Source organism: Erythrolamprus reginae, chromosome 6 (genome assembly GCF_031021105.1).
Source record: "Erythrolamprus reginae isolate rEryReg1 chromosome 6, rEryReg1.hap1, whole genome shotgun sequence".
Classification (NCBI taxonomy): domain Eukaryota; kingdom Metazoa; phylum Chordata; class Lepidosauria; order Squamata; family Dipsadidae; genus Erythrolamprus; species Erythrolamprus reginae.
The window spans coordinates 45,639,645-45,707,057 of NC_091955.1; the positions used below are offsets into that span (position 1 = coordinate 45,639,645).

General features: G+C 38.8%; 1 protein-coding gene across 4 annotated transcripts; it reads left to right on the plus strand.

The window, feature by feature from the left end:
- The first annotated feature begins 2,043 nt into the window (after nucleotides 1–2,043).
- Nucleotides 2,044–60,434, plus strand: CPSF6 (cleavage and polyadenylation specific factor 6). Of its 4 annotated transcripts, none has more exons than XM_070755685.1 (11): nucleotides 2,044–2,258; nucleotides 15,784–15,993; nucleotides 16,356–16,459; nucleotides 16,846–16,991; nucleotides 31,847–32,020; nucleotides 32,800–33,304; nucleotides 36,687–36,779; nucleotides 37,656–37,771; nucleotides 39,603–39,756; nucleotides 48,266–48,458; nucleotides 60,015–60,434. In XM_070755685.1, exons 1-10 carry the CDS (start codon nucleotides 2,199–2,201, stop codon nucleotides 48,453–48,455), a joined length of 1,752 nt encoding a protein of 583 aa, XP_070611786.1. In that variant the 5' UTR covers nucleotides 2,044–2,198; the 3' UTR covers nucleotides 48,456–48,458; nucleotides 60,015–60,434. The 4 variants fall into 4 exon arrangements, with proteins under 4 accessions (XP_070611786.1, XP_070611787.1, XP_070611789.1 ...); XM_070755686.1 differs by having other exon boundaries at nucleotides 2,072–2,258; nucleotides 48,269–48,458; XM_070755688.1 differs by lacking the exon at nucleotides 36,687–36,779 and having other exon boundaries at nucleotides 2,094–2,258; nucleotides 48,269–48,458.
- Nucleotides 60,435–67,413: the final 6,979 nt, after the last annotated feature.

Sequence of the window (67,413 nt, forward strand, 5' to 3'; positions counted from 1 at the left end):
CCAGGTGGAAAAATTGCTCATTCCGCTTTGAAAATGACATTCAACATACAACATGCAAAGGTCTTGACAGGACCTTTCAAAGATGAAGATATCCTCATTCATCACATTCTTATGATTCCAATGGATATGCCATTTCAATTGAATTGCAGTTCCTAATTCAATTAAAGTTTGCAATCATCATCGACAAAGCTCAAGGCCAATCTTTAGAATTGTGTGGTTTAGATCTATTTTATTTACGGTATTTGTTTGTTTTGTCAAGTATGTATTGGTGGTCTTATACTCTGAAAAATATGGTATATGTGTGGGTATCTGTATGTGCACATCAGTGGAAGGAGAATGGAGAAATGTTTTAACAATTGTAAACTGCCCAGAATCACTGGGAGTCAGGCAGCATATAAATTTAATAATATTATTATTATTATGAGTCTAAACCAGGTGTGGGCTACTGCCCAGGGGGGCGGGGGGCAGACCCAGTGGGGTAGTGAAAATGGAGTTCCACCCCAGAGCACCCAATTTGCACTGAAAGATGTTGAAAGAAAATGCAGGCTGTCCTGCATAAGCCACGCCCACAATGTGGTAGTAAAAATCTTGGTAGCCCTTCACTGGTCTACCTTATATTCCTCAAAGAAAGACCAAACTGTATTTCTTTGAATGTTGCCTATTATAACTATCCCCCCCCCTTCTACTTATCCACTAATAATACCAGCAAAAGCACGGTATCAAACGGACAAGAGTTTATTTGCAAGGGAATAATTACAAGAATCTAATCTCAAATCTTTATTGCTGTTTCAAATTATGCTTTGCCCTAAGATTTAGGAATAAGCCACATAATTTCGAAAAGAGGCTAGTAATCTGAAAATACAGTACATTGTAGTCTAAGAAAATAGCAAGGGCTTTGAAAAGGCTTCTGACTTAATTTCTTGTATAATTTAGACCAGCAACTTTATGATGTGTGATCTTCAACTGCCATTGCTCAGCCAGAAAGTGGGTAACTAGGGAATTCTGAGGTTGACGTTGACACATTTTAAAGTTGCCAAGTTTGAGAAACATTTATCTAGCAGGGGTCCCCAAACTTGGCTGGAGAATTCTGGGAGTTGAAGTCCACAAGTTTTCAAGTTGCTAAGTTTGAAGACCTCTGACTAGACTCACTCTCATCCCATGTGCTCTCCTCATCTATATATCGGGAGCACAAACAGGCACCTTTGAAACCTCTGCTGTTGTTACATGATATTGTGGTTCTGAGCCGCCCTGCATCACGACTTAAGGATCACCTAAGGCAATAATGGTGAACCTGTTTTTCCTCGGGTGCTGAAAGAGTGTGGGCGCACACTATCACACAAGCCCAAGTGCCCACACCCATAATTCAATACCTGGGGTGGTGCAAATAACTTCCCCCACCCCCTGGTGGCCCTCTCAAGGCCAGAAACGGCCTGTTTCCCAAATTCTGGTGGGCCCAATAGGCTCGTGTTTCATCCTTCCCAGGTTCCAAAGGCTTCCCTGGAGCTGGGGGAGGGTAAAAATACCCTTCAACACCCCCCTAGAGGCTCTCTGGTCCTCCCAGAGCCTCTGTGCGGGCCAAAAATCACCTGGCCAGCACAAACATGCATGTTGGAGCAGAGCTAGAGCAACATCTCGCGTGCCAGAAGATATGGCTCCATGTGCCACCTGTGCCATAGGTTCGCCATCGTTGATCTAAGACAATGGGACTTGACAATACAATGGCAACAGACTGATCTGACACTGTAAAAATATAGCGTACGCTTTGCTGTCGGCTCATTCCGCGTGGAACCGGTCAGAAAAAAACCGGACAAGGAAAGTGTCCCAAGGGTGCATTTCCAAAGGGAGCTGGGCTTTCTTTTTTATTTATTTTTTCTTGAAAACGTTTCGCTTCTCATCCGAGAAGTTTCTCCAGTTCTAAAGGCCTGCCTTTTGGAAACGCTCCTTTTCGACCTGGATGATCGAGAAGCTCCATGGACCTTTCGGGACCAGGAGAACCCCCTCCTCCATCGCTCCGTGGGTGTGACCACCCGGGCGGCCCTTTGAAGCGACCGCACTTCTACCCGCCGGATGTGCCCTTGTTATTTCCCGGAAGTGACGTCGCCCAGCGCTAACTCTCCCCCCCCATCTCCGGCGGTGGCTGGCTGCGGCAGCTGTAGAGCCAGGCGGGGCTGGCGGAGGCGAAGGAGCAGCCGTGGAATATGGCGGACGGCGTGGACCACATAGATATTTATGCCGATGTCGGAGAGGAGTTTAACCAGGTAGGAAACTGTGCGCGGCCGGCTTTCCACGGGGACGTTCCAAGCCAGAAATGGCAGTCGTGGGGAGGAGAGAGGCCTGCGGTTTCGAGGGGCAGAGCGTGGTTGGCTGGCGCGGGCCTCTCAGCGCAGGGGGGGTAGCCGGCGCCATTGTTGACTGTGGCGCTCGCCGGCGGCCCCGCGCAATTTTCCCGCCTGGCCTTTGGCGTGGCTGCACACCGGCTGTGCCCGGAGGATCGCCCGAGAGGGGCGCGGCATCGTACCTAGAATGCGCCTTTTCTCTTTCGTCCCCCCCCTCCGCCTCCGCCCCGCCTCTTCCCTTTTCTTAACGAGGCTCCTAAACGCTGGGAGACAATGAGCCGAAGGAGGAGTCTTCTCTCCCGTGGTGTTTATTGCCCATTCCGCCAGCTCTTTCCCTCAAGGGAAAGGGAAGCTGGAAACCCCTCGGCACAAAAACACGGCGTCCTTTTCCCTCTAGGAAGCTCTCAAATTATTGAGACGGAAAAAACCCACGGCCTCCCTATCTGTTGCAGATCCCCCCAAAAAAAGAATTTGCAATTCCTTTGGTGTCCTCTTTTATCTTCTCACAAAGCGATTGGGTGTAATGATGGCAACCTTCGATGTGCAAGTTTTAATAATAAACTCGATTATGCCAGAATGACATTTCCGTTACTTTTTAAGAAACCTCGGCTGCTTCCGCAGATTAATTCATAAAGATTAAATGGCTATATTTTTGCATGTTTGGTGAAACTATTTTTACTTTTGAAAATCGGTAGAATTGGGCAGTTCGATTGCATAACTATGTTCCCACTCACTGATATCACTAAATCGCATACTATGATGTAAAGATGATAAATTTGGCTCTGTTCTACCTTGGCATACTTAGTCAACTATTTTTTCCTTCTCTGCTACAGAATTTATTTTAAAGATGTATCATAGGATATTTATTTTACAGCAATGTGTTTTTTTAATCTGCCCCAAAATATATACTTATAATTCTGCTTGCTGTGTTAACCATCTGTTTTGAAATCTTTGCATTTTTCCATATTTTAAAGTTGCTGTTCATTAAGAAAGAAATTAGCAAAATAGATGCTAGAGAATTTAGGTCTGAGTTTCGGACGTAATATGTCCAACAGCAGGCATTTTAGTGCATATGTGTTCTGCTTATTTATTTATAAAATTTATTTATTCATTTATTCATTAAAATCACTGCAACTTAATTTTAAAAATATGGGCATGAAATAATCTATATCTTCAACCCAACTTGATTTGGCTTCATCAAAGTGTCAATACTTGAATTTTTAAAAATTACATTTTTCAAATAAATAATTAAGTAACAATCTTTCCTTTGTCATACTCTGAATTACAGTTTTATAATTCTCTATATCAACAAGCATTCAAAGCAGTACATTCAATTTTTTTCAAAGGCAAATTAATTTTCCATTGACTAATCAAAGAGACTACAGGTAGTTCTTAACTTATGATCACAATTGACCCCAAAATGTTTATTGCTATGCAAGTGAGTTTTGCTCCATTTTACAGACTTTGACTTCCCAATTGACTTTGCTTGTCAGAAGTTGCAAAAACTAATAGCATAAACCTGGGACATTGTAAGTATCATAAAATGCCAAGAATCTGAATTTTGATCAAGTGATTCACAGGGATGCTGCAATGGTCATAAGTGGTCATAAGTCCTGTTTTTAGTTCCATTGTAATTTTGAACTATCAAAACAAATGTTTGTAGGTCAAGGACTTCCTGCACTTACAGTCCTGCAGAATATATTCTCTGAAAATTCCAGCTGATTACAGGTAGTCCTTGATTTACTAGCACAGTTGAACCCAAAATGTATTCTGCTAAGCGAGACATTTAAGTGAGGTTTGCCCCATTTTACAACCTTTCTTCCCACATTTGTTAAGTTAAATTAGCAATAATTAGTAATATAGTAATTGGTATTTAACAGTGCAATTGCATTGTTAAATTAGTATCACGTTTATTAAGTGAATCTGGTTTCCCCATTGACTTTGCTTGTCAGAAGATCACAAAAGGTAATCACATGACCTTGGGACACTAACCAGCATAAATATGAGTCAGTTACCAAGCATCTGGATTTTGAACATATGATCAAGATTGTGTGCAGTGGTCTTTAGTGTGAAAAATCATGTCATTTATTTAGTGCTGAGGTTTGAATAGTCACTAAATGAACTGTTGTCAGTCAAAGAATATCTGTACTTAAGTGTAGAACTTGGCAAAAAAATCAAAGGAAAAGTAGTCTGTAGAGGATTTGCTCTGTGCTTTTGCATAATTGGCTTTATTTGTATATTAAGTCATAGTCCATTGCTTTATATCAGAGGTCTTCAAACCTGGCAATATCAACTTCGACTCCCAGAATTTTGCAGCCAGCATAGCTGGCTTGATAATTCTGGGCGTTAAAGTCCACAAGTCTTAAAGTTGCCAAGTTTGGGGACCCATGCTTTATATTTTATTGCTATTACCATAAAATGCAAACTCAATTGTAATATCTGAAGATATATTATGAATTCTAAATCTTTAATTGTTGTAACAGTGTGACTCTAAATTTTTGGTATTTCGATTTCTCATATTTAAATGTAATTTGAATATTTTAATAACAGGAAATATCTACACTTTAGCAACTTATGTATAGTCCATGCATGTAATATTGCAAAGGTGTTTCAAAAGATGATACCATTCCTAGAAATTTGGAGAAAAGTGGCAAGGCAGAACTATAAGTTTGATTTTAAAAGATATAGGTGTATTGCATATATATTATTGAATGTTCAAAGATAGACTTCTCCTTTATTGATTACATTTATGGTACTAGTTTTATCCTGTTTATCTAAACAGAATCATAAATATTAGATGAAGCGATAAACAGAGTTGTGCAATCCCTGCCTCCATTGTCTTATCAGTTTGGATTGCCTCCCAAGGACAATTCCATCTGTCCATCCATTACCCTGGGGGGGGGGATTATTGACCCCCTCAGAGAGGGTTCGCAACTTGGGCGTTCTCCTCGATCCACAGCTAACATTGGAATACCATCTTTCGGCTGTGGCGAGGAGGGCGGTCACAATTCAAAGTGTTGGTTATGGCCTTTAAAGCCCTACATGGCATTGGACCAGAGTACCTCCGGAACTGCCTGCTACCGCACGAATCCCAGCGACCGATAAGGTCCCACAAAGTTGGCCTTCTCTGGGTCCCATCGACTAAACAATGTCATTTGGCGGGCCCCAGGGGAAGAGCCTTCACTGTGGCGGCCCCGGCCCTCTGGAATCAACTCCCCCCGGAGATTAGAACTGCCCCCACCTTCCTTGTCTTTTGTAAATTATTCAAGACCCACCTACATCGCCAGGCATGGGGGAACTGAGACACCTCCCCCAGGCTTTTATATTTTATGTTTGGTATGTATGTGTTGTTTGGTTTTAAATGATGGGGTTTTATATGTTTTTTCTCTTTTAATATTAGATTTGTTCCACGGTAACATTGTTTTTATTATTGTGAGCCGCCCCGAGTCTTCGGAGAAGGGTGGCAAACAAATCTAATAAATTATTATTATTAAATTATTATTATGGTAAATTCTTCAGTTGTTTCCCTTAGACTTTCTGAAATCTTACTTACTGAGTGGGCTGATAATCATGGAGTTTCTTACATACTGGATGAATGATTAGCTCCTCTCGACTGGACATCTCTACTTTGGGCCTTTGTACCAGGGATTTCCAAATGTGTTGTTTCAAGAATTGTAATGTTTATATAGTCATCATTGCAATTGGAGATCAGTTTAAAATAATGTTCCTCAATGAGTTTGATAGGTAGTACTGGAGTTTTAGCATTGTAGCTGGAGTTATATATAATGAGTGGCATGCCAGCATAGAAAAAACTACATGTTATATGATATTACTTTTAATAAAGACCAGCATCTATAGCTACTCTTTGCTTTTCAACTCCAGGTAGAAGTAGTTCTACAAGTGCATCTTCACGTGATTATTGACTCATTGGCGAGGAAAGTGCAGTGAAGCTAACAGCAGTAAAAAGCTTGGAGTATCTGCCACATTTTTCTGCCACTTGTACCCTGGAATGATAAGATTGAGAGAAACCTTGATTTCCTGGAGCAATTTTAAAGTATTCTGCAGAAAAACAAGCTATTTAACTCAGTTGTTCTCTGGATTTTTTTAGTGGGAGCCATGCCACAGGAATCAGTATTCCTATTTGCGGGATGATTCTTGAACAAAAAGATAATTTGCATTATTGTTCATTATTTCCACTAAAAAGTTTCATCTGGGACTTAGATTTTCCTGCAGAAGCAGTATTTAACCGAAGTTATGGCTGATTTGATAATTTATGAGCACTGTTTGACCACTTTGTATAAATCTAAAGGACAAAATAAAAGAAGTTGAATACCTGACAGTTTTTCCTGCTCTGTTTCATCCAAAAGTTAGTTTGACTCTGCCTTTAGAGATACTCCAAATGTGTCACATCTCTGTACATTTCTTCAAACACTTTCTGGGATTTGATTGTGGATATATTTTATATTCTTTAAGGATTCAATGCTCTTATAGTATGTTTTGTATTAAAACATTTTGTTGTGTTTTACTTTCATTTTTGCCTTAATGTGAGGTGATATGGACAAATTCCATTTCCTGCTCAGGCATCCTTTCATCGGGCTACTTTTTCTCTTACTTCTTCTAATATTTTTATTCTTGCTGCAGTAACTGGATTCTTGAGCAAAAATTATCTGTGTCAGGTGTGGGGGTGGGATGGGGGCGTGAATTTTTTTGGGGACCACCATAGATACATTTCTTGCAATTATCATTCCTGTTTCATAGTGCTGACTAAAACCAAAGAGGAAAATACAGAATTATTTTCTCTATGTGATTTTGCATTTTCATTTGTAAAATTACTTTTGGGAATGTGTCTTAAAGTCTCTCCCCCTCCACCTTCTCAGATATTTCTCATACAGATAATCCTCAACTTACGACTGATCATTACATTACTAAGATGTTATAATCTCAAGCAGGTGACCCACATGTTGCAACTGTTTTTTGTGGTGGTCATTAGCACATCTGTAGTTATTAAGTGAACCCATTGTTCCCTATAGGGCATTTTTTGCTGAAAACTAGAAATAAATGCCAGTTTGGGGCAAAAATAAGTCATGGTCATGTGACTGCAGGACTGCAAGTGGCAGTGAGGACAGTTGCCAAAATGTGGTTACAGGACTCTGGAGAGCAGCAGTTAAAACTTCGGAACCAGGTTTTTTGGAGAGGTCCATTGTATATTTGCTAAGCCACAGGTCTTAAGTTAAGGACTACTTCTGCAACTTTTAAAATTCTGTCTCCTGGTAGTTTACACCTGTAGTGCCAACGGTGTTTTGAGAAATGCTGTAAATTCCTTGTTTCAGTAAACAATAATACATTTTTAAAGAATACATAGCTTCTGGATACATTCTTTCATTTTTTTCAAATTGAGTAGTATTGTACTTTTTTTGTTTTTGCAAGTACTGGTTGTTTTTGCCAAATTGAATTAGAAGGGATGGCTGACTTTAATATTATGCTAAGCAAGGATAATGCAATTTTTCCAGGATGTGGGTTTCCCTATTTTTGAAAAGCACACGTGGGGTTTTGCTGCAAAAGTGGATAAAACTTTGACAAAAACTGTCCTTGTATTAATTTTTTAAAATGCAATTAAAACTTAAATCCTTAAGTTGAGCACAACTGGTGATTTAATATAATTTTCTTGGGAGCAGTATAGAAATAGCTTTGTCTTGACTTCTTCCACAAAATATTCTCAACTTTGTTGTCTAGTCTAGAACCCTGAAGTGTTCTCTTTTTTTGTGGGTTTCATTGAAGTATTAATAAGTTTCTGTCCTACTTAGCTTTTTGCTTTCTATGTGTTTAGTAAATTTACCATCTCATATAAACTGCTCAAAAAAAATAAAAAAAATAAAGGGAACACTTAAAAAAACAGAATATAACTTCAACTAAATCAGACTTCTGTGAAATCAAACTATCCACTTAGGAAGCAACACTGATTTGACAATCAATTTCACATTCTGTTGTGCAAATGGAATAGTTAATTCAATGAGAATATTTCATTCATTCACATCTAGGATGTGTTATTTGAGTATTCCCTTTATTTTCTTGAGCAGTATATTTAAAATCAGTGAAAGAAAATGTAAATGAAAAATTACTACAAAAGTTATTATGCTCAGTATAGAACATCTGGTTATATTTATCACATTGGTCTGCCAAGAAAGCTTATTTGCTGCATTTGCTAGTTGCCATCAAATCTGAATCATTTTGATTTTGAAGATTGATTTCCCCTTCTCTGAGAAATTTGCTGAATGTTATTAGGAAATTGTTCATAACTATATTGCCATTTTGCTAGATTGCTAGATTTTAAACAGTTTGAAGTGGGATGTCTAATGTGCTTGCCCATTACTGTTTTGTGAAATCAGTTTTTGTCATCTTTGAGTAGATAGTATGTCTTTAGTATTATCAGTTCAGATCAATCCACTGTATAATAAAAGCCTCTTCATTGAAGGTCATGGACCATGCTTACCCAATATGAGCTGGTAGTTTTTTGACTCCCCAATATGGGCTGAGATAACATGAGTGTCCCCCAATTAACCAATTTACTTCCATTTCTAGAGGAAAGGATTAGAATTTGGGTTGTCTTCTTTAGCATTTTAACTACTATCCACGCTGGCTTTCTTGTATTGTATAATAAAATTAAATAATTGATTTTCTTGGAGGCTAGATATGGAAGAATTGAGGAACAGATGCAGGAAGTAGTAGTTACCTGGCCATGAGATGGCCTTTATCTAAAAATATAGGATATCTATTTAGATTCATAGCAATTAGGTGTTATACTAATATATTAGTTTCTTAATTTAGAAGGGTGGGAGGAAACCTCATTTAACCCATGAAATATAAAGGTGATTTCCAATTTTGTACATAGTAGGCAATCAACTATTTTGTACATAGTAGGCAATCAACTATTGCATAATGTCTTAATTTCTAATCTCATTGAACCACGTCTATGAGTCTTCCGAGACATATTGGGTGTAGTTTACCAGGTTGGGAAGTCTGACAACTTGACTGCTCACTCTTTGTTTCTGTCACTTTGGGAGAAGAAACATTGTCGTAAGGCCAAAGAGTAACATAATGAGTACCTTCATCTGGCAAGTATGTTACCAGTACAGTGATCCCTCGATTTTCGCGATCTCGATTATTGCGAAACGCTATACCACGGTTTTTCAAAAAATATTAATTAAAAAAATACTCCACGTTTTTTTTTGCTATACCGCGGTTTTTCCCACCCGATGACGTCACTCTCTTCCTTCCTTATCTTTCTTTCTCTCTCTCTTTCTATATCTTGCTTCTTCCTCTCTCACACTCTCTTCCTCCCTCTCTCATCTCTTTCTTTCCTTCTCTCTCTTTCTCTATCTCTCCCCCTCTTGCTCTCGAGTGGCGGGCGGGCGAGCGGCGGGCGGGCAGCAGCGAGGAGCCGAAGATCGGGGTTTCCCCTTTGCGTGGGCGGCGGGGAAGACCCAGGGAAGGTTTCTTCGGCCGCCCAGCAGCTGATCTGCTCGGCAGCGCTGCTGCAGGAGGACCCGTGTCCGAAAGCTGGTGAGAGGGGTGGATCGGGCGGGCGAGCAGCGGGCGGGCGGTAGCGGCGAGGGCGCCGGACGCACTGGGGGGGCGGGGGCAGCCGACATTCAAAGCAATCTTTGTCGGCTTCCGCACTTTCATCGCTCCCCGGCTCCACCATCTGCGCATGCGCGGCCATGGAAAAAGGCGCGCATGCGCAGATGGTGTTTTTACTTCCGCACCACTATACTGCGGAAAATCGATTATCGCGAGAGGTCTTGGAACGTAACCCTCGCGATAATCGAGGTATCACTGTATTAGTGTTTTAATCCTTCCTTCCTGTGGTTCCAAGGAGGAAGAAATGCTATTGTTCTTGTTAACGGTAAGGCGCTTGACAGTTGGTCTGGGGGGTGTCCCATTAAAATGAAGTGACCACCTTTTTAAAAATCCCTCTGGGTAAGAAGCAGAACCAGATCTGGGGGAAGAGGGGTGTTATGAGAACCCTCTTCTGGGTGATGGGGATATGTTTAGAGACAATGAGCAGTCCATTCTTGGGGACAAGGAACTATTGTCTTAAAGTGGTTCTATGTTTCAGCACCTTGATCATAGCCCTGATGTCCTGTCAATGGATATCCAGTTGCTCTGGTTTCTGGTTGCTGTTAGTGAATACTAGGTTGGACCTTAGTAAAGCTCTGTTTACCTTGATTTAATCATGGATGGAGACGACCAATTTGGCTATTTGCTGTTTTTCAGAACTATGGTCCTTCAGTCTGTTTCTTGCATTCTTGCTTAACTCATTCCTGCTTTTTTTATTTAAAAAAACCCCTCATTTTATTGTAGTTGCCCTTAACAGAAGAAATTTCCAAATTTATTTCATCCCGAAATAATCATAGCCATTTTCAATTATCTCATCCATAATAATCATAATAGTCATAACTGTTTTCGATTTTCTCATTCATAACCATTTAAATTTTCTCTTATTCAGTTCTTCCATTTTAACATTTTTTATCTCTCTTTATCTCTCTCTCTCTCTCTCTCTCTCTCTCTATATATATATATATATATATATATATATATATATATATATATATGTAGATTGTTCTGAGTTCGGGTTTTGCCCTGTGTAATGTTTTGCATGTCTATGCGACGTTTCGGTGAAATCACATTCACCATCATCAGGCTGGAGTTCCAATCTTTGTGTTTTTGCAAATGAATATTAGCAACTGACATTTCTTCTTAGCATGTAGTGTGGGGGTGGAGATTTGCTTTGAATGTAGCAAATAGATTGGGTGACTATGCTTCCGTGATCTGATTGGTTGGTGTAATCATGGTTATAGAAGGAATGGCATGAAGATTATGAAGTGTTTTGTTTAAGTCTGATTTCCAAATATAAAATTCTAAAATCATAATAATTAAAGGATTGACATATTGATTATAATGAAGTGTTTATTTTGTTTAAGGCTGGTTTCCAAATCTCTGGCAGGCGCGAGGTATCATCCCTTTTATTTAAACAAAAAGATCTTTTTTCAATTTCGATAGCTTCTAGAGAGATTCTTTTATATAAAAGAATCTCTCTAGAAGCTATCGAAATTGAAAAAAGATCTTTTTGTTTAAATAAAAGGGATGATACCTCGCGCCTGCCAGAGATTTGGAAACCAGCCTTAAACAAAATAAACACTTCATTATAATCAATATGTCAATCCTTTAATTATTATGATTTTAGAATTTTATATTTGGAAATCAGACTTAAACAAAACACTTCATAATCTTCATGCCATTCCTTCTATAACCATGATTACACCAACCAATCAGATCACGGAAGCATAGTCACCCAATCTATTTGCTACATTCAAAGCAAATCTCCACCCCCACACTACATGCTAAGAAGAAATGTCAGTTGCTAATATTCATTTGCAAAAACACAAAGATTGGAACTCCAGCCTGATGATGGTGAATGTGATTTCACCGAAACGTCGCATAGACATGCAAAACATTACACAGGGCAAAACCCGAACTCAGAACAATCTACATACATATACCCGTGAAAATTTACGAAAACAAATATATATATATATATATATATATATATATATATATATATATATACATATATATATATATATATGATGTATATATTTTTCAATAATAAACTCCAATAAAATTAAATCATTAATAATTCCAATTCATTATGCATAGTCATTTCCTTTTATAATTTATAACTTTGTGAGAAAAAACTCAATCCTCTTCCTCTTCTTTGTAGTGCTATTATCTTTTTTTATCTTCTGGATTTTCTTAAAAATGTCTAATTTAAAATTACAGTGGACCCTTGACTTTTGCGGGTCCGACTTTCACGAAAAGTCTATACCATGGGTTTTCAATAAATAAACAAATAAAATAAATTTTTTGAAATAAATTTTAAAAATTTATTTAAAGAAGCCGTCCTGCTTCTTTAAATAAAACCTCCGCTTCCGCCCCAACCTCCCGATCCCTCCCCTTTAATTCTTGGAGTGTTGGTACGTTCCACTTGAAGCTGGAGCAATGGGGCGGCAAGCTGAGGGCTTTGTCGCGTTTGCTGCCGGCGTCTCCCATGGCAGTGGCCTCAGCTCGGGAATTCTGCAGCTGACAGCCCTCTGCTCAGAGCGCCTTCACCGACTGCTGTGCTCTCCCAAAGCCGCCCCAAAGATAGGAAATTAGGACGGGGGCTGATGGAGCCAAGCCCTGTCCCACCAGATGATCGAAGCTGCCCCGCGGGCTCCTCCGCCGGCTGGATGCCACGCGCCCCACTCATCCCCAGGGCTGAGCTGCCAGCTTCCAGCCGACGACTACTGGGCAGCCTTGGAGACAGCTGCCACTGCTGCTGGAGCAGTGTCGGCAGGGACCCCGGGAGGACTGCCCAGAATGCCTGCCACCGGGCAGTTGAGGCGGAGCGCATGGCAGAAGCTTTCGAGGAGCGGGTGGGTGTCTTCTCAAAACATCCAGCCAGCAGAGGAGCCCACGGGGCAGCTTCGATTATCCAGCGGGATGGGGCTTGGCTCCATCAGTCCCCACCCTAATTTCCTGCCTTTTGGAGGGCGCAGCAGTTGGTGAAGGCGCTCCGAGCACAGGGCCGTCAGCTGCAGAATTCCCAAGCTGAGGCTGCCGCCATGGGAGACACCGGCAGCAAGCACAGCAAAGACTCCAGCTTGCTACCTCATTGCCCCTGTGGGTTCTGGGGGGTAAGTAAAACCAGAAATATGAGGAGGGAGGGGTAGGGAGGGAAGGAAGAAGCAAATTTGACTTTCGCGGGTGGTCTTGGAATGTATCCCCCGCGAAAGTCATGGGAACACTGTATTATCCAATGTGTTTTCAGTCAATTCAAACAGTCCAATCAGTTCAATCAATTCCATCTTGAATATTTTCTTCCTTCCATGCCATAGCTGATTCGCCTTTCTCGTAGCCAGCCAGTGTGAAAGCCAAACAGATGTGTAAAAACCAAACAGATAAGATATGTTTGTAAGCTGCAATGTCAAAGTCCTTGAGAAAAAAACAAGCTGCTATATTTCCTCCAGCCATACAATGGCTCTACATATTAAAAAATTCCAATTTTTTTTTTGGTTTTTAGTATCCTCTTCTGGTATTTAATGTTCCTCTTTGTTTATAAATAGAAAGAAAAATATAGCTTCCAGAACAAGAATTTAATGTTCCCGATTCAAAAGGGCAAATTTAAAAACAATTAGGTATCTTAAAAATCCAATCTTGGGCAATCTGCTACTTTCTGAAGCTTTCGCCGGACACCACCTTGCAAAGATAGCTGCTTCGTCAATTTCCAGCTGTTTTAGCTCTGTCAAAAATCCAATCAAAAAACAAAAATCCCAAATCCCTTTCGACCACTCTCAACTCACCATCATCGGCTTCAAATCCCTTCCTCTCTCTGTAAGTAACTCCAGCTCTTTCCAGATGTTACTGTTCAGCTTCCATCCCTGCATTGCGTTGTCTCCATGGCTGTGTCGGCTCAGGCATGGCTGCCTGGATGGTTTCACCACAGCCGGTGCAAGACCAAGCCAGTTCTTCTGGTGGGGCATGCTGGCCCCTACCAGACCTCTGGCAGTGTCCCCTGTGTTACCTTCCCTGCAGGAAGGTTCTGGTCTGGTCCAAAAGGACCAGAACCCCCGGGCAATGGGAATTCGGAGCCATTCCAAGTTCTTGCTGCTGCAGCTATCACACCCCACCCCTCCTATTCCGGATGAGATGACCAATTTGACATGTGTTGCCAAGCTTCCCATATACAGCTGCCTAACAATTGCTCTAACCAGTGGTAGCACTTTTGATCGTGTCATATTATACAGATATTTATTTCATATCAACCAGTAAGAGTTTCCATAGAATGAAGCATGCACTATTGGACTCTCCATTTCTACTTAGTCAGGAAGATATGATTGGGGAATATACACAATTTAGTTTAATGGGCAACTTGATTTTTCTTTCTGTTGCCATTCAGGGTCAATTCAGCTTGCTGTGAATGTTTTCTGACCAGAGCACTTTTAGCAGTTCATCAGCCAAACTGTGATCCTTTGGGTCATCCTTTCAGAGATATTTCCTTACCAGACTCCTCAATGCCTTCAACAATGACAGAACTTCTAATGTACTGCCCTTACTACAAAAGTTACATTCAGGGGTGCATCTGCCTTGAAAACACTCCACATTAAACTTATATAGCACAATCAAGCAACAGCACATGAAATGTTCTATAACATTTTGTATTATGCTATAAACTGTTTTATGATAATTTTGTAATAACATGTTTCATAAAATCTGCCAAATTTCAAATTTATGGGATACATGGGTCCTGGATTTTGAACATTCTGTAAATTAGCCCATTTGAGGCACCTTGATTCAAAAATAATCACTTTATGGTGCACCACTTGACCCATTTAAAGGTTATGGGAACATGAGTTTTGGTAGTATATAATACTACTAAATTTACTTTAGTTGTCTTGGCAGAGAATGCAGCTTACACGTGCATGGGGAGGAAATACCTTTTACCCCCTCAGATTTCTAAGCACCACTATATGTGCTTTGCTCTTTCCATTATATGTATGTAGAATATTCATTTAAAATTTATTTTTAAAAAGCAAATTTGGAGACCCCAAGGTAAGATAAACCAACTACCGTATTTTTCAGAGTATATGACACACCTTATTTCCTCCCTAAAAGAGGCTGAAAATTTGGGTGTGTCTTATACTTTGAATGTAGCTTTTTTCGAAGCCTTTTTTCAGCCCTAATGAGGTGCTAATGATGTTCCCAGCTCTTACCAGCTTACAATCTCACAAGCTCTTTCATTGTTACTCTGCAAAGAATGTTTTTCCAGTCCTAAGTCTTTGCAGGCTTTTTCCCCAATTCTCTACTTGCTCCGAATGTTTCCTTCCAGCCCTAACCAAGTGCTAATGATGTCCCAAGCTCTTACCAGCTTGCAAGCTCTTTCATTGTTATTCTCTCTGAATAAATTTTTTTGAGCCCTAATCAGGGGATAAAATAATGTGCTGAAGCTGGCAAAACTAAGGATGCTAGCCAGATGAATATCTGGTAGGCAGATTTCCCCCCCCCTGCTTTCCTCCCTAAAAATTAATGTGTCTTATACTCCGGTGCATCTTATACTCCAAAAAATATGATAGTGGCATATGATTTATATATTTTAATATTTGACTTGTTAAGGTAATATTTTAAACAGTGGAAATGTGTTTTATCTTGCTTTAGAATATTTTAAATATATTATTGATCTTAATTTTAATGTATAATTTATTTTTGCAGTATAAAAATGTCTTGGGATAATTAGTATAAAGAAAGAGCATGTGTAAATAACTAAATAACTTTAAAAAAATAAATTTAGATATAGAGTTGTCTAAAGGAAAATAAGAACGATCATTAATATTTATACATTATCTTTTAGGAGGCTGAATATGGTGGGCATGATCAGATAGATCTGTATGATGATGTCATCTCTCCATCTGCGAATAATGGCGATGCACCAGAGGATCGTGATTATATGGACTCTCTTCCACCATCTGTTGGAGATGATGTGGGCAAAGGATCAGCACCAAATGTTGTGTATACGTATACAGGGAAGAGAATTGCATTATATATTGGGAATCTTACTTGGGTAAGTGCTGGATTAGTTACTGCTGGATTAGTAATTTAGTCTCTAATCAGTTTAACTCATAATTATTTAATTTGTTGATAAACAGTTTTTATAAAACCTATTTGAAGGTGCAAACTTGAAACTTTTTTTCCCATGTGGAGCATAAAACTATTGCTGAACTATAACTGTGGTTGTAACATAATTTTTAGGATTTGTAATCAATAATATTTGTAAAATGAATTTGCATCTTACTTATTTTTAAAATATGGAATATGTTGGGGCGTATATTTGCGCATTATGTTGAACACTGTTGTGAATGGTGTGTTGAAAATAGTATTGTGCTCTTTTGCTGTTAGAAAATGTCATTTACAACTGTTTTGCAGTGGACCACAGATGAAGATTTAACGGAAGCAGTTCATTCACTTGGTGTAAATGATATTTTGGAGATAAAATTTTTTGAAAATCGTGCTAATGGCCAGTCTAAGGGGTAAGAATGTGTTTAAATTCAGCACAGATGTTATTTCTAAATATATGTTATAGTATATTTTATTTTGAAAGACCAGGCTGATGAATAATAGAGAAAAAATAGGTGAGAAGATGACCAGAGATCAGAATGAGAAAATTATAATGATTTTGCGGAATCGGATTAAAATAATAGCTGAGACAATCTAAAAGAAGTATTTATGAAAAACTTGGAAGATAATTTATGTAGTGAAATATTCCAATATAGTTCCATATTCTAAGTGGTTGTATATAATACATCTATGATTGCACATTGTTCTAAATCTTAATGTGTCTTGGTTTATCATGTTATTCATCTTTTAGGGATATGTTAAGAATTCTCATCATAAAAGTATATTGTCTGTCCTCCAGATTTGCTCTTGTGGGTGTGGGATCTGAGGCGTCTTCCAAAAAACTGATGGACCTGTTGCCCAAAAGAGAGTTACATGGTCAAAATCCTGTTGTAACTCCTTGTAATAAACAATTTCTGAGTCAATTTGAACTGCAATCGAGAAAAAGTAAGATTTGTTCTCTACTACTTCCTATGAACTGGAAAAACATTTTTGGGAAAAGGGTTAGAAATTACCAATTACTATATTATATATTTGAATGATTAAATTTTTTTATATAATCTATCTTTCAATATCATTTACTGAAGGTCTGTCTTGTTCAAACTATTATTGAATACTGCTGGAAATATTATGTTTCTTTAGTTTTAGTAACAAACTATTCATAGGGACTTTTAACATCTATATGGTTGCAAATTATTTTTAAAAATACTTTAGATAGAGTACAAACAACATGTTTTATTCTTTAACGGCTACATATTTCCTTAATTTCACTATTGTAATGAATTACAGTATTTTTCAGACTATAAGACCCCCCCTCCCCCCCCCCCAAAGTGGGTGGAAATGTTGCCAAGCCCCACTCACGCTTCGGACCCCACCCATTTTTACTGCAGAAAATTACTGCAGAAAAACAATTGCTGCCAACCTGCCTTCCATTAAGGACCTGTATACTGCACAAGTCAAAAAGAGGGCTGTGAAAATATTTACTAACCCCTTGCATCCTGGACATAAACTGTTTCAACTCCTACCATCAAAACATCGCTATAGAGCACCGCACACCAAGACAACTAGATACAAGAATAGTTTTTTCCCAAATGCCATCACTCTGCTAAACAAATAATTTCCTCAACATTGTCAAACTATTTACTAAGTCTGCATTACTATTACTAGTAGTTTTTTCTCATCATTCCTATCACCCATTTCCTCCCATTTATGATTGTATGACTGTAACTTGTTGCTTGTATCCTTAAATTTTTTACTAATATTGTTTCCTGATTGCTTATTTGACCCCTATGAAAATGTTGTACTCATGATTCTTGACAAATGTGTATTTTCTTTTATGTACACTGAGAGCATATGCACCAGACAAATTCCTTGTGTATCCAATTACACTTGGCCGATAAAATATTCTATTCTATTCTATTCTATTCTATTGTCTCTCCCTTCCAGCAATTTGCCTCCTTGCAGCAAACAACCTGGTCAGCTTCAACACAGCCTGATTTAGCATAAGCAGTTGATTGGCAATTGGATGGGCCTTCCAGAATACTGTTGATCAGCAGTTCCAGCTGTGCGGATTGTTGCTGCCTGTTGCTGCTTGCACGCCCCCATTTTTGGCCTGTTCCATGCAGTAGGGATTGTCATTTATTTATTTATTTATTTATTACTTAGATTTGTATGCCGCCCCTCTCCGAAGACTCGGGGCGGCTCACAACACGTAGAAACAAATCATAAATAATCTAACGATTTAAAATATTAAAGATTTAAAAAAGACCCCATATACTAACAGACATACACACAAGCATACCATATATAAATTAAACATGCCCAGGGGAAGATGTTTCAGTTCCCCCATGCCTGACGGCAAAGGTGGGTTTTAAGGAGTTTACGGAAGGCAGGAAGAGTAGGGGCAGTTCTAATCTCCGGGGGGAGTTGGTTCCAGAGGGCCGGTGCCGCCACAGAGAAGGCTCTTCCCCTGGGGCCCGCCAACCGACATTGTTTAGTTGACGGGACCCGGAGAAGGCCCACTCTGTGGGACCTAATTGGTCGCTGGGATTCGTGCGGCAGGAGGCGGTCTCGGAGATATTCTGGTCCAATGCCATGAAGGGCTTTAAAGGTCATAACCAACACTTTGAATTGTGACCGGAAACTGATCGGCAGCCAATGCAGACTGCGGAGTGATGGTGAAACATGGGCATACCTAGATAAGCCCATGACTGCTCTCGCAGCTGCATTCTGCACGATCTGAAGTTTCCGAACACTTTTCAAAGGTAGCCCCATGTAGAGAGCATTACAGTAGTCGAACCTCGAGGTGATGAGGGCATGAGTGACTGTGAGCAATGAGTCCCGGTCCAGATAGGGCCGCAACTGGTGCACCAGGCGAACCTGGGCAAACGCCCCCCTCGCCACAGCTGAGAGATGTTTTTCTAATGTGAGCTGTGGATCGAGGAGGACGCCCAAGTTGCGGACCCTCTCTGAAGGGGTCAATAATTCCCCCCCCAGGGTGATGGACGGACAGATGGGATTGTCCTTGGGAGGCAAAACCCACAGCCACTCCGTCTTATCCGGGTTGAGCTTGAGTCTGTTGACACCCACCCAACAGCCTCCAGGCACCGGCACATCACTTCCACCGCTTCGTTGACTGGGCATGGGGTGGAGATGTAAAGCTGGGTATCATCCGCATATTGATGATACCTCACCCCATGTCCTTGGATGATCTCGCCCAGCGGTTTCATGTAGATGTTGAATAGCAGGGGGGAGAGGACCGACCCCTGAGGCACCCCACAAGGGAGAAACCTAGGAGTCGACCTCTGGCCCCCCACTAACACCGACTGCGACCGGCCAGAGAGGTAGGAGGAGAACCACTGAAGGACAGTGCCTCCCACCCCCAACCCCTCCAGCCGGTGCAGAAGTATACCATGGTCGATGGTATCGAAAGCTGCTGAGAGGTCAAGGAGCACCAGGACAGAGGATAAACCCCTGTCCCGGGCCCGCCAGAGATCATCCATCAACGCGACCAAAGCGGTTTCCGTGCTGTAACCGGGCCTGAAACCCGACTGCTGGGGACCTAGATAATCGGCTTCTTCCAAGGACCGCTGGAGCTGGAGTGCCACCACCTTCTCGACAACCTTCCCCATAAAGGGAAGGTTGGAGACTGGACGATAGTTATTAAGCACAGCTGGGTCCAGGGAGGGCTTCTTGAGGAGGGGGCGCACGAGCGCTTCTTTATAGAGTGATGGAAAAACTCCCCTCCCCAAGGAAGCGTTGGTAATCTCCTGGGCCCAGCTCCGTGTCACCTCCCTGCTGGCCGAAACCAACCAGGAGGGACACGGATCCAGTAAACAGGTGGCGGAACTCACAGCTCCAATGGCCTTGTCCACTTCATCAGGTGTCACCAGATCAAACTCTTCCCAGACAGGTGGACAAGTACGTGCCCCAGTCACCTCGACTGACTCGTTGTCAGTCGACTCTGTTTTACAATTGGAGTCGAGGTCGGCCCGGATCCGAGCGACTTTATCAGCGAAAAACGTGTTAAAGTCCTCGGCACTACTCTGTAAGGGCTCCCCAACTCCCCCCTGGTTAAGAAGGGAGCGGGTCACCCTAAACAGAGCGGCCGGGCGGGATTCCGCTGATGCAATCAAGGCGGCATGGTACGCGCATCTTGCCGCCTTGAGCGCCACTTTGTAAGTCTTAATAAAAGCTCTTACAAGTGTTCGGTCGGATTCAGACCTACTCTTCCTCCATCGCTTCTCTAGACGTCTCTTCTGGCGTTTCAACTCCCGGAGCTCCTCGTTGAACCATGGAGCTCTACGGGGTCTAGCACCTCGGAGAGGTCGCAAAGGCGCAATCCAGTCAAGAGCCTCCGCTGCGGCCTTGTTCCAGGCTTCCGCAAGAGACTCTGCCGAACTGTGGACCCACAAACAGCGGCAATGGCAATTCCCACGGCCTGGGCCAAAAACAGGACACACTGAGGTTGAAAATAGGACACACAGAGGCGCCGATCTCACAGCCTGCAACAACTGATCAGCAGTATTCCAGGATATCGATGCAACCACCAATCAGCTGCTCGTGCTAAATCAGGTTGTGCTGAAGCTGCCCAGGCTGTTTACTGCTGTTTACTGCAAGGAGACAAATTGCTGGGAGGCAGAGGCAGATTCTCCCTTCTCCTGTTTTCCTCCCCAAAAGTTAGATGTGTCTTATGGTCTGGAGCATCTTATAGTGTGAAAAAATATGGTAGAGAAAGCACTGTGTTTTTAATATGACACTTAAAGCAGGACATCTTTTTTCAGACATGTGGAAGTCTGAAAAACAAACACTGCTTTAATGAAGAGCAAATAAGTGCTATATTTGTGTAAGGTCCAAAGCATTTATTCTGAAGCATTTTTAAAATGCGCAGAGTTTCACTATTTTAAAAAATGCTAACTAAACTTTCTTGAATGCTTGTGCAAGTCCCATTAATAATGAAAGAAGGTGGTGGTTCATGTATTCATGATTTTTACAACTGAGGGAACTGTTTCTGTGTTTACCTTTATGTTGTAATAGAAAATCTCAAAAATGTTTACTATTTAATTCTTTAAATTAAATAATTGTTTTCTTCTATGGATAAGTTATTTTGTTCCCTGAAGGTATGTGTTACTGTCTGTCTTCCACAGAAATAAACCAAAAGTTGTTTACTTTTTCAAGTTTCTACTGTGCCTATTGGTATGGGGAATATTTCAGACACCTGAAGTTTATTAATCAATTTAGATATTCTGCTATTTAATCAAAGTGGTGAGCACTATACAGTATTTTTCGAAGTATAAGACGCATCGGAATATAAGACGCACCTTAGTTTTTGGGGAGGAAAATAGGGAAAAGAATCTGCTTGCCAGGTATTCATCTGGCCAGCATTCTTAGTCTGGTCAGCTTCAGCACATTATTTTATCCCCTGGTTAAGAGCTTAAAAATTTATTCTAGGAGAGTAACAGTGAAAGAGCTTTCAGGCTAGTAAGATCTGGGAACATTGTTAGCACCTGGTTAAGGCTGGAAAGAAACTTAATCAGAGCAAGTTAGAGTAATGAAAAAAAACCCTGCAAAGACTTAGGGCTTTGAAAACATTATTTGCAGAGAGAAACAATGAAAAAGCCTGCAAGGTAAGAGCTGGGAAGATCATTAGCAGCTAGTTAGGACTGGGGGGGGGGGGGAGCTAGATTAAGAGTATAAGATGCACCCTAATTATCAGCCTCTTCTAGGGAGGAAAAGGGTGTGTCTTATACGCCGAAAAATACGGAAAGTATCATGAACAAAGGTTGAATCAGATTTCTGTCAGATGTGATTTGTGATCTTTATTTACAAAAATGCTTTTAGATCTTACTAAAGAATAAAAGACCATTGTATCAAAATTAAGCAACTATTTATTAAATTGTTCACGGATTTGGGAATTGCTTTTTGAAAGCTCGCAGAAACACTATAGATTATTTCATAGGTCATTTTGGGAGGAAAAAATCAGTCCACTTAACTTTAAATATACATATAGTACAGATAGTCCTTGACTTACAGCAGTTCATTTAGTGACATTGAAGTTATAACAGCACTGAAAAAAGTCTTTTTAAAATATGTCTTTATTGATTTTTCATATTTTACCTATCATAACAATTCTTTAAGCAGATCTACAGATTTTTATATACATTATTATGGTATTTAATAATTAACATGTATTTACAATTTATAAATTATTTATTTATTTATTTTATTTGACTTCTATGCCTCCCAATCCCGAAGGACTCAGGGCGACTTACAACAATAAAAAATTACAAAACAATAAAAAGAAGTCAAAAAATATAGTCTAAACTCAGAGAAGGCTTCCCTCGTGGTCCTGCCAAACTGCATTGCTTAGTTGATAGGACCTGGAGGAGGCCAACTCTGTGTGCTCTAATTGGTCTCTGAGAGGTATGTGGCAAGAGACAGTCCCGTAGATAGTCTAGCCCTGAGCCATTTAGGGCTTCATAAGTAATAACCAACACCTTGAATTATGCCCAGACACTAATAGGAAGCCAGTGCAGCTCGCGGAGTATAGGTGTTATATGGGTGCACCGGTGTGCACCCATGACAACTCGCGCGGCTGCATTTTGGACCATTTGGAGTTTCTGAACACTTTTCAAGGGTAGCCCCAAGTAGAGCGCATTGCAATAATCAAGATGGGAGGTGATGAGGGCCTGAGTGACTTTGCGTAGAGCCTCCTGGTCCAAATAGGGCTGTAACTGATACACCAGGCGAGCCTGGGCAAAGGTCCCCCTGGCCACAGCCAAAAGATGGTGTTCAAGGTTCAGCTGTGGATTCAGAAGGACACTCAAGTTGTGGATCCTATCTGAAGGGGACAGATCGAATAGTCCTTAGGAAGAAATGCTCAACCACTCAGTCTTGTCTGGGTTGAGCTTGAGCCTGTTGGCCCCCATCCAGACCCTTACAGCCTCCAGGCACTGGCACATCACATCCACCATTTCATTGAATTGGCATGGGGTGGATGTATAACTGGGTATCATCAGCGTACTGATGATACTTCGCCCAGCAGCTTCATGTAGATGTTACATAGTAGTTGGGAGAAGACAGACCTCTGCGGCACCCAACAAAGGAGAGGCCGAGGGGTGGACCTCTGCTCCCCCACTAACACTGGCTGCGAGCGACTGGAGAGATAGGAGAACCACCGCAAAACAGTGCCTCCCATTCCCAATCTCTCCTGCTGTCGCAGAAGGATACCATTGTTGATGGTATTAAAGGCCGCTGAAAGGTCGAGGAGTACCAGGATAGAATGTTCCCTATCCCAGGCCCGCCTGAGATCATCCATCATCGCGACCAAAGTGGTTTCTGTGCTGTGACCGGTCCTGAAGCCAGACTAAAATGAATCCAGATAATCAGCTTCATCCAAAGACTGCCGGAGCTAGAGTGCCACCACCTTCTCAACAACCTTACCCAAAAAGGGCAGGTTGGAGACTGGCCTATATAGTAGTTCTTCAATTCGGCTTGATCCAGGGATGGTTTCTTGAGGAACAGTTGCACAACCACCTCCTTCAATGGCTGTGGAAATGACCCCTCACTCAAGGAAGCATTAATCAACGCCTGGATCCAGCCACATGTCACCTCCTGGCTGGCAGAGACCAACCAGGAGGGTAACGGGTCTAGTAAGCAGGTGAAGGAACTCACAGCTCCAATGGTCTTGTCCACTTCCTCAGGGGTTAGCAGGTCAAACTTGTCCCAAATGTCATCTCGGTCTGAACTGCACAATTGGAGTCCAGATCATTCTGAATCTGAGTGACTTTATCTGCAAGAAACTGAACAAACTCCTCAGCTCCGCCCTGCAAGGGTTCCACCGTTTCCACCTTATTCAGGAGGGAACGGGTCACCCTAAACAGGGCGGCTGGGCGAGAATCTGCAGACGCAATAAGGGCGGTAATGTACGCAGACTTTGCCGCCTCTATCGCCACAAGGTAAGTCTTAATATAGGCTCTTACCCGTGTTTGGTCGGACTCAGAGTTACTGGTGCTCTAGGTGTCTCTTCTGGCATTTCATCCCCCAGAGTTTCTCTGTGAACCAAGGACATCTCCAGAGTCTACTACCTCAGATAGGCCGCAAAGGTACAATTTTGGTCCAGAGCCCCCAATGCGGCTTTATTCCACACCGCCGCTAGAGATTCAGCTGGACTACGGACAGACAAGTTGGGAATATCCCCAAGCTGCCTATAAAACCCTTCTGGGTCCATTAGGCGCCTGGGGCAGAACCTGGGGGATTGGTCGGTCAAAGTCCAGCCTCATCAGGGAGTGATCTGACCATGACAAGGGTGTGATGACTATACTCCTTAAAACTAGATCATTTTTCCACTGCTCCGAGATAAACATCAAGTCGAGTGTGTGTCCCCCTCTATGAATCAGACTCTGGATTACTTGGGCCAGGTCCATGGTTGTCATGGAAGCCATAAACTCCTGCGCCACTTCCGAAGTTTCGCTGAGCAACGGTAGGTTGAAGTCTCCAAGGACCGTAGGCCTGGGGAACTCCACCGCTACCCGGCTACTGCCTTGAGTAGCGCAGGCAGGGCTGTTGCAACATAGTTGTGAGGCAGGTATGTTAACAGCAAGCCCACCTGAACCCCTAAGACTCACATCCTGCAATCTTAGCAATATTGTATTATCTTACAATACTTTCTAATTTTACATCTTCATCCCACGTTTTCTCTTCAACTTTCTATATCAATCCATTTATACCACTTTTCCCATGTTTCGTAGTAATCTGAGTCTTTTGGTCCTCTAATTAAGTTCTTTGGTTACAATTTATCCATTTCTGCGCAATCAAATATTTTCTTAATATCAAAATCAAATACTTGATACTTTTATCATATTGCCTTTTAAATATTCCCAATAAAAAGAGTTCTGGGGTAAATTCCATTTTTACTCCTATTATTTCTTGTAATTGTTTATCTTTGTACAATATTTCTTCGTTTTGGGACACAGCCACTATGTGTGAAAGAAGGTGCCTTGCTCATTTTTGCATTTCAGACAAATCAAATTTAAATTAGGATATATTTTTGTTAATCTTACAGGGCCAAGTGCTAACGGTAAAACATTTTATAATGATTTGCTCCCATTCAGCCAAGTATGTTGTGTCTTACATTTTTCACTCATGCTGTCATTGTCCATTTTACTATGTCTTCGTCCCTATGAACTTGTACCAGATAATTATATATTTTGTAAATAATTTTGTCTTCTGGGCCGGTCAGAAGTTTATCTAATTGTTGAATTTCTATTTCGATTCCAATTTCTTCACTACCTTTTTTTGTATCTTGATTGGAATTGAAGATAAGGCCACCAATCTACCTTGCTTTTCCAAATCCTCTCTGCTTTTTTATTTCCCAAACTCACTCAAAATATATTTCTATTTAACCATTATAGTTGTATCATTCATGTTTGGGTAGATCATTGCCTCCATGGTGGATAGCCAATTAGGAATTTTCAAGGAATGCTTTTTTTCTGACCTCTTGCCAAATTTGCATAAATGAATCTCTAATCATATGTCTATGGAATTACTGTTGTTGTTTATTTTCTTTATTGTATAGAAATGCATGCCATCCCTTCTATAGGACATGACTTTCCTATATCAATAACTGTCTATTCCTCAAATTGATCCAATTTCTAAGTCAAACCAACAGTACTGCTTTATGATATAGTCTCTAGTCTGGGAGCCCAAAGCCACCTCTGGTTCTGCGATCTTGCAAATCAATTAATTTAATTCTCAGCCTTTTGCTTTGCTGTATAAATTTCAAAATAATTTTATCCCAGTCAATAAACATTTTTATCCAATTTTTTAGGTATAGTTTGAAATAAGTGTAATAATTTTTGTAAAATGTTCATTTTTATGGGTGCTATCCAACCTAGTAATAATAATTGCAGCATTCACCACCTTTCTTTTTCTTCTGATTTAATATCATATTCTTAGTTAATAATTTGGGTTTTTGTTTATTGATTCTGAGGCCTGCCACCTCCCCTTACTTTTCTATTTCTTTAATTAATATTGGCCCTGTTTCTTGTAGATCTTCAAAAAAGAATAGTAAGTTATCGGCAAAGGCCTGTATTTTATACTCTTATCTTCTAATTTTGGTTCCTTTAATGTTTAATAATGATCTAATTTTGTTTACAATATTTCTAAAGTCAAGATAAAAAGTAGAGATGACAATATGCATCTCTGCTGGCCTCCTTTCTTTATCTGGAATGGCCTAGTAATATTCCCATTTATTATTACCTTGATTTTCTGGGAAGTGTGTATTGTTTCTATCATTTGTTCAGAATTTTCTCTGAATTTAAATTTTTTAATTTGCCGAATCATATATTGCTAAATGTTGAATATTGTTGAATGCCTTTTGTTGAATGCATTCAGGAAAACAAATGCAGCTTGCTTTTCTGGATGTGCCTCATAATATTCTAACATGTTTAATACAATTCTGGTGTTGGTTCAAATTCGTCTTGTTGGGAGAAAGCCATTTTTATCTGAATGTATAATTTTATTTAATATTCTCTTTGTTATTTCTGCCATAACGTTCATAAAAATGTTATAGGTGGTGTTCAACAATGTTACGCTTATAGTTATAATTTGATTTGCATTGGCACTTCCTTTCACAATCATGATGATGAACGCTTCCCTCCACAAGTCTGTGATTTTGCCTTTCGATAGAATTTCATTATACAAATCTAATTATAGTAGTTGCAGTGATTCTCCTGCATTTCTGTAGAATTCCTCCAGAAGGCCATCTGGTCCAGGAGATTTGTTACTTTTTTGCTTTTTGCTTGCATTTTTTCCCATCAGTGTTATTTCTCTGTTTAACTTTATTTTGTCTTCATCATCTAATGGCGGCATACTTCCTCCCTTTAGATATTAATTTATTTTCTTTCTTTCTTTCTTATCTTGTTTGTATACATTTTCAAAATATCCTGAGGCAATTAGAGTCTATTATTTCATTATAATCCACTATGTAATTATTCCACTATGCATATCTTTTTATAACCTGTCATTATTTTTCCGTGGGTTCGCCTATAAAATTATTTTTGGTTTTTATTGGGTGCATATATATTTACTAGGAGCATTGTAATGTAACCCATCTTAATTTCAAGCATTAACAACCTTCCTTTGGGATATATATATTCCTTTGTGGGGTGCTTCAGGGGTTGGTTCTCTCCCCCTCCTTTTTAACATTACATGAAACCGCTGGGTGAGATAATCCAATAACATGGGGAGAGGTATCAGCAGTATGCTGATGATATCCAGCTTTACATCTCCACCCCATGTCAATTCAGTGAAGTGGTGGACGTGATGTGCCGGTGCCTGGAGGCTGTGAGGATCTGGATGGGAGCTAACAGGCTCAATCTCAACCTGGACAAGACTGAATGGCTGTGGGCATTGCCTCCCAAGGACTTTTCCATCTATCCATCCATCCTTAGTCATGGGGGATGTGACATTAACCCTCTCAAAAAAAGTCCGCAATCTAGGTGTTGTCCTAGATCTGCAGGTGAGATTGAAACAACATCTCAGCTGTGGCTAGGGGTACTTTTGCGAAGGTTCACCTGGGGCACCAGTTGCGGCCCTATCTGGATCGGGAGTCTCTTCTTGCAGCCACTCACACCCTTGTCACCTCATGTCTCAAATATTGCAACACGCTCTACTGGGGCTATCCTTGAAAAGCATTCAGAGACTACAATTGGTCCAGAACGCAGCCATGCCAGGTGTTGTGGGTGTGCCTAGGTACACAACATCACATTAACACTCCACGAGATGCACTGGCTCCCAATCGGTCTCCGGACACAATTCAAGGTGTTGGTTATCACCTTTAAAGCCCTACATGGCTTAGGGCCAGATTATTTACAGCACCGCCATCTGTCGCACACCTTCCAGTGACCGATCAGGGCCCACAGAGTTGGCCTTCTCAGAGTCCCGTCAGCTAGACAATTTTGGTTGGTGGGGCCACAGGGTAGGGCCTTCTCTGTGGTGGCTCTGGCTCTCTGGAACCAACTGCTCCTGGAGATCCACACAGTCCCCACCCTCCTGGCCTTCTGAAAGGCTGTGAAAACTTGGCTTTGCTGGCAGGCCTGGAGCCGATGAGCTATACTATCTAGCTCTGGCCATAGGTATGAATGATTTATTTTGAAGTTTTAAATTGTCACTATATTGTTTTAAAATGTACGCCACCCAGAGTCCGGGAGGAGCTGGTTGGCTTATAAATTAAATAAATCAAATAAAATTAAATTTCCTTAGGGGTTTTTTTTTGCTTATAATACTATTTTTTTCTTCTCTGCCTAGTGATGCATTGAGTTTGCCTAGTTTTTGACATTTTAAAAATCTTTTTAATGTGTTTTTTTGAAGACACAATGTCTGCCTTTTTATTAATTAATTTCATAAATATTTTCCTTCTTTTTCCTAGGTTATATAATCCTTTTACATTTATTGATATTAATTTGGTTTTTCTGAATTTTCTTAACTCTTTATAGATATTTCATTTTTGATTGTTTTTGTGCCTCTCTTGTGTTCTGTTTCTAATTCCTTGTATCTATTTGGGCGGTTCTTTAGATTATTTAGTTCGTTCCTTCCTTTCCTCTTCTTTCGTTTCCTGTCTTTCTTCTTGGGTTGCTGGTTCCAATCTCTCTTCAATATTTGACTCTTCATCTATTCTTAATAATCGATCATATATCTCTTGGGCTTACTCTAAACTATCTACTTTTTCTGCCTTCCCAGGTAATTATCACCCCTTCTGGAATTATCCATCTCAATAGTATGTTCTTTTTATTTAACATGGATTCCAAGAACTGGTAATCTTTCCTCTGTTCGCGCACACATGTTGGAACCTGCTTTAATGTAATTACTTCTTATATATCAGTGGTTCTTCTCTCATGGCTTTATAGATAATATCTCTGTTTTTTCCTAGCAAACTTTATGTGAACTTCTCAGAGTAGGTGGTGGGGTTTGGCATAATTTGTTTGAACACCTCATCTAGATTGTCTATTATTTTCTGCCTATCCTGGAGTGTTTCCGCTATCATTAATCCTTCTAGCTCTTCTTTCTTCTTTCTTTGTCTCAATAACATTCTGGAACCATAGGTCCATTTCCAGAGTTATTAGGGAATTTCCTAGTTTTTTGTTGGCTATTGTCATTTTTGGTCCATCCATCCTATTTTTTTCTCGGTTTGCTCGGCCTTTGTGTCCAAGTATTTAATATGCTGTTCTTTTTTAAAAATTGTCCCTTGTATCGATTATATTCTGGTATCTAATTTCTGAATATCTGACTTCAGCTCTACATGATTTTGTGATATTACCTCCTGTAATTTCAGCATGGTTTCTTGCATCATTGTGAGTGTAGTGTTCATTGTCTGTATCACTGATGTCCCATCTACTTTTTTGGCGGTCAGCATCTCCTCTTGAACACTGACTAGCAGGCGAAGCTGTTGCTACTGTAGGGTTAGACAATACAATGTTGTAGTGAGAGAGTTAGATCTTATGAATATTACTATTTTAATTTTGATTTTAAGTCTTCTATTAATAATCTATCAATATTAATAAACTTATTTTCCTGCTGTTGGTCTTATAAAACTTAATATATTCTATAAAATACTCAATTATAATTATATACTAATAATACATTACATATAATAATAAATATCATTTATAATATACTTAGTCCCTGTAATGTATTTATTTATATTGTACTGTGAATATTATTAGTAAATATTAATTCATTTGATATATTTTATACAGAATCAATTATGTTAATATGTCTATAAATTAGCTTTTAAGTATATAAATAAATTCAATGGTCAAATAATATTTTAAATAATAGGTCAGATAAGTAGAAAGAAGGGAGAAAATGTATAATATAAGAAAGAAAAGAAGGAAGAGTAAATACTTGACCTTAAAAAATAATAATGTCACAATAATCTAATCGATATTCTACAGTTCAATAGTTACTTGTTCCTATATGTTAACCTTACATTACTCACAGATACAGGCTTCAAATTCCAGGATCTTTCCAAGTTCCAAGGTTGTATTATTACAGTCTTGCTTTCAATATCACCTCTGACAAATTTGCTCATCATCTGTTCCTTTTGACACGTTTTGTTTCCATCTTTCTAGTTTTGTAATGTTCGCTACTTTGTTCATTCTAAATTACCGCCTTCCGTTAGTCCTTGATTTAATCCCTTATCTACACACAGATTTCTTTTTATTCTTCTCTAGTACCCTTCTTCCATTTGGACTTTAAACTCTTTGATCTTTTTATTTAAATCACAGCTTCTCATTTCCAGCCAACTAATTAGCATATGTTCTGCTACATTCCCCTTCAAAAATGTTGTTCCCCATCTCTTATCCCACACCCACTGATAATTTCTTATTCTATTCTGGTCTTTTCTTATATTTAATCTCGATTTTGGCAGTTTCTTTTCTTTTACCAATTTCCAGCTTTTGCTTGCAGTTGCTGCTAAATTCCATCTGGAGCTTCCTTCTTGCCATGAAAGTTTAGACCACTCACTTGACAATTCCCTCAGTGGCAAATATGGGAGTCCTCTCTTTTAACTCAGGCATAGACTGCTGGAATAATTCTGCTTCCATATCTGTTGTGGTTCATTATAGCTTTGGGTCCGCCATGTTATAATAACATGATTGTACATATTCCCGCTGGATTAGAGAGGGTGCCCTTCGCTCCAGCGGGCAGTTGCCTCCACCATGCTGTTGCTCGGGATGCCCCTCTTTTCCACCATTCTGTGCCCCAGAATATTTCTAAATGCAAAATAAAGCAGATTCAAAGAACGGAGATTGTCGTTTTCCTCCTGCACCAGCCAACGTTACCACCGGAAGTCCTGAAAAAAGTCTTGTTACCATTTTTAGTACTTTATGACCATAGGGGCATGCCCATTGTCATGCTGGCAATTGACTCATATTTATGACTGGGGTTTTCTTTTGCACCTTTCTGACAAGCAAAGTCAATAGAAAATCCAGAGTCACTTAGAGACCATTTTATTTATTTATTTATTTATTTATTTATTTATTTATTTATTTATTTATTTATTTATTTATTTATTTATTTATTTATTTATTTATTTATTTATTTATTTATTGAATTTGTATGCCGCCCCTCTCTGTAGACGGGGAAGCTCACAGCAATAGTAAACAATGTAAAATACAAATCTAATATTTAAAAAACTAAAAAACTCATAATTAAAAAACATACACACAACATACCATACACAAATTATATAGGCCTGGGGAAGATGTCTCAATTCCCCCATGCCTGACGGCAGAGGTGGGTCTTAAGAAGTTTACGAAAGGCAAGGAGGGTGGGGGTAATCCTAATCCCCGGGGGGAGCTGGTTCCAGAGGGTCAGGGCTGCCACAGAGAAGGCTCTTCCCCTGGGTCCCACCAGTTGCAGTGGATTCACTTAACAACTGGCAAGAAAATGGGTCACCAGAAATTTTAAGTTTAATTGTGATTATAAGTCGAGGACTACCTGCAACTTGAATTCTAGCCTTAAAATATTTTAAGATCTTATTCTGGTAAATAGAAAAAAACTAGAGAATGTCAAATTCTTTTTTCCGCAGTAAAACTTTCTTTGTGCAATTTTCTTTCCAAATAGAAACATATATTGTTAACTTTGTCAACAAAAACATACAAAGCAATACTCTTATTAAAAAACATGTTGCCTATAAAACATAATTGCCAAGGAAAACTATAATTGACAAAGAATTAACCAATTTAAAAGTCTTGTTAATTCCATAGTACACTTCAAAGACTTTATTTCATTAACTGCAGCTACACAATCAGGCCAGATGTCGGGTGAAGGAAAAGCTGGTCCCCCAGGAGGCAGTTCACGAGCAACTTTTCCTCCAACTAACAGAGGGAGGGGCCGTTTTCCAGGTGCCCTTCCTGGAGGGGACAGATTTCCAGGACCAGCTGGACCCGGAGGGCCTCCTCCACCTTTTCCAGGTAAAGTATTTCTTACTATTTTTTAGTTTTGTTGTTCTGCAGAGGTAGGAGCCTTGAGTCTTTTTATTTTGTTTCTGAAATTTAGGAGTAATGCATGATGATGAAATATTGATGTATTATATATTGAACCAAGTCTTAGACACAGTATAACACAGTTTTGCAATAAATACTAACAGAAATGTAAAATATTTTAATATTTGTTGCTGTACTGCAAGCTAATGGTTTCTCCTATTAAAATGTAGATATTCCACTTGTTTTCTTTGAAAAGATAGTCAGTTTAGAATAGAATTAAATTCCTTTTAAAGTTGCCTAAGTTGTTAAAAGCTTTCCTAAATTGTTTTGTTAAATAAAAGGAATACAACAACATAATTTATTGAATATATATTTTACCTGATTTCCAGCGACACTCAGCAGTATGGTATAGTAGCTTTATTTATAAGTTTTCTTCCATATTTGGTCATTTTTATTTTTATTTACTTTGATGGTATGCTTTTTCTATCTTCTACTGTTGATACTTCCTTCTGAGTCTATACTCAAATTGAGAGCGTTTTAAATAAAAGGGACAGAAAAAAACCTGCTTTTAATAAACAAATAGCAAATTAAATGGTATCAATATGATTGCTGTTATTTTTATTTCTTTATCTTTTTTTTGCCTAGAATTAGAATCTGATATTTATTTGGATTTTATCTATTAAACAGCATACTTATTGCAAATGTTTTATTTGGAGAAAATATGGGCAGTAGAATATTAATAATAGACATTTTCCCTCCCTCTTTAGCTGGACAGACTCCTCCACGTCCACCTCTAGGTCCTCCGGGCCCACCAGGCCCACCAGGTCCTCCTCCACCTGGCCAGGTTCTGCCTCCTCCACTAACTGGTCCTCCTAATCGTGGTGACCGTCCCCCTCCTCCAGTTCTGTTTCCAGGACAACCATTTGGCCAACCTCCATTGGGTCCACTTCCGCCTGGTCCTCCACCTCCAGTACCAGGCTATGGTCCTCCACCAGGTCCTCCACCCCCACAGCAAGGTCCTCCGCCACCTCCAGGTCCTTTCCCCCCTCGTCCACCTGGTCCTTTAGGACCACCCCTTACACTGGCTCCTCCTCCTCACTTACCTGGGCCGCCACCAGGTGCTCCCCCTCCCGCCCCGCACGTGAATCCAGCTTTCTTCCCCCCACCAGCCAACAGTGGCATACCTACATCAGACAGTCGTGGTCCACCACCTTCAGACCCATATGGCCGACCTCCACCATATGACAGAGGTGATTATGGTCCACCAGGCAGGTGAGTATGCCCTTTTCATTTATAACATATTTATTGACAAGGGAATTTCGGAGCCTGTTCAGATAGTATTCTCTCATTTTGGACAAGAAATATTCAACATCTGATGTCATAATTAAAACAGTATTTTCCTAATTTTAATCTCTCTCTGAGTATTTTATAACTTTGGGATTTCTAATGTTCTTCTGCTAATAAGAGTTCTAGAATTCTCTGCAGTGGGGAAATCTATTTAAAAATCTATTTATATATCTATAGCTTTTAAAAAATAAAATAAAATAAAATAAATAAATCAATCTGTCATTTTGCATTAGAAAGTGATACAAAAAGAAAATACGTTTCACCAGGGAAAGCCTGCTAAAACAAATTTGAAGCTCATAATTGCAAAAAAAGAGTATACAGAGCTCACCCATATTTTAACTGAATAGTCATTGTTCCTCTTTGTTACTATTTGCTTCCCATGGGTATTGTGCCACCTGCTTACCAAAGCAGTGTACCAAACAATTGATTAAAAATGCTGCTTAGGTCTTTTGTCTTCCATTCATTTACATATTTATTTGTTTTTGTCCTTTATATATAAGCCTTTTAAAGAATGAATTATGAATATTGTTTTTATGAGATATATTAAAACTTTCTTGCCTTCTGTAGATTTGCTTTTATCTTTAAATATACTGTACTTCCTTTAATGAGTCCTTTACTCACAGTTAACCATTATGCAGGGAGATGCTTGTTACTTATATAACAGACATGGCTTTTGCTTTCTTCTGCCTCTTATACATAGATACCATCTGCTCTGGAATGTTAAAATTCACTATTCTGTTGGACGCAGTTCTCTCAGTGTCATGATAGCCTATAATAAGTTCAAGTATCTACTGTCTTAAGATTTAAGTAACAGCTTGACTGGTTTGAAGAGTTAAAGTTGTTTTGGACCCTGTGTGGATACAGATTGCTCTGCAGTTGCAGAGGGCAACCATGCAATCCTGAAAAAAGAAGTATCTGTGTTTATGGAGTTATTGCAAGTACTATAAGAGTGCACTTACTTATACAAAAGCACTTTTTCCTTTCAGATTCAAAATACTACAAAGCTCTACTAAAGTAATCAAAATTAGAAGAGTCCACTAAAAAAAGCTATGTGGATTGTCTTACTTTTCAGTCTGCTGTACCTGTATCTGCTGTAGCTGTACTGTATATAGGGATCTTATTTGCAATATCTATTGTCTAGATCAGCGTTTCCCAACCGGTGTGCCGCGGCACACTAGTGTGCCGCGAGACATGGCCAGGTGTGCCGCCAAGCTCCAGCTGGGCGGGGCGCTGCCAGTACTTCCGTCCTGGGGCTCCCGCTCGCAGCTGTCCCCCGGCTCCTGCTCGATGCCGCGGTTTTCGGCGCTCTCCTGCTGGGCCCCAAAGAAGGAAGGCAGGAAGAAGGAGAGCTCCATTCTTTGCGCCTTTTTCCCGCCTTCCTTCTTTGGGGCCCAGCAGGAGAGCGCCGAAAACCGCGGCATCGAGCAGGAGCCGGTTGACAGCTGCGAGCGGGAGCCCCAGGACGGAAGTACCGGCAGCGCCCCGCCCAGCTGGAGCTTATCTGGCGTCGACGGCAAGTGTCCTTTGTGGCCCGGCGGGAGGGCACTGGCGATGGGAGCGGGGGGGGGGTGGCCGCAGCGGCCGCAGGCAGTCGCAGGGAGATGGCGGCGGCGAGAGGGAGCGCTCTCTCTCTCAGCTGACTGCAAGCGGGAGCCCTGACGGTGGCGGTTGGACGTGCGGCAAGTGTCCTTTGTGGCCCAGCGGGAGGGCACTGGCGATGGGAGCGGGGGGGGGGCGGCCGCAGCGGTCGCAGGGAGATGGCGGCGGCGAGAGGGAGCGCTCTCTCTCTCTCAGCTGACTGCAAGCGGGAGCCCTGACGATGGCGGTTGGACGTGCTGCTGGCACTGCGGGCCTGGCATATACAGTGTCCAGCAGCACGTCCAGCTGCCGCCGTCAGGGCTCCCGCTTGCAGTCAGCTGAGAGAGAGAGAGAAAGAAAGAGAGACATATAAGAGAGGCAGAGAGAGAGAGAGACATAGCAAGAGAGGCAGAGAAAGAGAGACAGAGCAAGAAAGAGAGGCAGAGAAAGAGAGATAGAGAAAGAGAGAGAGAAAGAGAGACATAGCAAGAGAGGCAGAGAGAGAGAGAAAGAAAGAGAGACATAGCAAGAGAAAGAGAGAGACTTAGCAAGAGAGGCACAGAGAGAGAGAGAAAGAGAAAGAAAGAGAGACATAGCAAGAGAGACAGAGAGAGAGAAAGAAAGAGAGAGAAAGAAAGAGAGATAGCAAGAGAGGCAAAGAGAAAGAAAGAGACATATAGCAAGACAGTGAAAGAGAGAGAGCAAGAGAGAAAGAAAAAAGCAAGAAAGAGATAGCAAGAGAGACAGAGAGAGAGAGAGAGCAAGGGAGAGAGAAAGACATAGAGGAAGGGAAGGAGGGAGAGAGAAAGAGAGCAAAAAAGAGAGGAAGAAAGAAAGAGGGATGGAGAGAGAGAAAGAAGGGAAGGAAGGAAAAGAGAGAAAGAGGGAGAAATATAGCGAAAGGGAGGAAGAGAGAGGGTTTTTTTGTCCAAACTTTTCTTTACCCCCCCCCCCCGCCCCCCCCCCCTTTCAGTGTTCCCCAGGATTTTGAAAATATGAATAATGTGCCGCGGCTCAAAAAAGGTTGGGAAACACTGGTCTAGATAAACCAGCCATTGTGATAGAGAATCTTTTCAGATGGCACAATATATGAGAAAACACCCATTAGAAAATAAAGGGTGACAATAGGAATATTGTTTTGAGTAGTACCTTTTCAATATTCAGTTTATGAATATGTATAGTGACTTCACATGACTGCTTCACCACTCCATATTTCAGTTTTTAAAATCCACTTATTTTCTAGCTTCATTTTAAAACATGCTATAGGTTTATGGTTTTTCTTCATATTTATTTTTGATGGTATTTATATTATGTTAATGTTATAGCACCTCTCAAAATTTTATTGATTGTGATACATAATTTTTGAATGTTGTAAGTATATCAGTGAGGCTTTGTGGGCATGAAAAATTGTTAAATAAGTAACATATTTTTTTCTGAAACATTGAGTCCAGTATTTAATTTATTTGTTGAATTTAAATCTAAAAATTTTAAATATAAAATGTAAGAAAGCTTATTTTTATGAAGTTAGAGCATTATGCATAATTGCTTGAAAGAATATGCAAAGAACTCAATACATTTCTATTTTTATATAGAGAATAATTTAATAAGCAAAGGAGGGCTGAGGGTGGTGAAAGGAGAAGTAGAACCTCTGCACATAATGACCAATATTTTCATGATGATCTCAACTACAATCCATAATTATATTTAAATTGTCAATTATATATCATAGGCGTTTCACTGGAAATAACATGTCCATAAGAGAACAATTACATATGCCATTGTATTGGAGACAAACGAAAAATAATACTCAAAACGCAGGGAGGTATGAATTTTTAGACATTTCCTCTTATGCTAAATCAGCTATAGGATCTTGATCCACTTCTTGCTCTTAAGAGGATAGAATTGCTTATTCTGCATTTTCTTTCTACCAGAAAAACTAACATTTGCAAGAAACATTTCTCAAAAGCAATTTAAGCCATATAATTTACAATGCTGGAAGGAATATGAAGAACATATAGTCTAACATCACACACGGCATGATCTCCTTTTTAAGTGTCTCAGTGAAATTATGTGATTTTGATTTGTATTTGTTACAAGCTGAGGGGAGGAGAAAACAGGTTAATTAATTACATTTTGGGTGTAGCAGAGTGCCTGTAGAAGGGAAGAGGGGTACTCTATTCATATTGTCAGTCTTCAAATCTTGTAAAGATTGACAGAAGTCACAAAGTTCAAAAGGGCACTAGTAGAATAAGTTAACATTTTCTATCTCCAATTTTAGGTAAATAAGTAATTAATCAAGTGTGTAGCCACCATATTACCTTGCTTATATGTACTATATCATAACAGAACATAGAATATTTTTAATTCTTAGCACAATTTATTCATTGTTATAAAAATATAAGCATATGTATTAAGGCCATACTTGTTTATTGGAGCAACTTTGGTTTTGTACCTGAATTATCATTGACAGAAGTTTTGTAAGCATCTGAAGTTTTCTGAAGATGGAAAGCACTGCATAAATATATCAGAGTTGTTGCTTCTTTTGTGATAGTATACTTTTTTTTCTCTCTAGCTTGCAGGTTTTGCATTGCAAAGAAAAAGCTTTCCTTTATGCGTTTTGCTTATAATTTCATACTAAAATTACTGTAATAATTGTGCTGCTGGAAGTAAATAAAATTGAACTTGTGTCTCTTTGCAGAGAAATAGATGCTGCAAGGACACCATTAAGTGAAGCAGAATTTGAAGAAATTATGAATAGAAATAGGGCTATTTCTAGCAGTGCCATTTCAAGAGCTGTATCAGATGCAAGTGCTGGTCAGTATATTTTAATTTATGACTATTTTGTTCTATAATCTGTATTTACATGTAAGCAAGAGATGAACTAGAAACAATAAATATGGGAAGTAAAGATTTCTGATCAATGTATTATAAGCATGTTTATTTCTTACTGCTATGCTTATCTAAAGGACTGGTTCCTCCTATGTGAATTGAGACATTTTTCTGAAGAGATAATTCTTGTGCCTTTATTTTCTTATATATAGCTTCTAAGGACAAGGAAGTGGGACTTCGTTTCTGAAGCACAAAAAAGTATAAGTCTACACCATACACTTGGCCTTTGTCTCTTCAGTGTTTCAGCTCTGACTAATGTTATCCTTTCAGAAAACATTTAGCATACAGTATTTTTATTCATTATCTTTGCCAATTTTAAAGCTTTACCAATCATTGACATCATAAATTCTTCAACTTTTAAATACAAAATACTTTTTGGATTTTTAAACATTTTGCTTTTATTTAATAAAATAGAACCAAAAAAAGCAATATAAGAGCAACAAAATTTTATACTTATATGAAAACACAGGTGGAATAATTTCAAATAGATTGCAAGAAAGGATAGGTATACTATATTTTTATTGTTCATATAGTCTATATCTGTAAACTATAATTCAGAAATTGCAGGTATCATCAGCTCCTCTACTGAATGGAAGAGTATTGTGATATAGATGTCTAATAATATTGCTTACAACATTATTGAATTAATGTTTGTGCAAATTATGAATAAATAAATCTTGTATTGTATGTTGGAAGAGTATAGGGCAGTGATGGTGAACCCTTTTCCCCTCAGGGGCCAAAAGACCATGGATATGTGCTATCGCACATGCCCGAGTGCCCATGCCCATAATTCAATACCTGGGGAGGACGAAAACAGCTTCCCCCACCCCCCACAGGCCTCCTGGAGGCCGGAAATGGCCTGTTTCCCAACTTCTGGTGGGCCTAGTAGGGTTGTGTTTCGCCTTCCCAGGCTCTAAAGGTTTCCCTGGAGGCGGGGGAGGGTACAAATGCCCTCCCCCACCCCCCAAGAGGCTCTCTGGAAGCCAAAAATGCCCTTCCAGAGTCTCTGTGTGAGCCAAAAAGCAGCTGGCTAAGACAACGGCTTGCGTGCCAACAGATATAGCTCTGCATGTCACCTGTGGCACCTATGCCATAGGTTCGCCTTCACTAGTATAGGACAACTTGCCATGGCCAATTCACAAAACCAATTTGCCACAGTCAACTAGATGCGAGACAACTTGCAGCAGGACAAGAGTTACACTAATATTGAAGAAATGGTGGAATAGAATCATTAAAGAAAGGATGCAAAAGGAGGGAGAAATAGAAATGTGAATGACAAAGGTTAAAATGTTTTTTAAATTAAATTGAACTGTTGAATTGACTCATGGCAAGTTGGCCCGTGGTGAGTTAGCCGGGATGACTTGTCCTACAATGAATTGGCTACAGCAAGTTGGCCAAAGATGTTCCATTCTGGAAGGAGGAGTGAACTCATACAACACCTATGATAGCACGCTTTTCTAAAAAAACAGTTTTATACAGAGACTATTTGTGTCGGGAGGAATACAATAATGGAATCCTTTCTTGTAGTATTTAATTGTTTTTTAAGTGGTGGTCTTAAATCTTATGACACTCATTCATTTTAAATTCTAGTTTATAATCTAAAATGTGTAAGCTAAGAACAATTTTATCAGTTTACCGTATATTTGTATGATTTTAGTTTTAGTACATTTTTGAGGAAGAGTAGGAAATATTTGAATTATAGATGTTTTTATATTAAGCAAACATATAATCTGTTCATCAAATTCTTATTTTCCAGCGGAATATGGAAGTGCTATAGAAACCTTGGTGACTGCAATTTCATTAATTAAACAATCCAAAGTATCTGCAGATGATCGCTGTAAAGTACTTATTAGCTCTCTGCAAGATTGTCTCCATGGGATTGAATCAAAGTCTTATGGTTCTGGATCAAGGTAAACCTTTTATTTAAAAATCTTGATTGAAGTTTAATAGGACTAGAAGAGTTGTGTAATGAATTTTGATTCTTGGATCCCTTTTTATCTTTAGACATTCAATTTTTTTGTTAGGAAAATACATGTAAAATTTGAAAATCCATTTTTAATCATGTAAATTTCTATTCAGTGATGTAGCAATCCTTTTAAAACAACTTTTTACATGCATACAAATACTTACAAAATTAAAATTATTTTACAAACAAATGAAACTAAAATGATGAAATTTTAGACTAGGAAGCAGGAAAACATTTTTGAAGCACCAACCAGCTCTGAAGTGAATCAATTAAAAAGAAATACATTGTTTTTTCAGCATCAGTACCAATATTATATATGAGATAGGAAAAATACTATTCTCCATCTTGGGGTGGAACCAATCTTCAGAATGGTTTGTCCTTGACCAATCATCTGGAGCAGTGTTTCCCAACCTTTTTTGAGCCGCGGCACATTATTCACATTTACAAAATCCTGGGGAACATTGAGCGGGGGTGGGGTGGGGGCTAAAAAAGTTTGGACAAAAAACCCTCTCTTCCTCCCTTTCACCCTATTTCTCCCTCCCTCTTTCTTTCCCCCTCTCTCTCCCTCCTTCTTTCCCCCTCTCTCTCCATCCCTCTTTCTTTCTTCCTTCCTCTCCTTTTTGCTCTTTCTCTCTCCCTCCTTACCTCCCTCTTTCTCTCTTTCTTGCTTTTTCTCTTTCTCTTGCATTCTCTCTCTCTTGCTCTCTCTTTTATTCTCTCTTTCTCTCCCTTGCTTTCTCTCTCTCCCTTGCTTTCTCTCTTTCTCTCTCTTGCTTTCCTTCCCTCTTTCTCTTTCTCTCTTCCTTTCTCTCTCTCTTCCTTTCTCTCTCTTTCTCTTTCTCACACACACTCTTTCTCTTTCTCTCTCTTGCTTTCTTTTTCTCTCCCTCTCTTTCTTTCTTTCTCTCCTGCTTTCTCACACACACACTCTTTCTCTCCCTCTCTCTCTCTTCCTTGCTTTCTGTCTCCCTCTTGATTTCTCTCTTGCTTTTACTTCTCTCTCTTTCTCTCTTGCTTTCTCTCCTCCTTTTTCTCTCTCTCTTTTTCTCTCTCGTGCACCACACCAGCAACAGAGAGAGAAAGAGAGAGAGAGCGGAGAGAGAGTGGAGGGCGGCTTGCTGGTCCGCGACCCCCTGGATCAGCAGCCCCGCATGGCCCCAGCACGGACTCCACCGTCGCCTTCGCCTCCGCCTAAGAGGCAGCAGCCACATTCACCCCTTCGCCCTCCCAGGTGTCCATGGCGCTCAGCGCCCGGCCACGCGCCGCCTCCGCGTACCCCGCCTGACTGCTACGTGCAGGAATGGGTGGCGGGGCGCCACGAAGGGTGTCGGTTGAAAGCCACCACGGCGCCGTTGTTGTCATCGCGGCGCAAAGCCACACAGTCCCGGATCGCTTGCTTCTCCGGCCAGCAAGCCAGCTGCCTGGGAAAGCGGCGTGCTTTTAAAACGCACGTTTTTCAAATGCGCCGCTTTCCTAGGCAGCAGACTTTGCTGGCCAGAGAAGGGAGCGATTCAGGACTGCGTGGCTTTGCGCCACTTCAAAAATTAGGGGGGTTCCTAATGGCTGTGCGGGTGCCCGCCCACGCAGCTTAGAAGCAACAGTGGCCGGTGCCCTCCAACCGGGCCCCAAAAGCTCACGCCGGGCCCCAAAACCGGGCCCCAAAAGCTCACGCCGTCACCGCTAGGGAAGCTCCAGCCAGGCCGGGCTCGCTGCACACCTGACCATGTCCCGCGGCACACTAGTGTGCCGCGGCACACTGGTTGGGAAACACTGATCTGGAGGATCGAATCAGTCTCATTTGAATAATGGCTAGGATCTGCCTTGAGAACCCCAGATTCTGACTTGATCCTTTAGAGCAGTGATTCCAAAACTTGGCAACTTAAAGACTTGTGGATTTCAACTCCCAGAATTCTCCAGCCAGCTATGCTATGCTATGCTGACTGGAGAATTCTGGGAGTTGGAGTCCACAAGTCTTTAAGTTGCCAAGTTTGGGAACCACTGCTTTAGAAAATAATTGTGGCAGGACTCCCTCCTGAACTTTTTCTCTAATTTGGCCTTCTTCTTTAAATAAATCTTAAATCCTTCAACTTCTTACTACAAAACAGCCCTTTTTAGGGCTCCTGATTCCAGCTTCCTATAACTCCAACGATGCTTTGGAACTTCTGCTCTGATCAAGAGATAGAGGCAAAATCATAGCCATTTGGCTGTCAGGGGGCCCCCTTTCCCCCTCCCCCCGCAGCCCTCGCCTCCTTCCATCTGTGTGCTATGGGATTTGCTGGAGCTATGGGTGCTGCTGAGTCCGCTCACGGCACTCGTCTAGAGGAGAAGACGATAAGATTGCCTCCCAGCTCCAGCGCAGCTATTTCAGGCATTGCGTCAGCACCGGCCAATCACACCTGAGCCATATTGGAGGGCCAGGGGTGGGGGGTGAGAAGGGGGCAGTGCACGAGCACAGTTGCAGGCCAGATTGTGCCAGACTTCTTGGAGGCCACACAACAATAGAGGAGGCCATAACACATGTGGCATATAAGGAGGCTGACATTTTGGAGGCATACTTGGAGAAGGGGCCAACAATGAATCTAGACCACTAGAGGACATGACTATTGAGGAGTGTAATGCGAAGGGAGGCGGAAGGAGAAGCAGGAGGGCAGGCAGGCAATCTTCAGAACAAAACCAAATGTCTTCACTTGATCAGTTTCCTTCCCGTTCGGACCCATCTTCCTCCAGATTCCATAGAGCATGCAAGGGCCCCCCAAGGGCCTGAGCCCAGGCAGAGGCATGTCAACATAGAACTTTTCAGAGGATCTGTGAGAGAGCAAGGGCAGCTGCGCAGATTTCAGGGAGAATCCGGGACGGATACTAGCAGAATCAGAAGGGAATCCCTTGGCATTAGATGCCACAGATATACCCAGAACACAAGGGAACCTATGGGGCAGATCAGAAGCCCAAGAAATTGGGGATCCCTAGGAGGTTCAGTCCAATCAGGTCCTTACTCAGCAAGAATTAGTGGGTCCTAGCTAGACCTCAACAATATAGTTAACCCCTCAGCTAGGCGTTGATCCAGCCAACTTCCATGCTCTCATGGCAGAAGCCTTCCAACAGGCTCTTTCTGCTAGCCTTCAATCTTTCTCAGAGAGATCTCCTACACTTATCTCTTCCTCATCTTCATCCAAGGCGTGAATTAAGAATCCCTCTAAGATGGGATGCTTTGCCAATAGGCACAGTTCTGATGATTCTTCTGAGGAATCAAGCCTCAGCAGATCCAGGAAAGAGATTCAGGAAGAAAATGATTCCAGATGGAATCTATCAGAGGATGAGGGTTTACCCACAGATCAGCCCTTAATGAGCGGATTATTTCCCCCTAATTTATTTAAATCATTGTTATTCAAGGCTTGAGCGGTGGCTGGTATCAAATTACCTACCTCATCCTCATGCTGATCAGGCAAACCCACTTTTTTCAGAAGTCAGACAGGAGATAGATGTTACTTGTATTCCCCATCTATTTGTAGACACAGTGGAGAATTGGCAGCCTCATCCACCAGCTCTCAGGACAAAAGATTTTTTAACGTGGCCTCTAACCTATTTGAATAACTTTCTCTACCAGCAGTAGATGCACCAATCGAGGTTTACACTCTTCTACAATTCCAGGCAATGAAGAGGACAAACGCATTGAGCAGCCATTGATTAAAACTCACCAATCCGCAGCATGAGCTATCAAGTTTCTTCAACATCATCTTTCTTCGCGCGGGCAACCCTCTCTTGGTTGACTCAGATTCAGAATCACATACCTTCCACTAATGTTAGAGCACCGCAGGACCTCAACAAAGTGTTTGCAGCGGTCCAGTTTCTGGCAGATTCTACCCTGCAGTCTTCACGTTTCATTACCAGGGCCATGGCATCCTTGGTAGTGGCCTGTTGATTACAATGGTTTAGAAAATGGCAAGTGGATCCATGTCACAAGTGGAAATTAGCTGCAGGGCCCATCACAGGAGGATCTCTTTTGGCAAACCCTGGAATCCCTGTTAGTGGAAACCAGTGACAAATGGAAGATCCTCCCAGCAGTGTCCTGGGAAAGGTTTTCCAAGAGCCCCTCCCTAAAACTGACAGCCCTTTCAAGCAGTTGACCAGGGGTCCTCCTTCCCTTGGGCCCCAGGTCAGTATTACCCCCATCAGAGACAGCCAGATGGGGGGCAGGGGGAAACAGTTCTGTAGCAATTCATGAAGGGTCTCCTCAGGCAGGGCCCTTCTGCAGGGGTAGATGTAGCCCTTTCTGCACTCCGGTTGGAGGCAGGCTGGCCAGATTTTGGTCAGCCTGCGAGTGATCCATACAAGATTCCTGGGTACGGGACACTATATGCGGGTGCCTGGTGTTGGATTTCCTCTGTCCACATCCTGATTTCTTCATTTAGTGTTCCATTTCTCAAGTCCTATCCAAACATCACCTAATGGAGGAAGCAATTAAACATCTAACCTCAATTAGAACTATTTAAGCAGTTCCTCAGGACCACCAGGGCTGGGGCCTCTACTCCATTCTCTTCATGGTCTCTAAGGCTTTGGGGAGATGGAGAGCCATTTTAGATCTCAAAAGGCTGAATCGTTACTTAGTTTACAAGAGATTTAAGATGCATTCACTTTCCTCCATCCTAGCCTTAATTCACCGAGGTGATTTCATGGCGTCCCTGGATCTAATGGAGACATACCTCCATGTTCCTAACTTCAAGTCTCACAGGTATTTTCTCCATTTTTGCTACGGATAGAACCACTTCCAATATAGGGCCCTTCTCTTCAGATTGTCCTCAGCCCCCATAGTATTCATTAAGATCCTGGAGACCCTAGCAGCGCACTTGCACACCATTCCAGTGTGCATTCATTGTTACCTCGATGACATACTGCTGCATGCCCCATCCAGGAATCTTGACCAGCATTATCTAGAAATCACTATAGGTTGCCTCCAGAAATATGGGTTTTCCATTAATCTAAAAAAGAGTAGCCTAATTCCTTTCACTTCCTGGGATCAGTCATTGATTCCCTAGCATGATCTATCAGACACTCACCTGAATGGCATGCCAGTATCAGATAGCTAGTAATGCAGGTTATGGGAGAACAGAAGTCCTCCCTAGAGTCCTTATCTTCCCTCCCAGGTAAGATGGTTTCTTGTATTGCGATAACTCCCTGGGCCCCTCTACATGCAAGGGAATAACAATGGTTCCTCTTACCCTTCCAGAAAGCGGGACAATGCACATCATCATAAAAGTCCAACTTCCTCTGCAGGCTTGAAGATCTCTTTCCTGGTGGAATTCCTCAGCCATCTCCAGAGTCGGCTCATTCCAGTTACCTCACAGACATTAGTCTACGGAGAGGGGCGGCATACAAATCCAATAAATAAATAAATTAGTGACGACGGATGCCAGCCTAATGGAGTGGGGAGTTCACCCCAAGGAGCTATGGCCCAAGGTTGGCAGTTGTCCCAGAGACCTCTCACTCAATCATCTGGTTGGAATTGAGAGCAGTCTACCTTGCCCTGAAGCAATTTCAGTGCCTCCTATCGGAATGTGATGTCCTAGTGCTAACGGACAGCATATCCACCAATGCACACAATAACTGACAGATAATGATTCGGACTTCCTCTGGTCAACCAGAGCAACTCCAACCAACACCCATCTCCCAAGATTATTTTCCCGCTTCCCAGTTTCAGGAGCGGAACAGGTAAATACATTCCGGAGCCCATGGTCACATGGCCTACTAGATGCATTTCTACCGCTGCCGGTGATACTGGAGCTCATACAAAAGATCCTGATGGAACAAGTGGAGATCATATTAGTGGCCCCCTTCTGGCCAAGACAAGCATGCTTTGCAGACCTTTAGGCTCTTTCAGTCAGCCAGCCCTGGTGGTTGCCTCCTTCGGAGCACATGCACCTTCAGGGGGCGCTACATCATCCGGATCCCACCTGACTAATGCTGACCACTTGGAAATTGAGAGGCGCGACCTAAGAAGTCAGGATTACGATCAGGACATCATCCTTGTCATGCAAGCATCCTGTCGCCTCTCTACCAATCGCATCTACTCCGCCACATGGAAAACCTGTGACTGGTGCACAGGGGAAGGCCTTTCCCCTTCCCAAGATTCTGAGATTCTTGAAACATGGCCTCAACGAGGGTCTGGCACCCAACACCCTTCGCAGACAGTTGGCAGTACTCTCCTCAGTCCTGATGTGTCAACAGGGTGGATCTCAGTTCCCCTCCCTCCATCGTTTCATTAAGGGCATAACCAACTTGCGTTCACCCGTGATTCATCGTTATCCCATCTGGAACTTTCCACGTGTTCTCAAGTCCCTCATGGAACCACCATATGAACCACTTCAAGAAGCTTCACTCAGGTATCTATCGATAAAGGTGGCCTTTCTGATAGCCATCACATCTGCCCGCTGCATTTCAGAGCTTTCAGCCCTTTCAGTCAGGGGGGACCTGTGTGTCTTCCAACCAGATAAGGTAACTCTCAGACTTGATTCTGCCTTCATTCCCAAGGTAAATCCAGTCTTCCATCGATCACAGGAGCTCATCCTTCCTTCCTTCCGTGCCCGTCCAATCCAACCTTCCGAACAATGTTGGCATACGCTGGACGTGTGAAGAGTTCTTAAGACCTATCTAGACCGTACCAAGAATCTCAGGAAATCCAAGACTGTCTTTCTGGAATGCCATCCTTGATCCCTGGGGAATCGAGTATCCTCGTCCACCATAGGGCGATGGATCAGAAGCGCCATCGCCAAAGCGTACAAAATAGCCAGCCTTCCAACTGCAGCAGGCATTACAGCACACACTCAGGGACACTCCATCAGGAGTACAGCAACTTCAGCAGCTTGGTCCACACAGCATCTCTAGAGGAGGTCTGTAGGGCAGCCACATGGGCTCACCCTTCCCAGCTCACCAGTCACTACAAAATTGATTCCTACGCATCTGTGGACGCCGCCTTCGGCAGGAGAGTACTACAGAAAGTGTTGGACACTCACTGGGTGCACAAGACACTCACCCCTCCCTGGGACCTCTGTTTTGGTATGTCCAGTACTGAAGGCTGGTTCCACCCTAGGATAGAGAATAGGTGTTGTAATCTTACCTGAACACCTCTCTCATCCAGTGGAACCAGCCTTCAGTCCCACCCTTGCTTTCTACCTCTGTTTTTCTCTATCATACACTATTTCTTGTTCATATCTTGGCAACTAGCCACAGGTAAGGGAGTCCACACAGTTTATAGGATACCCCTAAGCCTCCACTCTTGAGTCTAATCTTCAGGATTCGTCAGATCTGGGGGTCTCAAGGCAGATCCTAGCAATTATTCAAATGAGACTGACTCAATCCTCAAGATGATTGGTCAAGGACAAACCCATTCTGAAGGCTGGTTCCACCGGATGAGAATAGGTGTTCAGGTAAGATTACCATGCCTATTTCCAAGTTCAGAACAAAGATTGTGTTATTGATCTCTACTAAACTACTTCATCCAGACATACCACCTGTCCCAGGTACAGTGGAATTCCCTACTGTCTTTGTCCAGTAACTCCTGAGACAATTTGCTCATCTCTGCCACCTCAAAGATCTTCTTTGCCAGATTTAAGATAGTTGGGGGGGGGGGGGGTCTCCTGCTTCCAGTTTTGGGCATATATAAGTCTCGCTGCCGTAGTTATGTGTAATATTAAGTGTCTATCTTCTTTGGTGGTTTTGTGCCTGATAGAGAATGAGTTCTGGTTTTAGTGGAATTTTTTTCCTGTTATTTGTTCAATAATGTCCTTAACTCTCCTCCAAAATTTCTTGAACAGTGGGCACATCCACCACATATGGAAATATGTACCTACTCACTTCGGTGATAATCTAGGGTTGCCATACTGTACTTCAGTAGAATCAAAAAAAGAAATACTTTGCAGATTTGGGTGAGATAAAATACAGTTGAGCAAATAAGACAAGGCTGATCTACATTGCCCCTTCTCTCCCTTCTCAGAAACTGACACTTCAAGTACCACTGACCCATCTCCTATCATCCTACAATTTTCCTTACCCTCCTGTCTTTCAGTTGTTGCCAGTGATCCATTGGACTGCAAAACTTTTTGTTTTATTCATATGCATGGATCAAAATAACCCTGCTTCATTTGTGGATGGACCAAAACATTCAAAGAAGCATGTTTTGGTTCATGCATGGACAATCCAAAACTAGCTCTTTAATGCATCAAGCTTTTGTGTCCAGAACATTTTGCATATTTATAATTAGTACTGCAAAAATCTATTTTGCCATTTCATCTCCTTAGTAACAGTCATTCCTTGCATTACTTAGTACAATGGGACTATCAAAACATTCATCATAAATTGTTATGCTTGGACTAATTTCTTATTCAAGACTTTAAGAAATTTTAGATTATATCAAGATATGTAAATTGATTTTAGAGAATTAAGGAAGTAATTTTTTTTAGAAGACGTGAACGGTCAAGGGAGAGAGACCATAGTAGATCAAGGGAGAAAAGCCGGCGCCATAAATCTCGTAGCAGAGATCGCCATGATGACTATTACCGGGAAAGAAGCCGTGAACGTGAGCGGCATCGTGACCGTGATAGAGACCGTGACCGAGAGCGTGATAGAGAACGAGAATATCGTCATCGTTAAGAGGTGAGCAGATTCGTTCCTAGATTATGAATATATTAATCTTGAAATAATGTAATAAATACATATTCTTGAATTGTGTAGCAGTTTGCTGTACTGAACACATTTTTCATTGGAAGATATGGTCAGGTAAGTATGATAGTGGTATCTTTAACTATTTCTTCCCTTTCCCACCTTTGTTAATTGTATGCATTTCTTTTGATTAGATTAGATTAGATTTATTAGATTTGTATGCTGCCCCTCTCCGGAGACTCAGAGCGGCTCACAACAGCAAAACACAGTACAAATCCTATGATTAAAAACAGTTAAAACCCTTAATATAAAAAACAGTCATACATCCCAGACAAACCATACATAAAACAGAACAGCCCAGGGGGATGTGATAGTGGTTTTAATTGCCAGATAGCTAATTCAGATTTTTAGGATCCAGCTGGTCCTGTTGTTATATGCCTTATCCATAGATATTTACAGAAAATGAGAGCACCATGGGTTTTTCTTTAGGATTTAAGGAGCCAGTATTAGAATAATCTTTACTTCTTAACCACAGATTTGTAAAATAGTATTTATAAACTTTTTGTTTAGTAATAGGAAGCCAAAGCTGAAACTAAGAGGTTCAAGAAACAACAGCTATTACAGTCAGTGGCTGCTATGCTTGAAAACTGACCTAGTTTGAACTTGAAACCTTTTGAAATCAGTGGGTTCATTCTTAGAGTTGAGCATTAGATTAAGTATATTAAAAAAAAACAAAGCTAGTTGAAGTGAAGTTGTAGACATTGTGAAAATGTTTAGAAATTATATTTCTGTATCTTTCAAGTTCTGTTTGACTACCCTATTTAAATGCGGATTAAACTAAAAATATTGATTAATGCAGTATTTTCTACACATTAGAAATTCTGAATAGCAGTTATATATTTATAATATTGATTATTTATAGAGCTTTGAATAGAACTCCTGATGCAGTCAATATAAATTTCTTATTTTTAATAGACCTCTTTATGGCATGTAGAGTACAGTGGAACCCCGACATAAGAGCTGCTCGACTTAAGAGCTACTCGAGATAAGAGCTGGGAGAGGAGAGACATTTTTTTATTTTATTTTATTTATTACTTGGATTTGTATGCCGCCCCTCTCCGCGATACGAGCCGAGAAGAGCTGGGCTGGCTTACTTTCCTTCCTTCCCGCGCTGATGCAGAGCCACTCGAACAAAGCGTCGCGCCCCTCTGATGCTTTCGGCGGCTTCCGAAGCGACGCTGGGCTCTTTTGCCGCCAAAAGCGTCAGGGGGGCGTGACGCTTTGTTCGAGTGGCTCTGCATCAGCGCGGGAAGGAAGGAAAGTAAGCCAGCCCGGCTCTTCTCGGCTCGTATCCCGGCACTTGGTGAGTGGAGAGGCGGTCGCCTCCCCTGCCGCCCCACTCTGGGGGTCCTTGGCTTCTGCTGGGGGTGGGGGGATCCGAACGCTGTTTTGAATTTCACATTCCGAGTGGCCCAAACGCCAAAGGCGAACTTCCGCACCTCAGGAGTTAGCTCGCAAACGGCGCGGCTGTTTTAAAACATCGCTGCCGGCCTGGGGGGGGAGAGGGAAAGGGGGGAGAGGGGGGAGAGAAAGAGAGAGGGAGAGAGAGAAAGAGAGAGGGAAAGGGGGGGAGAGGGGGGAGAGAAAGAGAGAGGGATAGAAAGAGAGAGAGAGTGAGAGATGCTCAGTGAGCCTTTCTTTGAAGTTGCCTTTCTTTCTTTCTTTCTTTCTTTCTTTCTTTCTTTCTTTCTTTCTCTCTCTTTTTCTCTCTTGCTCTCTTGCTCTTTCATTCTTTTTTCTTTCTCTTTCTTTCTTTCTTTCTTTCTCTTTCTTTCTTTCTTTCTTTCTTTCTCTTGCTTTCTTTCTTTCTCTTTCTTTCTCTCCTTCCTTCCCTCCTTCCATTTCTTTCATTCTCCCTCTCTATTTTTATTTCTCTTTCATTTTCTTTCTTTCTCTCTTGCTTTCTTTCTTTCTTGCTCTTTTTCTTTCTCTCTTTTACCTTCCCTTCCTCTATTTCTTGCTTTCCTTTTCCTTCCTCCCTTCTTTCCTCCCTCTACAGGATTGGGTGGCAGTGAAGTTACTCTCCCCTTTCATAAGTTTCCTTGCTTCCTTCCTCTGTTCCTGTCCCTTCACCCTTTCTTTCTTCCTTCCTTTCTTTCTTTCCTTCCTTCCTTTCCTCCCTCCATTTCTTGCTTTCCTTTTCCTTCCTCCCTTCTTTCCTCCCTCTACAGGATTGGGTAGCAGTGAAGTTGAATAAATAACTACAGTTTAATAAATGAATAAAAATAAAAGTTTGCCATGTTGATTGTTTTGGGTAAAAAGAGGAAGGGAAGGAAAGCTCTCAGCTTATCATCTTATTAATAAGTAAAGTTACATTTATTCTTGCAATTTCTTTTTGTATAATTTAGACTAACTTTGTGAGTTTTTTGAGGGCTGGAACCAATTAAAATTATTTACATTAATTCCTATGGGGAAAAGTCGTTCGAGATAAGAGCTGCTCGACTTAAGAGCGCAGGTCCGGAACGAATTAAACTCGTATCTCGAGGTACCACTGTAATGGGATTCTAGCTGAGGTATCAATATGGTTTCATGTATGTAGTCATAAGGGTCGCTTTTTTTTTTTTTGACAACTTGCTTTTTGGTTCTTTTCCCACTCTTGATAAAAACCTTTGCATGCTTTTTTCCATACCAAGAAAATATATAGTTGTATTTAATATTATTCATAGTTTGGTTTTTTTTTTAAAGTAGCCTAGGATAGAGTCAGCAATATGACATTTAGAGTAGCTTAACATTTGGTTTCCAAAGGTTGATGCTGACTTACATTTTAGTTCCAGTGAATTAGATGACAGTGAGCTACTTTTTGGGGTATCACTTTCTTTTAATAGCAATAGCAGTTACATTTATATACTGCTCCTTAGTGCTTTTACAGCACACTCTGGGCGGTTTACAATATCAGCATATAACCTGCAACAATCTGGGTCCTCATTTTACTGACCTTGGAAGGATGGATGGCTGAGTCAACCCTGAGACCCATCGGGATCAAATTCCAGGCTGTAGGCAGAGTTTGCCTGCAATATTGCATTCCAATCACTGGACCACCAGGATTCTCATCATTTAAAAGTTATTATCGTTCCTTTAAGATTGTAGTTGCATCAGTTTATTGCCCTTTTTTTAAAGCCTGAACATTTATTTTAACATACCACCAATGGTCAAAAATTACTTGAAGTTCCTCATTAGAAAATCATTATATTCCTTTTTATCTTATAGTAATTGACTTTTCTTTACTTCCACATTCTTTTCAGTTATCTAATAAAGACTGTTTACTTCTGTAGGCATAGCTATTTAGTATTACCTACGTGCTAATTAAGTAGAGAATAATTAACATGACCATGTGCTGTTTCACATTATATAACAGGTATCATTTTGAGTATAATTTTTTTTTGCACTTGTCAGATGAAATTCATGATTTCTTTCAATAATAATACAATACAAACCAAACTGAAAAATGTATTGGATTTTCTTATTATTATTATCATCGATCTTTTCTGAGTAGATTGTGCCTAATATTTATTGTTTACCTGCATGCTCTTCGTACTTAATTTTATCTGAAGGATCTGTTTCTTGTATAAGATGTTTACAAATGTTTGTTATTTGCAAGTATGAATTACATTTACAGTATTTTTAAAGCAGTCCAGGTTCCCTTACACCTTACATTCATTAAGCCTCTTTCCTCACTTGATAACCCTGCATATTTTTTCATTTCATTGATTTTTTTTAACAGAAACCTTTGTACACAAAGCAGACTAATCCACAATACTTATATTTGTAATACTTCTTTCAAATCTAAAAGTTCTTGGAATTTACTGTACAACAGTACAGTACAGCTTTATTTATTAATACTTAGAATTTTACTAAATGATGCATGGGCCAGTATGGGGGTGGGTATTTTATATGTACTGATGGAAGATTTGAGGGCCCTTAGTTAGGTATTTTATGATCTTAGTGCAGTGATTACTTTGATTAATTGTACAAACATAAGTTGAGTTTTTCATAGAGACTCATCATTATAGTTTTGCTATTCATTTTATAAATATAAGAGCTATTACCTTTTATGCATGTTTAACTGTTAAAATGTACCGGTATATGTCAGTGATAAGAAGAAACAAAAATCCTCTCCTCATCTTAGAGAAACTTATCCCCAAATTTCAGAGGGAATGATATATTACAATGAATTCCAGAGGGAATGATATATTACAAGATGTATTGTGGGAGTTGTATTCTGTCAACATATGGGAAGGCCATTTAATTTCTGTTTGGGTCAAAATAAAAGGAAGACTTTAAGAGATATAAATACATTTTTGAGGTAGAAGGTTTCAGGAGCTTAGTAATACAATTAGAAATCACAGCTAATATTCAGCTAATACCCTGCTAATATGTCCATGTGAACATCGTACTAATTTAAACAGTGCCTGAAAGAGTAATATCAATTAAATATGATATATATGTTTCTTAAAAATATAATTATGTTGATATATCAGTTAAAGAACATTAAATACACCCTAGCTGTTTTTTATATGAAAGGCTTGATGTTAAAAGTCTAGAAAGTTATGTTTTTCCTTTTACAAAATGGTTTTCAATTTTTTTTTCTTGCTCAGCTATCTCCATATCATTTAAAACACTGCAATGAGGGAAAACTCTCACTGGCTCCTGACCAGTGATAGATAGTAGAAAACTAAAAGAGGTTTTACATTTAAATATAATAATTTGGCCCTTGTTACAGTTTATTAAAACATTTTGAATAGATTACAGAGTGATCCTTGCACATGTAATTCAAACTGGAGAATTTTTCTTTGAAACCATCATTTGTTTTTATGTCATTGAAAGTTCTTTGTGTACATATGTTCCAGTTTATACAATCTTTCAGTTACCTAATTTCAGAACAATAATTTCAAATTCTATGAATTTAAGTATTAACCAAACAATGTAAAACAAAATGATTTGCCCTTATGCTTGCAATAAACTTCTAAATTTTATACTTTGAAAAAATAGCATGAAGAGTATTCAAATTCCTAAAATATGAAATATATTACTATATAATTTGCAATCTACACACAAAATATAATGTTTTAAATTTTCACTTTTTTAGTACTTAGGAGGAATTTGAATGAAAACTTGAATTGGGGGTTTTGAAAGATATTGGAAAACTTACATTATGAAAATAAGTAGCAATTGCCATTATGAGATAGAATTAGATGCCTGTTTCAAGGAGAGATACAAAGTTAATCAAAACTCAAAAGTAATCTGTTTTTTTAAATAAAACTCATTTTTATTTTTAAAAGATGCATGATCTTAGGCACAGTTCTGAATTTAATGTAATGATACCATCTCTGTTATATGAGGTACCAGATTTTTTATATAAAGGAAGATGGTTGAGGTAACAAAATTTTATCTGTTGATTATAGAGCAACCAGCCAAACTTTCATCTCAGACTTTAAATTACACAGTATTTATGTTAACTGATGTTTCCCATCTGCATTGACATGTTGTTCATCTAAAAATATACATTATCCAAAGAGTTTATTGAAGGATAAATGATACAATTTTAAATCCCATTTTTTACCGATGTCTTTGTTTTAATTAAATCAGATGCTATACATATCAGCAGTGCATAATCTTTCATTCTGGATGTGTCATCTGGTAATTGGAAATATAACCAAATATACTTGTAACATAGTGACACAAATTTTTTTATCAGTTTAATTAATTTTTAGTACAAACCTAAAATATATGAAGGATATTGAAACACACACACACACACAATGCATATTTTTAATGTTTTCCAAATATAAATATGTTAATTAGTTATATCGGGTTGGTGTCAAAAGCTTCTTCATCCCATAAGAGAAAAAAAAAAAATTCTGACTTAGGTGGAAAAACACTGCGAGATATCATCCTCAGACCTTGAGGAAATCAGTTTGCGGAAGCTCTTCTTTAATAACTTCCCAAAACTTCATTACTATGTGGTCTTTTGAAGTTTATACAGTATATTCAGACTTATTTTTCCTACTCAGTTTTTAGGAGTAAAATGAAACCATATATCTTGCAGACATACACTGCAACAACTCTACTGCACACCTTTGAACAAAAGTTTTTGAAAGTTCCAAAAATTTGTTTTCTCTTTCTTCTTATGATTGAATCTTAAGATGATAATCAGCCACATTTATTACAGCCACAGGAATTACTTGTATTTATGTAGTTCCTCTGAAATCAGATGTAATTTTCCAATTTTGTTTGAGGGTTAATGATTGAATGATCCCAAAATGGATTTTCACTAGGTTTCAATGTGTTTAATGACATTTTTTTAAAAATGTGCCTTGACAATGTTCTGGCTACTGGATTATTTTGGACGTTTTCATAAATTTCTGTATTTTGGTTATGTCTTTTGTAAATTGTCATTATAAAAGTACAAGAAAATTGTAAATACTTCAGATGTGTATCTATTTTCTTGTACTTAAGAAAAATCTCAGAAATCAGTGTGCAAACTGCCAACAGCATCATATTTGTGTTGGATGATACACATATTTAGATTAAAAGCTGAAAGCAATATTCTTGCATAGAAATAATCACAATTTCTAAAATTGCTTTAGGCATAAAAATTGTAGATGATGGCATATCATGTGATGAGCTTAATATTTATGCTTTGTCATGAATAAGCATTTTAAAATGCAGGAAATTAATTTTTTTCTTAAACTCTGGTGCATATTATGTACATTACAAACAAGATTTTTAACTTAACATTTTGAAAGTTTTCAATTTGGTGTTTTTACTTGTTTGTTTACCATAATTTGTTCTTACAACCTTGATTAAAAAGAGGATGAATGAACCAAGCATTGATAGATTTGAGCTTCATTTGAAAATAAATTTACCTCTGTTCTCAAACCACTATAAGCAAACCTCATTGTAATTTACAAGTACTTTGAATGCACATAATTCTTGGTCAAATTTGTGTAAAATTTAAAGTGGCACATTTTTTGTTTTTTTCAAAGCATGTTCTTTTCCTTGCGAAGAAAAAAATGTTTCATTCTTGGGAAGAATATTTGTATTCACACATTCAGTGTAGTTTTTATGATCTAGTGACTTCCAGATATGTTGGATTATTGTTTGCATTTTCCAGTAGGTATAGGAAATACAGTAATTACATTCTCTGAGGATGATGGAAATTATAATTTAGCATGTGCACATTGCGCCAGATGGGCAAATTGCAATACCTAATAAGATTTCTCCATCTTCTCAGCATTTTATGTACAGGCATTGCACATAATAAAATGGTATCTAGCAGAATAGAATCAACACTTGTGTCCAAGAATAACAATTGTACTAATTCATCCCTTAGCAAAATAGCTAAACTTTATATAAATAAAGCTACAAGTTCATAATAATTATATATGAAATACATATCAGATGACCTAGCCTATATATATAAGACATACTGATAAAGTGTAATATGAAATGGATTGGGCCGATGCAGTAAATATCTATATTCATGGCTAGATTAATCAATATTGTTACTCCTGTCTTGAGAGGCAATGCTAATTTGTTCTAGAATCAGTGAAATGTATAGAGAGAATAGCTGATTGGACTAAATAGTTGGCAACAACTATGTCTCTCCTTTTTATAATCCAATTTTTTGTTTAAAATCTTTGCTAGAAAATATTTCTTTTAAACCTAAATGACTTGATATTTGTATCTGAAATTCTTATTCCAGTTCCAGGTGATTGTATGTTTTATGTTTTGCTATAATGTTTATTTTACTGGTGCTCTTTAGTACTGGTGGTTAAAAAATGTGAATAATTATAAATATAATTAATTATCTTCCAGTTTTAGTAAGAATTATTTTGTGAATACCTGTATTGACAAAATAAATAGCAATTTTGTGCATGCTTGTAATTTTGCTGTTATATTTGTACTACGGGTTTTATGCTAGTCCAGTTCCTTCATTTTCTCATAATTGTGGTTGTGAAGACAATCATCCTTTTCTAATAGATTCATAACAAAATTTGATTTGAACTGCTTTCCTTATGTGAAGTAATTTGATTTTGGAAGTGATAAACATGGGATTGAAATTCCTTTTTTCAACAAATATATTGGAGTGCATTTCTTGCTTACTGTGGTTTGAGAACCTTTAAAGGAATTCACAGTATTGTTCTATTTTATTTGCTGCAGTTTTAGCTTTACTAGTTTCTTATAACTCAAATGTGAATATATAGAAATGTGTGAATTTTTTTTGTGAACTGAGTGGAATTTATCATGATTACAGTTTGAAATTGTGAGAAATTATGACTGATTGCATTAGGTTATCGGATCCTAACCACAGATAACTATATATCAATATGGCATCTCTTTTGCTTTTGTCACATCTGTTCTGCCACATAAATTAGTAGGAAGCTGCTTTCCCCTAATACAAGCTGGAAACTTTTATAAAAACTTTTAGTCCAGACATATAAAAACTAGCTTGAAATAAAGATAAAATAATTGTGGCTTCCTGGCTTCTTCATCCTTTGCATGAAGAGAGAAATGGCCAAATCAAAGGAATCCCATGATGATGCATAGAATTTAACTTAGCCAGAATTGAGTCACTCAACTTGAATTCTTGTAATGTAGCTGTATAAACAGATAAATACTAGACAAAACTAGTAAATCTAACTTGAGTAAAAGCTAAGGAAAACATATAATCAAAGTTACATTTTGAATATACAACTCTATAATATTTAATAGTATTTAAAAGTAAAATAACAGAAAAAACATACATACATAATTGGACTTTTGTTGGAATACATTTTCCTTCCCAAAAGCTGAAATGCTAAAGTTAAAACCTCCTTGGAACAGAAAAGCCAAGTATATTATTTGCAAGGAAATAAAGTATTTTAATCCACTAAAATAAAGTATATTTAATCCACTAAAATAAATAATCCATGAAAGCTTAAGTCTTCATAGAAGATTAATTTGCAACTATGGTTGTGTGATGTATGTTTGAAAAATAAGTGTTTATGTTACAATATGGGTGTTAATGTCATTGAGAATTTTGCGGTGGGGGCTTCAAGATCTGAATATAAGGAATTACAATAAGAGTCATGGGCTTGCAGTTGTAAAAATGTCAGATTTTGGGGATTGTGTATTGTGTGATGCTGCATCTGTCCTCCATAATGTCCATAAATTCTGCCTGCTCTTTTAAAAATCAAAATAAGTAATTCACCTGGGTTTGGTATCACAAGAGATTATTAGACTGGGAAATAAATTGCTCTAAAGAGTGAAGGTAGGAAGTGATTGAAAGGATGAGAAGTTGCATAATCACTTTCACAGTTCCTAAACCTATCTTATCTTTACATTTTTATTTAGGAACTGTTCAAAAGGACTGAATTGCTATTTAGTGAAACCGCAGTGAAACCTTTGAATAATTGCAAAAACTGTTGGATTTTTGCCTTGTATTTACATATTGCAGCAGACAACTCCACTGAAATAATTGGCCAATAAAAACATATGTATTTGGTAGAAGGAAAAGAAAATTAGTGATATCAAAAGTATACCACCATTGTAATAATTTTAAAAATATTGAATCTCTAAATAGCAATGCTCCTATAAATTTTGAATATTTTCCAGGATATGAAACAGACTTTTAGTCTGATTTTATGTTATAGTATTTCCAGTCTACAACATGCTAGTATAGCTTTTTTAAAAATACTACCTACCAATGGAAATAATGTTAGTATAAATTCATTCATTTATTTATGTTGAAATAGTTTAGAATAGAATCTGTGTCAATACCTGAGAAACTTGGAGTCTGTACTTAAATAGAAATAGTTTATTATGTTTTTTCATGCTTATTTCTTTAGGTATTTAATGGACATTGTATTCAGAATGGAAAATTCTAATAGTTTTGCAGTTGTCATTTTGTTCCTCTGAAACTGAGATTCCATCTGTGCATTATAATTTAAAATAACATAATTTATGCTCATTTAAATTCATCTTGTTAATAAAAACAGTTTTTAAAGGGTTTTAAATGTGCAGTAGACGAAAATATCCAAATATTTAACACTCAAAGTGAAAACAAATTAAATTCTCACTTGCTTAAAACACATTGTTGAAGAAAAGGAAACACCAGAGAAGGGCATCTGAAATTTTTATTAATTAAATTGTTTTTTCTAATTTGAACTGTATCAGTAATAAGAGTGACCTTATGGCAGCTGCATATTGCTTTATGTTCTGAAATTCTTGATATCTGCTTACAAAATATATCAATATGTATTTTTGCAAATAGTTTAAATTTTCTGGAGTTTCAAAAAAAATATTGCTTTGATGTTTTATCTGTTTTCTAACATTCTTTTTTGGAACCATGTTCCACTCGATTCAACATGGCTTACTTTACAGTAAGATTTAAAATTTCTGTTTTAAGACTGGAAACATTTAGGAGATTGCTTTTTTGCCAGAATTGGACATAGGAATGAACAAACATGTGATGTATTAATGTATTTTTATCATTTTTAATATCAATTACAATAGTTACCAAACAGTATTTGTGTATTTACTGTAGATTTTATACAGAATATTATACAATAATATTGTTATTAAAAAGTGTGGAAATAGAATCTAAAGATATGAAGTATAAATTTTGAGTGTTTTGTTTCTGGAATTCATGTTAGTGCACACTTAATAGCAAACTTTTAAAAATAGTTTCTGATACAGCTTCTGAAGAAAAGAAATAACATGTTATCCTTTGATTGTCTTAAAAGGGGGGGTGTTGTTTGTATCACAGGTATCTATTTTAGTACATATTAAAGAATTGTTCAGTGCATCCCAAACAAAAATAAATTTTCCATGTGATCATAGCAAAGTTATGTAACTGGTAAAATCTTTAGTGATTTTGCTATTGAGTTGATTTTGATATTTTGAAGTGCCAAACACTTATTTGATTGCTGCTTATGAATATCATACATGACTGCACCTTAGAGTCAAATCATACTTGAGTGTAGCTATATTTAGAAGGGAGCTAAGCTCCTTTCATTTTTCCACATTTCTCTTAGTTCATATACAGTACATATTATCTAGTTGTCTGATTTTCAACCATGAACAAAAAGCTACATAGAGGAAAGGAACTGTTTATAATTTATCTGTCAGATTAATTTGTTTTTAACATTTGTATCATTTAGCTGTTCACATACTTTCATTTTTAAAATTAAAATGGTTAAACAATGTAACAAAATGGTCTGGCTGATGCATAATCCTCTGTGTACTTTTTTGAATGTTGATTTGAAGAAACATTCCTATTTATGTTTAATTTTTACAAAATTTGGTATCTATATATTTCTGTAATATGATTCTAAAATGATCAACCTACAATTGGGAAGGTTTTTGAACAAATTCTTGTTTCCATTTTTTTATTTTTATGCTGAAATAGATTTGATGTTTGTAAATTGTGTATGTATAGTTAAACCACCATTTTTGCTTGCTGTGGGATCTAGCAAAATCTACATCACAAATTTTAACACATTACAGCTGAAGGAAGAGGAGCACCTCACCAGAAAAGAAATGTAACTTCGTGGAAAGAGGCTTGTCCGGCAGTTTGCTTCTTGTGATCGAACAGAGCTGTAAAAGGATTCATGGATAAATTGAACAGGAATAGATCTGAATAAAGCAAATCTGCATATATGGTAACCAGTAGCTCTCTTACTTTTTATGTTGCTTAGCTGTTTTTATTTGAAGGAACCTGTGTGATTTAAAACATATAGCTTTTTGCAACTATTACTGGTTATATATATATTTGACAATTAAAATGTGCAGGCAATTGGAAAAAAAGTCAAGTAAATGCTTGTTTTTATAGTAGTTGGTTCTTGTTTAAATGTTAAAGATAATGTCTGTAAAGCGCACCAATTTGATTATAATAGATGTAGTGTTGTAATAAACTGTTTGATGGGGCTGATGTGTAAATCTGTTCGAGTTATTTGATGTTTACACCTCAGGGAGCGTCTTTTGTTCAGCAATATTTAATGGTGTTAAATGTCTCTAACAAAATGCATATTTTTTACAAATGCATCAATTTATTGTATTTGATGAACTTTATGATGAAACTAAAATATAAATCACATTATTAGTTTATAGCCAGTTTTAAATAGATGGTTTTTGAACATGCTAAAGGTGTACCAAAAATTCATGTTTCTGGTCCTTGTGGATTGAAATTCCATTGGAAAAGATTTAAGCTTAAGTTGAATTAAAGTGTAAAAAATACTTCTGTTGTAATACAGAACTAAATATCCCATATTTATTTACAAAATGTTAGAAAAGAAAATATTGAGCATTTTCAGGTGATGGTTATTCTTTATTTTTTTTGTTGCGTCCTATTTCCAAATACTCTAATAGTGTATACATAGACACACAGTTGTACACCGTAGGTTCAAAAGAGTTTCCTAAAAACAATAACATAAAAAATAAAATGCCAGGAGTTTCTGTAATCAGTAAAATGTAGTTTGTCCTAGTAAGCAGAGGTAAATTTGATGTACTCCAGATTCAACAGTAAATTTATAGTCATGCTCAGCAATGTTTGTTGATAAAAACAAACTTTTTAGATTCTTACTTGCACCTGCCTAATTTCTTCTTTCAAAGCTGTCAACAATGTGAATGTTTACTACTTCCCCAAATTTACCGTAATTGATTTGTGAATTAATAAATTATTTTTAATATTTAATCAATATATTAATAAATTGGATTATAAATTTGCTGAGATATGAAATTAAATACACTATATATCTTCTGCAATTATAACTTGATTAAAACCATAATCAGTCTTGGATTTTTTAATTAATACAATTGTATAATATTAGTTTTAAAATAGCATTCTTGACACATCTACAATTTTTCCGATAATTGAAGCATACATAGTAAAATATATGTGTGTTTCAGTTATATACATAATAAAGTATTATCTGGATCTTGGTTTCAGTTTACTATGAGTAACCCCTTTAAAAGTAGAATTACATTTAAGTAAATATGCATCCACTCATTATTAGCTGCACATGGAAACAGTCAAACTACTATACTGGTTCTATAAATAATCCTGTTCAGAATAGAAATAAAATATTTCTCTCTGATGGTTATCAAATATGACTTACTTTACATTGTTATAAAAGTCATTTTATCATGTGCTTAGCTCAGTCAGTGCAACTTAACCTACTGTATAGACTTTTCTATTTCAAATTAATTTTTAGTTGTTAATAACTGGAGTTGTATGGATATGTTAATGTTCACTTAAAATATTTTTATAATGGTTGCCTTTATCATTTTTGTACATTGGACATTCTTATGATTCATTCTTGGTTTGTTTTCTTGATCTAACACATTTTATGTGAAATTGGCTTCTGTTAAGAATATTATTATCAATTTACGTGGAAATGTTAATATTACTTTTGATTTAGCCTCCAATTTCATTGTGTGTGTGTGCACGTGTGTGTGTGTGTAAATAAGTAGGTAGTTCAGAAGTAAAAACTGATTGAAGTAAAATATTAAGATGTTTGGGTCCATATACTCTCTTTATTTAAAAGTTATATTTAAGGTTTTGAGTGGTTTTCTTTGTGCAGAGCTGAATAGGTATATAATCAGAAAATGGGAAATTGCTCACATACTTGGAAGGGTTTGTTTATGTAGAATGGTTGTCATAACCCTAAGAATTCCAGTGCAGTAATGCATTTTTAATTAGCTAAAATGTGCACAAAGAATCTGGACTAAAAACTGGAAAAACCAAACGCTGAAGAAAAAGCCAGGTAAGTTAGATATGCATCATGGATGAATTTTATTTGGAAAATTTTAAGCATTAAAGGAAAAGGAAAATAACTTAAAACCATAACTTATAGTGTAACTTTTTATAGTTGAAAAGTAGTGTTATTGCTGTATATAGATTATTTTATGTTTCCTTCTCAAGATTTCCATTGCTGGCAGTGAATTTGCCAAAAATCAAAGTATGAGAGGGTTTTTTAAAAATAACTTTATATATATAGTGTGAAAATTTCTGATGTGTGGTAGTAAATTGTGGATAAAACTTATTTTCCAATTTGAATTATTAATTTCAATTAACATTTAAAGAATTCCAAAGATATTAAGACAAATGAAGGCATTCCAGTTGTGATATGTCTGTGAGCAAACTCAGGATATATTATTGTGCATACTCACCAGACAGTAACAAAAATCTGGATATTTTCTAGACGTCTATTGAAATTTGTTTGGATTTCTGTATTTATGTGTCAAATAGGTACTTGATGTTCTGTATATAGATATTCATAGATTAAAAAGAGATATTTTATGTTTTTATCAATATAAATTAAAAACAAAACACAGAACTAAATTAATTGATTAATTTCTTAGGTATGTCAGCATCTGCCTGTAATGTCATTGTCACATTTCTTAATGTGCATGGTTGCAGCAGGTGGTACTCCTGGAAATAATTCAAACTTAAGCCAGAACAGCGAATTTATTAATTGGATAGTTTCTCTCTCAGTGTATTGAGCTAACAATACATATAACTGGATAACTTTGTTTTTAGAATAAGTTTTCAAATTGCATTCTAAGCAGATATGCACTCTTGTTGTCATATTTAAAATCTTACCCATTAGCTATCATGTGTCTATCCAACAGTCTGGTTGTAAATATTGCAGAGGGAATGCAATGCATGTTTATTTATGTTTAGATTTCGTAATTAATTTTAGAGTGAAAATCCTGGTTAGTTTTGAGATTGTGTGTGTTTGAATGCTTTTGATTATTCCTGGATTATTTGGTTGTTCAAGTTTTGTTAAATATGAACTGCAGGTTTTAAATGTATATAATGACTTCAGTTTTAAGAACTCTTGTAAATACAATATTATATAGCGGTTAGATTTTCACTCCAACTTCAGCTTACTACCACATTGTTTACTTGTTTGATGTAAATTTTCACAGCCTTAAAATGCAGCTTTTAATGTAAAAAGCATTAAACATACTCTGTAAAATGTGCATACTTCAACTGTTTGTCAATCTTAAAAATCTGAGAAATAGGCAAAATTGTATTAATGAAAATAACATTTTTACCTGAGAATAATAGGGATTTAGCGTATTGTTAGGAGTATAAGACACTCCTTAGTTTTGGGGAGGAAAACAAGGAAAAAAGGCCTCTGACTCCCAGTAATTCTTCAAACAGCAAACAGCACATATACACTGTTTACTGTGTTTTTCTGTCCATTTGTGCCTGACCCATAGAAATAGCAAAAAAATGGAAAATGTACATTATGGTAGTATATTAATCCCAGAAAGTTTTTTTAAATGTAATCACACTAACTGCTCCCAATTATTTAAATAGATCTACTCCAAACATATCTAAGTTTGGAGCTGAATTATCTTAATACTAATACTTAATACTAAATCCTAAAACAGGACATTTCAGATTATACTTTTACAGATCTTTAAAATTGCTGTGGCTTTCTGGTCGTATTCTCTGCTATTTAAAATAAGATACAATAGCACTGGCCTCTTCAGATCAAGCATTTGTTTTAAAAAGCTTCTTCATTTTGTAAAGTTGTCTAGAATAGTAATAAAGCAGTCTTTAAAAAATAAGTCTAATAATGTCTATAAACATTTATAGTTATTGACTTACCTCCTTGTAGCAAAAAACAAACAGCCAGTTCCAGCCTCTCTTTTTGCAGCAATTTGCCATGCAGCTTTAGTTTCACTTCCATTTTAGCATGTGCTTGCTGGAAACTTCAATCAATCAGCTGAGTGCGGGAAAGCAGATAATCAATGGCTTGTGCTAATCAGGCTCTGCTGCTGTTTGCTGCAAGGAGCTAAATTGCTGGCAGGCAGAGACCAAAGTATGGGGGTGGCTGGGTGGAACTAGACTCCACCCAGCGTGTATAAGACGCATCCAGGTTTTCGCCCTCTTTTGGGGAGTAAAAAGGTACGTCTTATATTCTGAAAAATACGGTATTTAACAACCAAATAGTTAATCTGATAACAAAATATTTTAAAAAGCACATTAGAAATATTTTATATAAGAAACTTTGATACTCCTTATGTATGTGTACATACTATGCGATCAGCAAAGATACACATGCTTATGTGAACTATTAATACATTTTCATTTCCATCAAATATTGCTTTCTCTCTTTGCAGCTGTAAATTATTAGTTTAAATAAAAATAATGCCACAATATCCACATTACAAATGTAGATTACAGTGATCCCTCGAGTTTCGCGATCTCGAGTATTGCGAAACGCTATATCGCGAGTTTTCAACCCGGAAGTAAACAACACCATCTGCACATGCGTGCCTTTTTTCTATGGCCACGCATGCGTAGATGGTGGAGTTTCCCGCCGGGCAGATAAGCTGCTGGGCGGCTTCCCTGGGTCTTCCCCCTCTTGCCCCGGTAAGACCCCAGCGGCGGCGCGAGCAACGGCGTGGACGGGCGGCACGCGCGGGGACACCCCAGCTCCGCTTCCCAGCTGGGAAGCGGCCCCAGCAACGGCGTGGGCGGGCGGTGCGGGCGCGCTTGGGGAAACCCCAGCTCCACTTCCCAGCTGGGAAGCCGCCCCAGCAACGCGCGCGCGCTTGGGGACATCCCAGCTCCGCTTTCCAGCTGGGAAGCGGCCCCAGCAACGGGGCGGGCGGTGCGCGCGCGCTTGGGGAAACCCCAGCTCCGCTTCCCAGCTGGGAAGCCGCCCCAGCAACGCGCGCGCGCTTGGGGACATCCCAGCTCCGCTTCCCAGCTGGGAAGCGGCCCCAGCAACGGCGTGGGCGGGCGGGCGGCATGCGCGCGGGGAAACCCCAGGCGCGAGCAACGGGGCGGGCGGGCGAAGGGCGGGCGGCGGTGGAAGTGAAAACACCATCTGTGCATGCACAGATGGTGTTTTTACTTCCGCACCGCTACTTCGTGAAAAATCGATCATCGCGAGGGGTCCTGGAACGGAACCCTCGCGATGATCGAGGGACCACTGTATTTCAAGCTTTTGGGGTACAGTCTTTCAAATCAAAAGCCACTTTTCAGAAGACATTCTTTAGAATAGCACATGGGACTGCAGCAGGACAAAATAAAATAATGTTGTAAGACCACATTATGTAAGCAGTAACGTTTGTTTGTTTGTTTGTTTGTTTGTTTAATTTTTATGCTGCCCTTCCCCTTAGACTCAGGGCGGCTTACAACATGTTAGCAATAGCACTTTTTAACAGAGCCAGCATATTGCCCCCACAATCGGGGTCCTCATTTTACCCACCTCAGAAGGATGGAAGGCTTGAGTCAACCTTGAGCCGGTGATGAGATTTGAACCGCTGACCTACAGATCTACAGTCAGCTTCAGTGGGCCGCAGTACAGCACTCTACTTGCTGCGCCACTCAAAAATGCAATAAACATGGAACTCTGCCATGAAGCCAAATAGTGCTTCAGATCATGCAGAGACACAAATGCAATGCCTATCTGCAACACCTTAAATAAGTATATTTCTGAATTTGCACATCTGCATCATAACGTTGGGAAAGGACCATAACTACTTTGAAGTGATTCAAATTGATGATACATTTTCCCCTTAAATACTCTGAATACTTTTTTTGCCTTTGAATTTGAAGTATTAAACTTTGGGTATTAGACAATTTTTCAATTTTCTTCCAACTCTCAGACAATTTATCATTGTAATTATTGAGAATCTTGCTAGGCAAATTTTTCAGAAGCTTCCAAAAATATTGAATTAATCAGCATTTAAAGTAGGATGTTCTATATAAAGGGGTGGGGAGACAAAAGCTAATTGCCTTATTGGCAGGTTATTGGGAAGTGGCTACTAATGGAGGAAAAACCCAAAATAGGCAGGTATCTCTTTGAAGAACATCCTTTATGCTATCTATTCTCACATGACACATCAGGTGCATAGGAGGGAATGTTTTTCAATTTGATTCCTAGAATAATTTATAATTGCTTTCCTTGAAAATGAAATTAAATGCCAAGCAGCTGTGATCTTGCATTCCTTATTGACGGATTTGGTATGATTTAGATACCAGCTTATTTTTTTTAATGAAACATTGAGATTCCATGAATTTACTTGTAAATACATTGCCTTAAAAGTGGGGGATTTAACTTTCATTTTATATTTCTTTAGTGCCTATAGAGCTAACCATTTCTTCTTTAGATACTTTTACATGGCTGGGGTTGGGATTTATTATGTCATAATTTGCACAAATGTTTACATTTGTACACACTAAGACTTTAAATTGATTAGCATATGTAACCAACCCAGGTTCTTTTGACTTTCTAATACCTGGCAGCTCAAGAACATCTTGAATGTGTTGAATTTTTGGAACTTAAATGACTTCACAAGGTAAGAGGGAATAATGTAATAAGCATATGAAATTTTATAAACCAGATCTGTACCTGTAGAAATGGCTTTTAAAATTTCATTTCACTTCTATTTAATCATTTGGTGATTTTAATTATCTTTATTTCTAGTCTTTAGGTGACTGTTAAGAATTTGGTATTGAACCATTTGTTGGTTTTTTAAACTGCAAAAGAAGTAATTCCTTTTATGGGGAAAAATAAAGCACATTTTAATGAAAGCTTAAGTCTATTTTGTCTTTTTTATGGAACTATGAAACCTTTTTTGAAGTTAAATGTAAGCTGCTCTTTCTGAAAAAAAGAAAAGTAACAAGCTGAACAAAATATCTTGTGAAAAACAAAGTAGAAAAGGTAATATTTATTTTTATGTCAATTGTTGCTATGTAAACACAATGATTTATTACTGTTCTCTGTACACATTCATGTAAACAAATGTAAGCAGAAAGCAACTGGTGCTTTGATGGCACAAATCTTTAATATTTCTGCTTTCTAGTCTATAATGTACATTTTATAATGAAATAATTTACAATATTTCCAGTTCTGAAGTTGATCAAATATCCTTG

Coding starts and splice junctions, on each gene's coding strand:
- CPSF6 (XM_070755685.1), top strand. CDS start 2,199: ATGGCGGACGGCGTGGACCACATAGATATTTATGCCGATGTCGGAGAG. Junction 15,994..16,355: donor ATATTGGGAATCTTACTTGG/GTAAGTGCTGGA, acceptor ACTGTTTTGCAG/TGGACCACAGATGAAGATTT. Junction 16,460..16,845: donor GCTAATGGCCAGTCTAAGGG/GTAAGAATGTGT, acceptor TCTGTCCTCCAG/ATTTGCTCTTGTGGGTGTGG.